This window comes from Simochromis diagramma, unplaced genomic scaffold (assembly GCF_900408965.1).
Source record: "Simochromis diagramma unplaced genomic scaffold, fSimDia1.1 OVJJ01000466.1, whole genome shotgun sequence".
NCBI lineage: Eukaryota > Metazoa > Chordata > Actinopteri > Cichliformes > Cichlidae > Simochromis > Simochromis diagramma.
The window spans coordinates 215,950-284,529 of record NW_024387287.1 but is presented as its reverse complement, the minus strand read 5'-3'; the positions used below and the strand labels follow the sequence as shown (position 1 = coordinate 284,529).

General features: G+C 41.7%; 2 protein-coding genes and 3 long non-coding RNA genes across 7 annotated transcripts in view; 1 reads left to right on the top strand and 4 right to left on the bottom strand.

The window, feature by feature from the left end:
• Positions 1 to 19,687: 19,687 nt before the first annotated feature.
• LOC120716287 (stonustoxin subunit alpha-like) lies at positions 19,688 to 20,307 on the bottom strand (the record flags this gene model as incomplete). The annotated part of the gene is made up of 1 exon (XM_040003757.1): positions 19,688 to 20,307. A coding segment is annotated over one exon (522 nt), but the record flags the coding sequence as incomplete, so codon positions are not given.
• A 6,584-nt stretch (positions 20,308 to 26,891) lies between these two features.
• Positions 26,892 to 32,536, bottom strand: LOC120716278 (ribonuclease inhibitor-like). The gene is made up of 5 exons (XM_040003748.1): positions 32,359 to 32,536; positions 30,418 to 30,469; positions 28,048 to 28,221; positions 26,996 to 27,169; positions 26,892 to 26,912 (listed from the first exon to the last, which is right to left on the bottom strand). Exons 1-5 carry the CDS (start codon positions 32,534 to 32,536, stop codon positions 26,909 to 26,911), a joined length of 582 nt encoding a protein of 193 aa, XP_039859682.1. The 3' UTR covers positions 26,892 to 26,908.
• Positions 32,537 to 36,454: 3,918 nt separating this feature from the next.
• LOC120716290 lies at positions 36,455 to 37,148 on the bottom strand. The gene is made up of 2 exons (XR_005691862.1): positions 36,906 to 37,148; positions 36,455 to 36,740 (listed from the first exon to the last, which is right to left on the bottom strand). It is a non-coding gene; the product is annotated as an uncharacterized LOC120716290 (long non-coding RNA).
• Positions 37,149 to 45,731: 8,583 nt separating this feature from the next.
• LOC120716288 lies at positions 45,732 to 49,062 on the bottom strand. Of its 3 annotated transcripts, XR_005691861.1 has the most exons (4): positions 49,044 to 49,061; positions 48,542 to 48,602; positions 47,105 to 47,197; positions 45,732 to 46,740 (listed from the first exon to the last, which is right to left on the bottom strand). It is a non-coding gene; the product is annotated as an uncharacterized LOC120716288 (long non-coding RNA). The 3 variants fall into 3 exon arrangements; XR_005691859.1 differs by having other exon boundaries at positions 47,105 to 48,602; positions 49,044 to 49,062; XR_005691860.1 differs by lacking the exon at positions 49,044 to 49,061 and having other exon boundaries at positions 48,542 to 49,011.
• Positions 49,063 to 63,229: 14,167 nt separating this feature from the next.
• LOC120716316 overlaps positions 63,230 to 68,580 on the top strand; it is a 10,921-nt gene continuing 5,570 nt past the window's right edge. The window contains exons 1-3 of the long non-coding RNA XR_005691865.1: positions 63,230 to 63,441; positions 67,700 to 67,705; positions 68,446 to 68,453. This is a non-coding gene — a long non-coding RNA (uncharacterized LOC120716316). The remainder of the gene's footprint in view (positions 63,442 to 67,699; positions 67,706 to 68,445; positions 68,454 to 68,580) is intronic.

Genomic DNA, 68,580 nt, shown 5'->3' with positions numbered 1-68,580 from the left:
TCACCCCAAGTCCAGCACCCTGAGGCTGTACGCTAAGCGGAAGGAAGGGGGCCGGGGACTGGTGAGTGTCAGCACCACAGTCCAGGATGAGACAATGAACATCCAAGAATACATTGCGAAGATGGCCCCAACTGACCAAGTGCTCAGTGAATACCTCAGGCAGCAGAAACCCAAGAAAGAGGAGGGAGACGAGGAACCATCATGGAAGGACAGGCCCCTGCACGGTATGTACCACCGGCAGATAGAGGAGGTGGCTGATATCCAGAAATCCTACCAGTGGCTGGACAAAGCTGGACTGAAAGACAGCACAGAGGCATGGCAGCACAAGAACAAGCTCTGAGTATAAGATCCATAGAGGCTGGGGTCTATCACACCAGGCAAGACCCCAGGTGCAGGCTGTGTAAAGATGCCCCAGAGACAATCCAACACATAACAGCAGGGTGCAAGATGCTAGCAGGCAAGGCATACATGGAACGCCATAACCAAGTGGCCGGCATAGTGTACAGGAACATCTGTGCTGAGTATAACCTGGAAGTCCCGAGGTCAAAATGGGAGATGCCCCCAAGGGTGGTGGAGAATGACCGAGCTAAGATCCTGTGGGACTTCCAGATACAGACGGACAAAATGGTGGTGGCTAACCAACCGGACATAGTGGTGGTAGACAAACAGAAGGAGACGGCCGTAGTGATCGATGTAGCGGTTCCGAATGACAGCAATATCAGGAAGAAGGAACACGAGAAGCTGGAGAAATACCAAGGGCTCAGAGAAGAGCTCGAGAGGATGTGGAGGGTGAAGGTAACGGTGGTCCCCGTGGTAATCGGAGCACTAGGTGCGGTGACTCCCAAGCTAGGCGAGTGGCTCCAGCAGATCCCGGGAATAACATCGGAGATCTCTGTCCAGAAGAGCGCAGTCCTGGGAACAGCTAAGATACTGCGCAGGACCCTCAAGCTCCCAGGCCTCTGGTAGAGGACCCGAGCTTGAAGGATAAACCGCCCGCAAGGGCGTGCTGGGTGTTTATATATATATATATATATATATATATATATATATATGTGTGTGTGTGTGTGTGTGTGTGTGTGTGTGTCAACATGAATCAATCTTTTAAAAACCTCCACTACATCATAACTCATCTTTCAGCAGAAGGCTTTAAACTATCTGAGTAACAAGGAGTACTATGATGGTTGAAGGAAACTCTCATGCTGTCATGTTTAACTAGAATTTACATCCAAAATCCAGCACTATTGTTCTACGAGAACTATTTTTACTTTGACTTTAACAAAGCTTTTGTTTTTAAATAACTTCGTTCATTGATATCATCATATTTTAACGGCTCCCTTAAACATATACAGTATTTTCTCAAAGTTGCATAGTTGTGTAGCTGTGAGGGACTAACTGCAGCGAGATTGCAGTGAATCCCATCTACAGGATCACTGGAGACTGAAAGCAGCACTCAGAGGGAACCAGCAGGGGGCATCACTGAGTCCTGTTACATACTTTCCATGAATTCTGGAGAATATTTAACAGACAAACATGAACTCTGATCCTTCATAAAACAACTTCAGAGTTAAACTGGAGTCCAGCGTCTGAAGCAGGTTCTCACATCAGGACTCCAGTTCTTCTAGTTTGACTGTGAGTCTGTTCAGAGTCCACATGAACACTGAGTGTGACTAAACATCAAAGCACGATCACACTTCCTCTGTTAAAGAGGATCAAACAGTGGCAGATGTGTGAGCAACGTTTCATGATGTTGGTACTGACCTGCAGCACAGTCTGATGAAGATGCCCACACAGACTGTTAGTCTGATATGATGTGAGGAGAACAAACCTGCACACTCTGTTTGAAAGGCTCTGAGGTGGATGTTGGAGACTTTGTTGTTGCTTTGGAGTCTTTATCCAACACCAGACGTCAGAGATGAAACAAGTGTTCATGTGTTCTCCGCAGAAACACGCTAACAAACAAAGAGCAGCTGCTCTGTGATGAAGAGGAAACCTCAGAGACTGGAATGAATCAAAGTTGCACTTACTCAGCTTCTTACCATCAACTTCTTCAGTCTGCAGCTCTCTGCTGTCTGGACCAGGTCTGTGTAGAAACAGAGAAAATCCTCTGCTTCTTCTCCCTCAGTCTGAAGTGAGTCTGAAGTTGCAGCTCACAGGACAAAGATCAGCTACCACACTCTAATATAACACCCACACTGTATGTAGCATTTCGCTAATAATTGTCTAGAGTAGATGTGGGTGTCTCTGCAAGCTTAAACAGTTTAAAACAGCCATTAAACAGTAAATCATAAAAGAGTCTTAAGCTGCAGCTCTCAGGTCAAAGCTCAGCTGCTGCACCTTGATATCAGTTTATAGGTTTAAGTAAATCATTACCCTGAAACAAAAGTTAATCATTATCTTTTCCCTCTGAATGCATTTCACTTGGCCTTGACGTGTTCTGACTGAGCTGAATGTTTTAAGATGTTTCAAATGTTGCAAATAACAGAAGTTGTGAATTTGGAGTGTTTTGGTTATATCATTGATTTGGTTTTTGTTTTTTCCATGTAGATGAATAAAGACAGGGTGTGACTCCTATCCTATCTCCTTTTTTTAACGTCCTCTCCTCGAAGGAAACATCACGGAGGTTGAGCAAAGATGGGCAGGAGAATTGATAAAAAGACTTTGTAAAACAGAAAAGTTTTGGACTGAGAATCCAAACAGTCTCACACTAGTCTCACCTTAACGATGTGATGCAGAATGTCCTCCATGTTGAAACTACAACATGTGTGTCTTCATTCAGCACATGTTGTAACCCTGCTGATCTCTGCAGCTCATTCAAAGGAGAGCAGCCTGGGAAACATCAGCTTTGAGTTAGAAAGACACCACACCAACAGGGGGCGCTGTTTCCCCCATTGCACTGACATTTGTGGCAATAATAGCACAGAAAGCCTGTTCCACATGTATGCCTGAATACAAACAAACAGATGTTAGAAGGCTTTGATTTTTATTTGAGTGGAGAATCAAACTGACAATAGACAGCAGGGGTTTGGAAGAGAACTGAACATCTAATCTGATCATTGTTAGAGCAGCATTCAGGATCTCCACGTATTAACACACTGTTTCTGCTCCCGCTGAACATGGTTCCTCTTAAATGCAGATATTTTATTGTTAGATTTAATTTAGCGTGTTAAATATCAACACTTCACCGAGTTCTTCTGATTCTTCATCCGATGGAAGACAAAACACTGCTCAGTCGACCCTTTCACACTTTATTCTCTCACAAAGTTACTTCTGGAAGGGAGATGCGTCCTGCATGGTGACACACCCCTAACAGTTTTTATTCCCAGCTCTCTCATTCTAGTCTAAACAACAGTGTCCCAGTAACTTTCCACTAGAAGATGCTCCCTGTTATCTACTTTCTCCCAGGCAAGCGAGAGTCTACAGCCTTCTAGCCCCCAAGGACACGTAGTTTAATGCCTTTATTTTCAGGGCCGTGTCCACTTAATACTACAATATATGGTTATGTGGCATTTTAGTTCATATAAAGCAGAGGATTGAAGCATTTCAAATAATTTCATCTCAACAAGAGTCAGCTGTTTAGAGGTGCGCTGGTGTATTCAACGTCCGCTACTCCTCCAAGAACCACTCCAGTTTGTCCATCTGGGCCATGAACTTGTCCCCCGCCCAAGGGTCATCACTGGCATGATATATGGTTGTGATGGGGCACTAGCTGATAATGTGGCCCAAGGATATAGTTTTGGTGTGTGATATCTGTTAGCATCTTCTGGCTTTGGAATCAAATTATTCATTTGGTCCTCTAGCTTCTTATTTTCCTCCTTCAGTTGTTTCAAAGACTCCATTATACTCCCCATGTCTCCTGTTTCTCCCGTGTCATCCTCCTTCATCCAAGAAGATGCTCCATTGCACAAGAACAGCCACTTACAGCACTTTGCATGGGTTTCTTTTAGTTTCTTGATTTCTCTTTTGGCTTTCCAGTTAATTGAACGTCCCTCTGCCTCCTTTTCCAGTTGTTCCAGTTTCGTTCACATCTCTCTCCTTCTGTTTTGAACACAATGCTTAGGGCTATTTTATCCTCCAGCCCTCTCTGTTGGGAAGCAATAAATTTGCTTACCTCAGCATCCATCGTTTTACATTCCTTCTCAGCTAATTTTGATGATCAAGGGGAAGCCAAGCAAATGGCTTTTTTTTATAATTTCATAAAAATCCACTCAATCCATTCACACAGCACCAAGTCGCCACAGAAGTTGCCTTAAGGCGCTATCATACTACATCACATGATGATAAGAGAGAGAGAGAGGGAAAAAAGAAATAAAAACGGACACATTCCAATTAAGGCATTGGCGGAGAGTGAGATCAGTTTACTAAATTAGCAAACTGATATTGCAAAGTTAAACAGATGTTAATGCAAGAGAGTGTGAGTGAAAAAAAAATAGTGTAGCGGATTCTTATCTGGTGTGCGGTCAATACAGCCATGCAGTGGGGTCGCGGTAGAGCTGTCCGTCCACGTGGAGCCGGTCCACGGCGATGACAGCCCGGGAGCCTTTCTGGATAAAACTACGTCAGACTGGGAAGAGGACCCTGCGTCGTTCCAGGATCTCTCTGGGGAACTGGTCGTTCACGCTGAAATCCGTTCCTTTCAGCTCTCTGCCGCGAATCTTCACCTGCTCCTTCTGCTTGAAGTAGCCAAATTTGGCCACAATAGGACGTGGTCTCCCGCTCCTGTCTTCGGAGCCCCGATGCGATACACTCTTTCAAACCCTATGTTTTTCACCGTGTCCTCTGACAGCTTAAGGTGGGTTTTAATAAAGCTTCTCACGATCATTTCCGGGTCCTCTCCAGCAGACTCTGGAATGCCAGAAAACACAAGATTATCTCTCATGCTACGGGCTAGTAGATTGATAACGGTCTCTTTTATTTCTTTATTTTCTGTCTTTAATTGGGTCACATTTTCGGCAAGAGATTTGACCGAGTCCCGTAGCGTGGCGTTTTCCGCAGCAAGTGTTTCCACCTGCCGCTGGCTGAACTCCAGGGATTCTTTTAGAGATTTAAATTCCCGGTGTAAGATCTCCACCAGGGACAGCCTCGCATCAAAACTGGACAATCGCTTATCGATTGAGTCCAGGATGTCTACGACGTCTTTGCCTGCAGGCGATGTTGTGCCGGGGAAGTCTGCCGGGCGATATCTTTTAGATGACGGCGTCTCAACTTTGGCCGGGGAAGACGCGCTCTGAGCCTTTTTCATGACTTAGTCGTGGAAGCACCGGTCGATGTAATCTTGGAGAGCGTCTAAACTCTCCTCGTTGTCCTCCAGGGTGTTAGAGATGATAGGACAGATGTTGTTAGTTATATGACAAGTGATTAGTATATTTGGTAATACTGAAGCTTAAAGAAACTTGGTCCAGCCTCGTCTGCTTCAGCTTCGCCTGAGGGTCAAGCCTCTGCTTCCGCTTCAGCCTCTGCTTCGCCTGGTCCAGCTTCAGGTTCAGTTTCGGCCTCTGTTTCACCTGCTCCAGCTTCTGCTTCAGCCTCTGCTTCGCCTGGTCCAGCCTCTGCTTCGCCTGGTCCAGTCTCTGCTTCTGCATCAGGCTCGCCTGGTCCTGCACCTGCCACACCGCCGCCCAAGCCACATTCTGCACCTCGGAATTGCCGGCCGCTTTCTGGGCCACCAGCTGGACATCATTGCTGTTGAGGGCGGCCCCCCAAACTGTTTGCCCGTCGCCGCTTTTGCCGTCTGCACGGTCAACTCCCAGAACTGCCTGCCCGTCGCCACCGTTGCAGTCCACATGGTCGGCCCCCAGAACAGCTTGCCCATTGCCACCGTTAACGTCCGCATGGTCGGCCCTCAGATCTGTGTACCCGTCGCCACCGTAGCCGTCCGCACGGTCAGCCCCCTGAAAATTTTAGGGACTCATGATAGATTTCGTTTTGTCTGGTTTCCTGGACTCTTGCTCGAGGAGCCCGTCCAGCACCACGACTCTGTGGGGTCGTGATGCTGGACGACCCCACAGAGGACCCAGCTGGAGGACCCAGCAAGCACATCCTCATGTCTGCTGAAGGTCCAGGGAAGTCTGTTCAGCCGCCACCTGTAGCCTCACCACATGTAGCATCACCGCCTGCCGCATCACCGCCTGCAGGAACACCGCCTGCAGCATCACCGCCTGCAGCATTACCGCCTGCAGCATTACCGCCTGCAGCATTACCGCCTGCAGGAACACCACCTGCAGCATCACCGCCTGCAGCATTACCGCCTGCAGCATTACCGCCTGCAGGAACACCACCTGCAGCATCACCGCCTGCAGCATTACCGCCTGCAGCATTACCGCCTGCAGCATTACCGCCTGCAGGAACACCACCTGCAGCATCACCGCCTGCAGCATTACCGCCTGCAGCATTGCTGCCGTCAGGTTGAGCAGCCACCACGCTGCCGTCAGGTTCCGCAGCCGTGTCTTCATCCTCGCCTGGTCCAGCCTCGTCTGCTTTAGCTTTTCCTGGTCCAGCCTCTGCTTTAAATTCCGCTTCAGCCTCTGTTTCGCCTGGTCCAGCTTCAGCTTCCGCTTCAGCCTCTGCTTCACCTGGTCCAGCTTCAGCTTCAGCCTCTGCTTCGCCTGGTCCAGCTTCAGCTTCCGCTTCAGCCTCTGCTTCGCTTGGTCCAGCTTCCCTTCAACCTCTCCTTTGCCGAGTTCAGCCTCGTCTGCTTCAGCTTCGCCTGGTCCAGACTCTGCTTCAGATTCCGCTTCAGCCTCTCCTTCGCCTGGTCCAGCTTCAACTTCCACTTCAGCCGCTACTTTGCCGGTCCAGCTTCCGCTTCTGCTTCAGCCTCTGCTTCGCCTGGTCCAGCTTCAGGTTCAGTTTCGGCCTCTGCTTCACCTGCTCCAGCTTCTGCTTCAGCCTCTGCTTCGTCCAGCTTCCACTTCAGCCTCTGCTTTGCTGGGTCCAGCCTCTGCTTCCCCTGGTCCAGCCTCTGCTTCTGCATCAGGCTCGCCTGGTCCTGCGGCTGCCACGCCGCCGCCCAATCCACGTTCTGCACCTCGGAATAACCAGCCGCTTTCTGGGCCAAGAGTTGGATGCCATTGCTGTTAGGTTTTGTATTGTTGATTGTCATTTATGCTTAGAAATATTTAACCATATATGCTTCACAGGGTCACATCTTGACCTCACACAAATCACACCACACACACACACACACACACACACAAAGGTAAGGTACTCTTTGTGTGTATGTAGACGTCACATGTTAATGAACCTATGCATATTCATGTAACCTCAATAAAAGAGCAGTGTTACGGGAGAACGGACGAGAGCAACTGGGGTCAAGCGAAGGAACGGCGTTTGTCCGGTTCTCTCCCGTGCACGAGAAACATGAAGAACTTTGCCTACTCGTGTCTTGCTTTGCTGTGTAATTATATTGTCTTCATCGTTCCAGCGGATAGGTTCAAGCTACAAACCTATCAATTGCTGTCGAGGGCGGCCCCCCAAACTGTTTGCCCATCGCTTCTGTTGCCGTCTGCACGGTCGGCCCCCTGAAGTTTTTAGGGAGTCATGATAGATTTAGTTTAGTTTTGTCGGTTTTCCTGGACTCTTACTTCTTGTTTTTTGTTTGGTTTCTGTCTCTCCATCCTGGACCTCCTCCATCCGCCCTAGCCCGGAGCTGTCGTTTTGTTCTGTTTTTTCGTTTAGGGCTGTCGGGAGCAAGCCCGAGGGAGGGGCTGTCATGGTTCTGGGTCAGTTTGAGCCAGTATTTTGAGTTGTTATGTTTTGGTGTGTTTTTGAATTTTCGATTCTGTGATATCAGAACTACTGCCACTACCGTGCTTCACTGTGGGGATGCTGGTCATTGGGTTGTGGCCTCAAAAACAAAGAACTAGTGGGACACGCCCACCTGAAGGGGAAAACACAACTGTGGTCCTTTGCCTTCCAGCCATCCTTTGGATGTCTTTGAGTTTAACTGAACCAAAATGCCAGATAGTTGCTTTGCTATCGATGCACTAATCAGCATTTATTTAGCGCTGTCAGAAGGGAGTAGAGTCTGACAGCCACATGTCTTTCATATCAAAAATCCTTGAAAGAGTAGTTGTCAAACAGCTAACAGATCATCTGCAGAGGAATGGTTTATTTGAAGAGTTTCAGTCAGGTTTCAGAGCTCATCACAGCACAGAAACAGCTTTAGTGAAGGTTACAAATGATCTTCTTATGGCCTCTGACAGTGGACTCATCTCTGTGCTTGTCCTGCTAGACCTCAGTGCAGCATTCGATACTGTCGACCATAATATCCTATTAGAGCGATTAGAACATGCTGTAGGTATTACAGGTACTGCACTGCAGTGGTTTGTATCATATCTATCTAATAGACTTCAGTTTGTTCATGTAAATGGAGAGTCCTCTTCACACACTGAGGTTAATTATGGAGTTCCACAGGGTTCAGTGCTAGGACCAATTCTGTTTACATTATACATGCTTCCCTTAGGCAGTATCATTAGAAGACATAGCATACATTTTCACTGCTATGCAGATGACACCCAGCTCTATCTGTCCATGAAGCCAGATAACACACACCAATTAGTTAAACTGCAGGAATGTCTTAAAGACATAAAGACCTGGATGGCCGCTAACTTTCTGCTTCTTAATTCAGATAAAACTGAGGTTATTGTACTCGGCCCTGAAAAGCCTAGAAATATGGTATCTAAGCAGATTCTTACTCTGGATGGCATTACCTTGGCCTCCAGTAACGCTGTGAGGAACCTTGGAGTCATTTTTGACCAGGACATGTCCTTCAATGCACATATTAAACAAATATGTAAGACTGCGTTCTTCCATTTGCGCAACATCTCTAAAATTAGAAATATCCTGTCTCAGAGTGACGCTGAAAAACTAGTTCATGCATTTATTACTTCCAGGCTGGACTACTGTAATTCATTATTATCAGGATGTCCAAAAAACTCACTGAAAAGCCTTTAGCTAATCCAAAACGCTGCAGCAAGTGTACTGACAGGGACTAGAAAGAGAGAGCATATTTCTCCTGTTTTGGCTTCCCTTCATTGGCTTCCTGTTAAATCCAGAATTGAATTCAAAATCCTGCTCCTCACATACAAGGTCTTAAATAATCAGGCCCCATCTTATCTCAATGACCTTGTAGTACCATATCACCCTATTAGAGCACTTCGCTCTTGCTCTGCAGGCCTACTTGTTGTTCCTAGAGTATTTAAAAGTAGAATGGGAGGGAGAGCCTTCAGTTTTCAGGCCCCTCTTCTATGGAACCAGCTTCCAGTTTGGATTCGGGAGACAGACACTATCTCTACTTTCAAGATTAGGCTTCAAACTTTCCTTTTTGCTAAAGCATATAGTTAGGGCTGGACCAGGTGACCCTGAATCCTCCCTTAGTTATGCTGCAATAGACATAGGCTGCCGGGGGATTCCCATGATGCATTGAGTTTTTCCTTTCCAGTCACCTTTCTCACTCACTATGTATTAACAGACCTCTCTGCATTAAATCATATCTGTTATTAACCTCTGTCTCTCTTCCACAGCATGTCTTTTATCCTGTCTTCCTTCTCTCACCCCAACCGGTCGCAGCAGATGGCCGCCCCTCCCTGAGCCTGGTTCTGCCGGAGGTTTCTTCCTGTTAAAAGGGAGTTTTTCCTTCCCACTGTTGCCAAAGTGCTTGCTCATAGGGGGTCATATGATTGTTGGGTTTTTTTCTCTGTATCTATGAAGCGCCTTGAGGCGACTTATGTTGTGATTTGGCGCTATATAAATAAAATTGAATTGAATTGAATTGAATGTGAGCACACCTCTCCTAACCTTTGGCATCATGCTATCTCAGCTCAAACCTGCTAAAGTTTTTATACTATTTGGAAATTGAACTCCATAAAGGACAGGGCTGGGCTCCCCACACTCCCTAGCAGATCATTACATGGAGAAACCTTTGGAATGCAAGCATGCTGATCCACACAGGTATGCACACAGGTGTACACATGGGTATTCACAGACGCGGACTACAGCTTTCTTGGCTGCTGCCTCAAAGTACACTGTGCGCTGTCTATCTTGCGTGCTGCACAATATCATTTATTATTTAGTAACTATTGATATCTACTGCTAGCTAGTTTATCGTGATGGTGCTTTTTTTTTATTATGTTGCTCTTTGTTGTTTGCTGTCTCCTCTGTTTTTTTTTCTCCATACAGGTGACCCAGGTGTTTTTTTTTTTTTTTTTGTTTGTTTTTTTCTTTCTTCCCCCCCTTCTCACCGTCTCTTCTCCCCTTTGGTTTTCTTTCTTTCTCTCCCTCTCTTTCTTTCATTCTTTCCCGCTGTCCTATCCCACAGTCATGTCTGTCCCGTTTGTAGCAACTGAAAATAAAATAAATTCATAATTATAATAAAGGTCAATCAAATGGACCAATATGGCAAGGCTATGATGATCCACTTGGTAAAGTAAATCCGCTTGGCATCTTTCTTGGCCTTAAGACAACAATTCTGATGGCTATAGATCCAAACGGGACACAAAAAAAATAAAATAGATAAATAAAAGGAAATTGAACTCGATTTGATGCTTTGATCAAAGTTAAAGTCCATCATTACAAAGCTTATGGCTTGTGCTATGGCTCAATACCAGGTTTTTAAGGGGGATCATATTGACTCTGCTCATTTTGGTTTGTCTGAAATAATTCAATTATTGTGTGTTCATAGAAATGATTGATGCTTTCTAAAGAAGACTAGTGTCTTTAGTGTGTTGAAAATCCCTCACTCTGTTAAAAAGCACTTGGGAAAATGTTGATAAAAACTTGACCTTTCACAGAGGAACAAATCATTTTGTTTTCCTCTGCAGAGCTCAGGTCACATCTGATTTGGTTGTGCCTGAATAAAAAAAGAGACTTCAGCTGACATTGATTGTGCATCCAAGTTGTGTGCTAAGAAAACACACACACACCATTCAGTGGGTTCTTACCTGCAGGACACTTTGGACAGCATTCATTTCCTATCTGATCCTCTGCTGGATGACACAAGAGGCTGAGATCACTGAAGACTGTCATCAGAATGATCTGAATGGAAAGAAAAGGTTTGATTTGTGGCATCCGCTACTTACAGACTAACAAAGAGCATCAGGAGAAGAAGACATGGAGTAATAACATGAGCAGCAACCAGCAGAGGGCGCTCATCTGGAAACACAAAGAAATAGAAAGGTTAGTGGTTAGAGATTAGCCAGCAACAGATGGTGAAGCTGATTGTGAGGACTGTTTGAAAAAGGCTTCAGAGACATAGGTGAGACTGAAACAGTATCTGGTGAAAGAGAGGCAGTATTTTAGCAGCCACATAAAAACTGTTGAACCTGTCACACCATCAGTCTTTGACCATGACCAGTCATCCAGGTCATGGTCATCTAAGGAGCCTGGAAAGAAAATAGAATGGACTTATTTAAGTTCTTTGAAGATGTTTCACCTCCCATCTGAGAAGCTTCTTCAGTTTTAAAACCCCAATGGTGGAGAGTCCCAGGTATTAATCAGAAAAACCCAAGAACTTTCTCCAAACACCACATCGCAGTTCACTTTAGACCCAGCCACACACTCAGACACAAACTAGTTCATCCCAAGAACAAAACACCCAAACACAAACTAAACAACGTAGTGTTTCCTGTGTTGTACAGCGAGGAGTGCTCAGACCTCTTCAGGGGATAAACCAAACAGCCAGACATTTTGGTCCAAGAACGATTTGATCTGTCAAATATTTGTCTTTTTTTTTTTTTTTGACATTTTGAAACATTTTTTCCAGCTTTTCCACTTTCAAAAATACACAAGGGCAGTAGAACAAATATTCATTGTATGTGTGTGTTTGTCTTACCTTGCCTTGTCTCCTCACCGTATGGAGTTGTGACAAACTTCCTGTTTCTGGCTTTAATCCCTGCTTACAGCTACATTGCATTTTGCACACGCACTGGTGACTTTATCATCTTCAATACTATAGGAGGAGGATTGAAGATCACTTTGCTGACAACGATCCCAGAAAAATGTGGCAGGGGATCAATCACATTACCAACTACAGAAGCAATAACCAGGCAACATCTAGGACTGATGCCTCGCTGGCTGAGGATCTAAACCGTTTCTTCGCCCGCTTTGAGACGACCAGGCCCTCAGCACTGGCACACTAACACTCAGGGAGCATCAAGTGAGGTGTGTTCTAAGGTCAGTGAATCCCAGGAAGGCGGCAGGTCCTGATGGAATACATGGAAAGGTTCTTAGAGCATGTGCTGACGAACTGAGTCTTCACTAAAATCTTCAACCTGCCTCAAAACCTCCACCATCATCCCCATCGCCAAGAAGACAGCTGTGATCAGCCCAAATGACTACAGGCCCTTTGCACTTACGCCTGTAGTGATGAAGTGCTTTGAGAGACTGGTCTGTCAGCACATCAGGGCCGGTCTGCCTCCCACTCTGGACCCCCACCAGTTTGCCTACAGGACAAATCGATCCACCGAGGACGCTATCACCATAGCGCTCCACACTGCGCTGAGTCACCTGGAGCACCGAGGAAGCTATGTGAGAATGCTCTTTCTGGACTTCAGCTCAGCATTCAATCATATCATCCCGGAGATCCTGGTCCAGAAACTGTCTCACCTGGGACTCTCCACACCCATCTGTCTCTGGATCAAGGACTTCCTGACAAATAGACCATAGTCTGTCAGCAGTGTTGGGAAGGTTACTTTTAAAATGTATTCCATTACAGAATACAGAATACATGCCCAAAAATGTATTCTGTAACGTATTCCGTTACGTTACTCAATGACAGTAACGTATTCTGAATACTTTGGATTACTTAATATATTATCATGCTTTTTACAACAACGTGAATGTACTATTGCTGTGTGATTTATTACTATTACTGAAGGTCCGCGACTCCGAACTGTAGTAAAGGGACCTCTGACTAATACGGCGGGGTCCCTGTCGGCTCGTAGCCGAAAAATAGCTTTACTTTGTTGTGTTGGTCAACTTTTCTTGCGAGAGACAGAGAGAGGCGTTGAAAGGCTGCTCCAACGGAATTTATTGTTTTCGGAGGAAAACACGAACACGGTGTACAGTCGAGTCTTAATAGCTTACTTACAGCTGGGCTCGTCAGGCACTCTTCTTGGCTGCAGTGGTTATTATTATATTTACATGCTTCCAGCTCCCGTTTTTCCTCGATGACAACTCGTACCTTTCCACTCCCCTTTTTCTCCCTCCCTCGCTCACAGACACATAACGTGTATGGCAGTCCATTCTCCCTGCAACACGGACTACACTGTCCATGATGCTACATTCTTTAGAGCTATGCTTGTAGCATTCTGCCTGTTAGCTTAGCACAACAACAACAACAACGAAAAGGCGCTCTCTCACCCAGGAAACACACAGTCGCAGAGAGAGAGAGAGCGTCGCCCTGTAACCATGGCAACCGTAACGCTGCCGCCTGGAACAACAGAACGTAGCTGTCAAACAAAACCCAAACAGTCCTGACCCGCCACAATATGAAACAGGAAAGTACCCCAGTGTATTCCATTTATTTCAACAAAGTAACTGTATTCTAAATACCACCTTTTTAAACGGTAACTGTAACGGAATACAGTTACTCATATTTTGTATTTTAAATACGTAACGCCGGTACATGTATTCCGTTACTCCCCAACACTGTCTGTCAGACTCGGCCCCCACCGGTCCAGCACCATCACACTCAGCACCGGGTCTCCACAAGGATGTGTTTTGAGTCCCCTCCTGTTTACGCTCTACACATCCGACTGCTCCCCTACCCATCTCTCAAACACCATCATAAAGTTCGCGGATGACACCACAGTGGTTGGATTCATCTCAAGGGGGGATGAGTCGGACTACAGAGATGAGGTCAACAGACTGACTGAGTGGTGTTCAGTTAACAACCTCCAACTGAACACCACGAAAACTAAAGAACTTATCTTGGACTTCAGGAAGGGCAGAGCAGACCCGGCCCCACTTTACATTCACGGGAGCTGTGTGGAGAGGGTACGCTCCATGAGGTTTCTGGGCGTGCAGATATCTGATGACCTCTCCTGGACTGCAAATACTACGGCGGTGGTTAAAAAGGCCCAGCAGCGTCTCCACTTTCTGAGAGTGCTCAGGAGGAACAACCTGGAGGAGAGGCTGCTGGTGACATTTTACAGAGCCACCATAGAGAGCATCCTAACGTACGGCATAACAACATGGTATGCAGGGTGCTCAGCTGCGGACAGGAAAGTACTGCAGAGGGTCATCAACACAGCCCAGAAGATCACTGGCTGCTCTCTGCCCAGCCTGGAGGTCACTGCAAACTCTCGGTACCTCAGCAGAGCTGGCAATATCATCGAGGACCACTCTCACCCCAGCAACCAACTGTTTGAACTATTACCGTCAGGCCGACGGTACAGGTCACATAAAACCAGGACAAACAGATTCAGGGATAGCTTCTTTCCCAGAGCTATCACCGTAGTAAATAAGCACAAAAACAATTGAACCTATTCCATACCATCACGGTCATTATATTATGCTGCTATTCATACTGTCATTATATTAATGTTGCTATCCTGTATATATTGTACTTACTATTGTTTGAGTACTTACGATTGTTTATTTGCACTTTTTATATTTTACATTAATATTTATTATTGAAACTTGCACCAAGGGAGTGGCACTCCAATTTCGTTGTACTCTGTACAATGACAATAAAGGCTATTCTATTCTATTCTACTTGGAACTCAAATCAATCTTCTTCTTTGTGCTTTGTCCAGGCTGCTTTTTTCCTCTGGCTGAGTTGTGTCTAGTGTCAGCCCACACCTTCCCATTGCTTCAGTGATTGGGGTTTGCAGTTGGGGATGACCTTCCAGTCCACTTCTAAAATTTGTTGCTGCAGCTCCTTTGAGAGCTCATTATGAAAGAGCCCTCATGCACTGACGATGTCATTCTTGAATTCAGGGCACTAAGCATTTGAAAAGGTGACATAGCTGACTATGGTCAGGCTGCGATTGAATCCAAACTCTGTGCTGTAAACCTCCCAGGACTCAGAAGACTTCATCAGAGGAAGGAAGTCTGCCTTGTGCTATTAGAAAGTCCCCACAATACTGTCTCCACGGGACACTGTGGAAGAGGCCCACTGGAAAAAAGTGATCTGTGGTGATGTTGCATATTTTGTTTGTGAGTCTACTACACAACGGCTGACAATGTTTTTCCTCAGATTCTTCTGAACTCCTTTCCAGATGTTTCATAGGGGACGTGTGCATCGCAAACCTAAAAGAGTACTTAAGCAGTACTTGATAGACTCGTTTGATATGTATTTTAGATACTGCAGGCTATCTGTGCAGTAAAAACACACAGAACCCCAAAGCTGCGGGATTCAGTGCCTGCATGACTGTCACCCATTGGAATCATCTGTGAGATTATTCTGTTATCATATGTTACCTTATATATGTAATCAAAGTAGTTGAATTATGATACTGCTGTAGATGATATTATACCCCTTAATACAGAGTGTGTGATCAGTATGTAGTTTTAGTTTGCATTAGACTTCTGACTTAAAAGAGTGTGAAAATCATTAGATCTATTGGATTGGCCTGTATTACTCGACACTGTTGAATGTGTTACACTGTTTCTTGACATTTCATACTGCTGAATCATGAAGAGAATGTTGTGTGCAGAGGACCTTGTGCTGATAATAGAAGAAACAGACCACATTCCAGACCCCCACCTTTCAGAAGAGCAGGAAGACAGGGAGCCGAGGTCATAACTTAGGCGCCGTAAGAGAGAAAGAATGTGAATGTTTAGGCTTTTATGACTAGGTGGGGGCCACTAGAGACTATAAGAAGCTGAGTAACCCGTCACCATTTTGAGACTCGCTGTGACCCTCTGCTGGCATCTCTCCCGTCCGGACATTCTTATGCTCTTAAGTGTTGAATTGTAGGCAAGGCAAGGCAAGGCAAGTTTATTTGTATAGCACAATTCAACAACAAGGTGATTCAAAGTGCTTTACAGAGACATTAGAAACAAAAACAAATAAAAAGCATGATTTAAAATTGATTAAAACAAGCAAATAAACTAACTAACTAATTAACAAACAAACAAACAAACAAAACAGTAAATAAAATCAAAACAGATAAAATCAGAACAGTAGATAAAATCAGTAGTTAAATGTAAGTTTTGAAATTTAAGCTTAAAAGTGTGGATTTGGTGCTTTATTCAAATGCAGCTGAGAACAGGTGAGTCTTCAACCTGGATTTAAATAAACTGAGTGTTTCAGCTGATCTGAGGCTTTCTGGGAGTTTGTTCCAGATATAAGGAGCATAAAAGCTGAATGCAGCTTCTCCGTGTCTGGTTCTGACTCTGGGAACTGATAAAAGACCGGATCCAGATGACCTGAGGGATCTGGAAGGTTCATACTGGGTCAGGAGGTCATTGATGTATTTTGGTCCTAAACCATTCAGAGCTTTATAGACCAGCATCAGGACTTTAAAGTCTATCCTCTGACGGACAGGCAGCCAGTGTAAAGACCTCAGAGCTGGACTGATGTGGTCCACTTTTTTGGTCTTAGTGAGGACTCGAGCAGCAGAGTTCTGAATGAGCTGTAGTTGTCTGACTGATTTTTTAGGTAGACCTGTAAAGATGCTGTTACAGTAATCAAGCCTACTAAAGATGAATGCATGGACTATTGTATGGAAATAAATGATTGTTGATTGAGCATTTATACACCGAGTACTGTCCTTCCTTCAGCCCGAAGATTGAAAGAATTGGGAGATTTTCAACACATCATTGACCAAAATATTCTAGCTGGATTGCCAGTGAGCACAGTATATGTGAGAAATATGTAATAAAGAACTGAATGCATAATGCATAAAGGGGTGGAGGCAGTATCTATTACAATACATTCATCTGTGTTTACCCATTAAATGAGTCCTACACTATGCTGTGATATTTACTATTGGTTCTCACGGCAGCTTTTTTTCTTATCAAGGCTTTTATTATGAAACATCAGCGGCAGGAAGTGTGTTTTTCTCTGTTTTTCTCAAACCAAGAGTAAATGCTTGTGGTGGTGAGCTCACAGTCAGTGTTTGCGCTCCTCTTTTCGCTCCGTGGCCTCAGAAATGCTCACTCTGTTTGTACATCACTTATTGTCAGCAATAGAGCTCATTCCGCTTTGTGGACAGACAGACATCTGTCATCACTTCCTCTTCGTTTTTGATGTAGCATTTTCGAAAATCAGTGCTGCATGAAAAACAATTAAACACCTCTACAAGTTTGACATCAAAGCAAATCTAACAGATTCTTCACCAGGACCCTTTGTGATAGTTTTCATGTTTCATAAAAAAACTAAAGTGAAACACAACATATGTAGTGCTATACACACACATTTACATGTTTCTAAGAGTTTGATAACCAAGCTGTTACCAACATCCTGCACCGTGTTCTTGTTCAACATGGGAAAAACACAAGACTAGTTTCAATTGAGGATTGAAGCCTTTCCTGTTTATTAGATAAGCCACATGTATTATGATCCCTCAATTAGGGATGGGTATTGATAAGATTTCCACGATTCCGATTCCATTTTCGATTCTGTTTAACGATTTGATTCTTTATCGATTCTTTTTAAAAAAGGAGAACACTAAGGTCGAACAGCTTAGAACTTTGTTTTATATCTTCTCTTTGAACCAGATAGAAATTTAGGAGTAACATGGCCTTACAAACCCAACAGTGAGATCTTAAGAGATCCACAGCCTACGGCTCTTCAATGGGGCGTCACAGGGACCCCGGGGAAAGAAATTGTAAATGTAAAATAATAAAATAAATATTCTTCTGTAGCAATAACAAAGTATAACATAAATTATTCAGTAGCAATTACACAAGAATATCCAGTAATGTCCCTGCCTACAATTAAACACATTCACTTACCAAAAATCGGGGGCACCTGCTGTGGCAAATGGGTGCAAGCCTTTGACCACAAACTTAGACACTGCTCGGTGACATTCGTCTATCCTGGCTTGAAAGGAGACGCTACCGGTAGACTGCAGCGAGAACTGCCAGCATCTGAGCCAGACTCTGTCTCATCATGATCACCTAAATGCACAGTGATGGCAGGTTTTGTGATAAGGCAGATCGCGCTAACAGAATATGCACTGTTGTTGATTATTTACCTGCCGCATTAACGGGAGAGGACGTGCTGCTGGGTTGAGATTCACGAGTCCGGAGCGGAATTAAAAACACGACATTCATTTAAGGTTATCATGTGTTTTTTGCATATTCGTAGTGTTTCCTCCCTTAAATGAAATATCTACTTTGCAAGTTGCCCCGTTGTCATCCGTTCTCGTAAAGTATAACCAAACTTTTGTGCGTTTGAGCCGCTTAGGCGCCGTGTTTCCTGCCAGGTAAATGATGTTCCGCAACGTGGTGACGTCATTCCGGGCGACGGGAATCGATAAGGGAATCATTTGCAAAAATGGCAAACACTTCCAAGGAATTGAAACAGTGGGAACCGGTTCTCAACAAGAACCGGTTTTCGATACCCATCCCTATCCTCAATACAATCATATTCTGCTTAGAACTGCATTCAAAACTATTGAGCCAATATTTTCAACTTATATGGCTGAAACATTTTCAAATGATGAGCTTCCAATAATGAGTGAAACAGAGCATGTGGAGAGTTTGGAAACATCCCATTAAGAAAGAGAAATCAAACATTTGGATTCATTTTAATGAGCTCAGACTTGTTGAAAATGCAGAGGAGCTTCAGAGAAACACAACATACTGAGATTCACTTTGAAGCTTTGAGTGGAAAAAGACAGAAAAACAACATGTGGATCCTGGAATAATGGGAGCTTCCATCTTTAAAGGACTGAAGAGGAAGAAGTTTACAAGGAATAATTTAGAAGAGTTTCAAACATCAACTGATTGAATCATGAATCTGAAAACGTGTTTGAATTCAATTCAATTCAATTCAATTCGATTCAATTCGATTCAATTCAATTTTATTTATATAGCACCAAATCACAACAAAAGTCGCCTCAAGGCGCTTCATAGATACAGAGAAAAACCCAACAATCATATGACCCCCTATGAGCAGCACTTTGGCGACAGTGGGAAGGAAAAACTCCCTTTTAACAGGAAGAAACCTCCAGCAGAACCAGGCTCAGGGAGGGGCGGGGCCATCTGCTGTGATTGGTTGGGGTGAGAGAAGGAAGACAGGATAAAGACATGCTGTGGAAGAGAGACAGAGGTTAATAACAGATATGATTCAATGCAGAGAGGTCTGTTAATACATAGTGAGTGAGAAAGGTGACTGGAAAGGAAAAACTCAATGCATCATGGGAATCCCCCGGCAGCCTACATCTATTGCAGCATAACTAAGGGAGGATTCAGGGTCACCTGGTCCAGCCCTAACTATATGCTTTAGCAAAAAGGAAAGTTTGAAGCCTAATCTTGAAAGTAGAGATAGTGTCTGTCTCCTGAATCCAAACTGGAAGCTGGTTCCACAGAAGAGGGGCCTGAAAACTGAAGGCTCTGCCTCCCATTCTACTTTTAAATACTCTAGGAACAACAAGTAGGCCTGCAGAGCGAGAGCCAAGTGCTCTAATAGGGTGATATGGTACTACAAGGTCATTAAGATCAGATGGGGCCTGATTATTTAAGACCTTGTATGTGAGGAGCAGGGTTTTGAATTCAATTCTGGATTTAACAGGAAGCCAATGAAGGGAGTGAAAGAGACAGACATGTACAGACTGAACTATCTGTTCAACAGTCAGAGTGTTTCTGTAACAGGAGACACTCTTTACACTCAACTCAGCACAGGGACACTGAGGAACCAGATGAACAGACCCAAAACCCAGGATAAAGAGGTTCAGTGAATGTGGTGTTGAAGGTGTGGAGGTGGATCAGAGTGTCAGAGGAGACTCTGTAGAAGGACAGAGTGCCAGCAGGACAGTCCACATACACTGCTGCTCTGTTAGAGACAGAGGAGGAGGAGGAGGAGGAGGAGATGGATGTTTGTCTGTTATTGTGCCAGACACGAAAACGACCATCATCAGAGCAGCTCAGACTCCAGGACTGATCATTGTATCCAAACACACAGTCAGCACTGCCTCCTTTCCTTCTGGTGCTTCTGTAACTCACTGATATATAAACGTCTCCTCTCCACTCGACCTCCCAGTAACAGCGACCAGTCAGACCATTTTCACACAGCAGCTGATGATAAACTTCAAATCTGTCTGGATGATCAGGATATGACTGAACCTCCTCCACATGTGTCACCTTCCTGTTGTTGTCAGACAGTTGGAGCTTTGTGTTCACTGTGTTTGTGTCGATTGTGAGTTGACAGGAATCTGATGGAGAGAACAAACACAATCCAGCTGCAGTTATTGATCCATCATCTGTTCATTGATTGACACTTTGATGATGACTCCTGACATGATGAAGATGGTTGAATGTGTGCTGCTTTGTTTTCATGAATCACATTAAAAACACACTTACACTTCCTCAGACCTGGTGTCAACCATCGGACTCCAGCAGGCTCCACCCTGAAAGGAGGAGGGGGGTCAGAGCAGCACAGTCAGCATGCACACATGGACATTACATGGCTCTCATACACATACAGCGGGGAAAATAAGTATTTGACACATCAGCATTTTTATCAGTAAGGGGATTTCTAAGTGGACTATTGACACAACATTTCCACCAGATGTTGCCATCAAGCCAAATATTGAAGTCATACAAACAAATCAGAACATTTAAGTACACAAGTTGAATCATATTAAATAAAGTGAAATGACACAGGGAATAAGTATTGAATACATGAAGATAACAGGGGGCAAAATGACATAGAAAGCCAGGAGATCACCTGAAATCTGTCAGTATTGATAGAGAAATCCTGTCCCCTATCAGTACTAATTGATATCAGCTGCTTTAGTCCTAATTGATGGCCTATAAAGGCTCCTCATTACCCAGAAGGCACACAGGAAAGACTTCATGATGGGTAAAAGCAAAGAACTCTCTCAAGATCTTCGTAATCTTATCGTTGAAAAGCATTGTGATGGGAATGGTTATAGGTGCATTTCCAGAATGCTGAATGTTCCTGTGAGCACTGTGGGGGCCATTATCCGGAAATGGAAAGAGCATCAGTTCACCATAAACCTGCCACGATCAGGTGCTCCACGCAAGATCCCTGTCCGAGGAGTCCAAAGAATAATCAGGAGAGTTCTCCAAGAGCCAAGAACCACTCGGACAGAACTTCAGGAAGACCTTGCATCAGCAGGTACTGTTGTTTCAAAGAAAACTATAAGCAATGCACTGAACCGCCATGGCATCCATGCACGCTCACCACGCAAGACTCCATTGCTGAACAAAAAGCATGTCAAGGCTCGGTTAAAATTTGCGCAACAGCATTTGGAGAAGCCTGTGGATTATTGGAAGACTATAGTATGGTCAGATGAAAGCAAAATTGAACTTTTTGGCAGCCATTCCACACACCATGTTTGGAGAAGAAATGGCACTGCTCACCACCCCAAGAACACCATACCAACAGTTAAGTTTGGGGGTGGTAGCATCATGGTTTGGGGCTGCTTTTCAGCAAGGGGTACTGGCAGACTTCATATTATTGAAGGCAGGATGAATGGAGAGATGTACCGTGACATTCTGGATAAAAATCTGCTGCCATCTACCAGGAAGCTAAAAATGAAAAGAGGGTGGACATTTCAGCAAGACAATGATCCCAAACACAGGCCAAGGAAACAATGAAGTGGTTTCAAAGAAAGAAAATCAAGTTGCTTGAATGGCCCAGTCAATCACCTGACCTAAATCCCATAGAAAATCTATGGAGAGAACTGAAGATCAAAGTTCATAAAAGAGGCCCAAGGAACCTTCAAGATTTAAAGACCGTTTGTGTGGAAGAATGGGCCAGAATCACTCCTGAGCAATGCAGACGACTGGTCTATCCATACAGGAGGCGTCTAGAAGCTGTAATCACCAACAAAGGCTTTTCTACAAAGTATTAAATAAAGTGTGTTCAATACTTATTCCCTGTGTCATTTCACTTTATTTAATATGATTCAACTTGTGTACTTAAATGTTCTGATTTGTTTGTATGACTTCAATATTTGGCTTGATGGCAACATCTGGTGGAAATGTTGTGTCAATAGTCCACTTAGAAATCCCCTTACTGATAAAAATGCTGATGTGTCAAATACTTATTTTCCCCGCTGTACTGTTACACACTGATTAAGGAAAAGTCCAACATTTTCACAAATACACTTCAATCCATACGTGAATCAAACTGCTGATGATTTGGATCCTGGATCTGTCAGTACACCACTGTATTATATGAAATATGACTGATTCAAACTGTGACCTTCATTATCTTTATATTCCTCTTCTGGTTAGCTGGAAACGACACCTCCCTGCCTTTGCTGCCAGCTGTTTCTCTCCTCTTGGTGTCAGTGTGGTTACTGTACAGGACCTCTGTCTTATGAGTTATCGCAGCGTTGTTTTCATATGATTTAATGCCACCTGACACCTGTTCATTTTTAAATCCCGGTAGAACAACACCCACATAAGCTAGCGCAATCTGGTTTTTTTTTTGCATATGAAACCAGAGGAGTTGTACTTACATCTTATGCCATCAGCTTTTCCTAGGTCACGGTTTCCTTCCACATACAGCTTTACAAAAATTGCATAAAAAGTGCTAGCGGCAACAAAAACATAATATTCCAGAAACATGCTTTGCCGATCCGATCAACTGTTTGTAACACTTCCTACATTGAAATAGACATCAGCGCGAACAATCGCATGTCCGCTATGACCTGCCCGAAACTGGAAGTGACGTCATTTTGTGGAAATGTAGTTTCTTACCTTCAGGGCCGTATGAGCCTATACTGGTGTTTTTAAAAGTTATGTTTGACTTCATGACTTTCTGTGTCGTTTCTCGAATGCTAAGAAGTTTGCTGATTTGGAGATAGCAGCTAGGCTAATGCTAGTCAAAAGTTAGCTAACTAATTTATCTTACTGTATTTCACGTTGTCAATGAAAACGTTTATTTCTATTTCTTAATTTTAACACTAACGTTTAATTTAACGTTAGCTAACTACAGTAATATTCTGTTTAGACTCATGGTAATGGCCGTATTTAACCAAAGAGAGGTGCAGCCTGCACTGATGAGATGTTGAGGTACCATTAACATCAGGTAGTTAGTCCTGCTGCACAATGAGATATGCACACAACCCTGTCTCCAGAACTGTAAAGACAAGGACACAGCAAACATGCGGTCACATTGTCTGCTAAACCTAGCCTAGCTAAATAGCTTTTAAGCAATATTTAGTGTGGACAGGGTAACTCAATGTAAGAAAGTGTTTATTGATTAAGTTATACACAGTTTACATAAAGTTACCATAAACAACCTCTTCTTGTGTTGTGTTTCATAGTAGTAAAGGTATTTTTTTCCATAGGTGGCCAAGATGTTGATAAAAGTAAAACACAGAGAGACAAAGAAATATGCAAAATTGGAAGAAGTCAGCTTCACAGATTTTGTGAGAGCAGGTAAGTTATGGTTTGTACTAAGTCATTAAAGAGGAAATGATAATGTTGTTAGTAACTGAGTGATGATTTTACTTCAGTGCAGCAGAAGACCAGAAAATGCAGCACTGAAAGTCACAGATGAGCTGGGTATAGAGGTGGATGAGGATGTCTTTCCTGAACTTGCTGCAGTTAAAGAGGTGTGTTTTGTCATCTATACAGCTGAAGGTAAGTAAATATATGCTCTGATAGATTTTGAAGGATTTGATTTGTACAGTTACTCTTAAATAAACATTTTTAATTTGTCTAATATCCTGTGGTAACAATCACAAAATGCTGTTTTAATGGCTCAACAGTAAGTTGGATTTATCACATGCATTTCAGACATCCTGGAAACACAATCATCCAAGAAGCTGCGTGACTGCTCAGACCTAACACACTATGTGACACTCACACCTTGTGGTATGTAAATTGTATATTACCATAATAAAATACAAAATAACCATCTGTTCTCCTGGGAGAAAGTATAATTTAATCAAAGCGTGCAATTTACTGGCCCTGTGTGCATACATGGTATCTTTGTTGTGTTGTGTTTTTGATTGTATATGCCTTATATTCTAATATTTTTATTTGTCACCCTCAGATTTGACTGTCCTGAAGCAACATGTGGAAGAGCCCTCCTCTCCAAGTCTAACAGATACATTGTCTGTCTCAACCACCAGCAGTCAGAGCAGTGACACGAGTGATGCCGGACTTCAAACGGTTCAGCCTCTATTGGACAGCATACATGAAAGAAATGTAGATACAGTACTTAATTGACTTATACTTGACTCTTTAGTTGCCATTATTTGAAAAAGCTTAAACACGAAGATAAAACAGATTAGAGAAAAATAATTTAATATAGTATTTCATGTAGTTTGCTCTGCAACTGTAGTGTGTAACAAGACGTTCTCTCTCTCTCTCTCTCCACATATATAGCTGTTTTTGTTATGTATGTTAATCTTGAAACATGTTTCTAAGAAGATACTGGTCCTAGAAAGGGAGGAAGTAAGACATTTCAAATGTTTTGATGCCCAAATGTCATATGGGTGTGATTCACAATTTTATGTTCTGTGAGAGAGTTGCATTACTTAATTTGTTGGCTTGATGGAGACTTTACAGAGAATTCCTCACGTTAACACTGCATTATAAGAAGTGCTTATTCTGTAGTCATTTTTTTCCTTTAATTCTGTTTTTTTTTTCTTTTCACCCAATGTTAGGCCTATCTGACCTCAACTGTTTAGCTGCCAATAATGGTGGATGTTATGCTATTACAGTGCTGTTACACAGAATGTATGTTAATGCATGCAGCATTCATATTTGAATAAGTTATTTTTGATAAATAAAATTCATACATTCATAATAATCAGTATTGTGTTTTTGTAGTAATTTGCACCTAAAACCTAAAACATTTTTCATTTGATGAGTAACACTATAAAAGAGTTAATATCAAACTTAACTCTAGTTATAAGTTAAATTTTAGTCTATATGGTAGTAGAAATTTTACTCCATGAGAGTTTAGTTTTAACTCCTATAAAGAGTTGAAAAATCAACTCCCGGAAAAGAGTTACTCTAACTCTGCGAGAGTTCATTCCATGGTCACGCATGTACACTCAAATGTAGTTCATCTGAACTCCCAGAGAGTTTATTCCAAAGACCAGAATTTGCTGTGCAGTTTTGAGGGATAAGCCTCTTAAATCTCTCTAACTAGAAACATATGTTAAAAAAACAAAAACGATTTTCAATTTTTTTGTAGTTTATTGCACTTCTTTGCAATTCATGTAATTACTATGCACTTAATGCAGACATATTATTAAAATTTGGGCTATAATGGTTGTATTGATGTATAGCAACTGTTGGATTGTAGTGCTATTTTATGCCATGTTATACCCCGAATTAAAGATTGTGAATTATTATGTAGTTTTAGTTTGCATTATTCTCCTGAATTAGAAGAAGCTGATAACTATTGCATTAGTTAAACTGATTTGCATTACATTAAACTGCTGATTTATTGTGAATGAATGACATTGCTTTATGATGCATTATACTGCTGAGTTATAAGAAATACTGTACACAGAGAGTTATTGTCTTATTTGTCTGATTAGAACAGAGCATGCTGGAGTTTTCTGCCCCATCTCAGCAGGAGCAGATAAACAGGGAGCCAAGGTCGTAGCTTAGGCGCCGTGTGAGAGAAAGAATGTGAATGTTTAGGCTTTTTATGATAAGGTGGAGACACCAGAGGCTATAAGAGTTTGATCAATGCTCCACCATTTTGAGATCTGAGGCTGTCTGCGTACGGTGTCCATCTCCCACGCGTGTGATCATTAAAATCATCGTTTGACTCAACCCGACCGGACCAGTGTTGTTATTGTGGTTTTTTCTCTTGTGTCCATCCCCAATTTTGAACTCGTAACACAACTTAAAATACTCCCAAAAAATGGCACTACAGCATGTAAAAATATAATATAAGCTCTGGCGGACTTGGTTCTATGGAAGGTCTTAAAGGGTTAATATTTCATATTCATATTTCATATTCAGCAAACACTCTGATTTTCATGTTAGTGCACTGAATTTTTTCTGCTGTCAGCTAACATCACTGAGAGTCACCTGTCAGTCTCCTTCTGCCCTCTGAAAGTTTGAAACTTGTTAGGTCTTTTGTGTTCCTAAACTATAATCTAGTTTTTGTTTTTTTGTTTTTTTACAAGGATTATGAAAGTTCATTACAGTGAGACTCCATCTGACCATACTTCAACTGCTAGGTGCCCCAGATCATCTCCTTTAGCCAGTTCCCTCTATGCGATGCTTGGGTTAATGAACATTGCACATCCTCCACCAGCAACACCAAGCCTATCATATCTCACCGCAGTGTACCCATGATTCCAGATAAAATGTGAAAAACTGCCTCTGCCAGTTTCTTCTGCTCAGTCTTTGATGTTTTCTTCACTTTCTTCATCAGGTCTTTAGATGCACTTTCCAGAGGCAGTAACACTTTCTGGACCCTGCTATTCCTCATATCTAGTCAAATTGTGGCCTTAGAATATCAAAAGCACTGAAATACATTTTCTACCATTTTCTTTTGATAAAGCTTGGCTAACAGTTTCCACTTCTTCCAGTGGTTATCTAATCAAGATAAAAATGTCCTCGGCCCCTATAAACAGAGATTAATCTAATCTAATCTCAGTCAGTCCCAGAGGGAAACACGTTTTTCCCAGAATATTTATCTTTTAACTGAGATATTCACAACTTGTTGCTGGAGAAGTCTTTTTCTTTTCCTCCTACGTTAATCTAATTTACTGTTCAGTTACAACAGTGTTTTGGTTGTTAGCAAACAAAAAGTGTTCCTGCATGTGTGATTGTTCATGTCTCATCTGCAGGAAACAAACAGGAAGTGAGTGAAGGACACAGGAAATGTTTCCAGCTCTTCCTCCTCTATCAGACATTATCTCCATACCTGAGAGTGTCCAGTCTCCAGCCTGGATCCTTCAGTCCAGCCGACAGCAGCTTCATTCCTGAGTCACCTAGATGATTGTAGCTCAGGTCCAGCTCTCTCAGATGGGAGGGGTTGGAGCTCAGAGCTGAGGCCAGAGAAGTACAGCCTTCCTCTGTGATCAGACAGCCTGACAGACTGCAGACACACAAAACAACAATCCATCTGTGAAAGAACTAAAAGAGCAAATACAATAAGATTATCACAGAAGGTATCCTATATCTGACTGGTGACATGGGTTTCATAATAAACTCGCATACAAACTGCCTAATGGGTTTAGAGAGACTTAAAGTTCAGATTAGGACCAAACTGTTTTGACTTTCCTTTGGGATTAATAGTTTTATGAAATTAAAGGAATTCACTTTAGAGCTGGGCACAACTGACTGATATTACTGAACCCATTTCATATTTAAAGTATTTCTAAATAATATCATCAGTGTAAAGGTTGCACATATAATTGATTTTAAACACAAAGACTCAATATCACATAATAGGTTCAGAGTCATTTAGCATAGTGATCTAATCAGGTAACGAGAGCCACTTTAGTGACACTGAAATCTTTGACTTTAAGATCAACATACATTATTAGTTCATTACATAGGCTTCTGCACTCTTATCAAAATCATGTTCATTCATGTCCAGTAAATACCTAAACATGTCATTGTGACATAATCCTAAATATCTGAATGTAACAGTCCAATCCAATTCAACTTTAATTATAGAGCACTTTAAAAACACCGTGGTTGACAAAAGTACTTTATAAAGAACAATGATAAAAGTTAAAAAAATAAATAGTAAAACATGAATAAAAGACAATAAAAATGTCTATGAAAACATTTTCTTTTAACAACTTCATTAAAAATATGGCTATGAAAATGCATTACACCTTGTAAAATTCAACCCAAAGATAAGAGATAAGAGATAAAAGATAAGACTGAGATTAAAGGGTAAATGTTTATGGTAGGTTTATGATGCAGATTTTAAATTGTAATCAGTGGAAAACTCTGAGTCCTGACCTGAGAGTTTCTAGTTTGCAATGTGGACTCTTCACTCCAACAGACAAAATCTTCACTCCTGAATCCTGCAGGTCAGAGTTACTCAGGTCCAGTTCTATCAGATAAGAGGACTTGGAGCTGAGAACTGAGGACAGAGCTTCATAGCTTCTTGCTGAGATGGTACAGCCACTCAGTCTGAAAAAGAATTGCAATCAATTCACCTCATATGTTAAACTAAGAGAAGAGAGCCAAATAGGTTATATTGATAAATGTATTGTATATTACATTTTATCTTTTGGAAAAAAGTGAAGATTTCTTGGCCAAATTATAACTAAACTTCTACATCTAAATGTAAACCAGTGAGGAGCAGGAAGATTCAGTAATACTACCTCTGTACCTATTGCTACAGACAGAAAGTATTTTCTGTCACTCTTCTAATTCTTAAATCTTTGATTAAATAGAGTTCAAAGTAATCATTTTTTAATCACATACTGGGCCTGGGCCACTGCAACCACTGAACATCCAAGGTATGGACATCGAGGCTGTGGACAGCTACAGGTACCTTGGTGTTCATCTGAACAATAGACTGGACTGGACCCATAACTCAGAGGCCCTCTACAGGAAAGGGCAGAGCAGGCTGTACCTGCTGCAGAGACTCAGGTCGTTTGGGGTGGAGGGCCCACTCCTGAAGACCTTCTATGACTCTGTGTTGGCCTCAGCCATCTTCAGAAGGGCCAGCTCTGTTCTGCCCTCTGGACCCAGTGGAGGTGGTGAGTGACAGGAGAATGGCGGCTAAGCTGTCATCCCTGTTGGACAACATCTCCCACCCCATGCAGGAGACTGTGACAGCACTGAGCAGCTCCTTCAGTGGGAGACTGCGGCACCCACGGTGTGGGACGGAGAGATTTCGCAGGTCTTTCCTCCCCACTGCTGTCAGACTCCACAACAAAGACTTTAACTGATCAAACACATCCACACATGTGCAATAACACTCAGTGCAATAATCTTTTCTGGCATTGTTGGCATTATTTTTACTCAGTTGTATACAGCATTTGTATTCTATTTTTATCCTATTGTATATTTTATTCTATTTATTCTACTGTATATAGTATTTTATTCTATTCTGTACAGTTGTGTACAGCATTTTATTCTTATTGTATTCTAATTTTTATAACTTTATAACTTTTGCACTGTCCACTTCCTGCTGTGACAAAACAAATTTCCCACATGTGGGACTAATAAAGGTTATCTTATCTTATCTTGGTTTGGTTGCTCTTTTAATTTCCTAGCCAAAATAACATGTTTTACTTCATTCTCCTCTCAGCTCACCTCTCCAAAAATATACCTTTTTTTTGATGAGATGAGATGAGATGAGATGAGATGAACTTTATTAGTACCACTCAGGAAATTTGTTTTGTTATAGCAGAAAGTGGACAGTGCAAAGTTACATAGTAAAAATTAGAAAAACTCAACTGGTGTTAGTCGAATAGATGTGTGGTAGAATTGCTTCTCAGGAGCCGCTAGCGACAAACCAGCAAATAAACACCAAATATTACATTTGTGACTTGCTGTCCTGTGAACAGCACTGGTGTGGTGTTAATTGTCTGCCGTTTTCGCGATCACCCCGTGCATGAGAATATCACCAGTTAAGCTTGCAACATTTTTAAACATTTTATTGTTCAGCAGCAACAAGACTGGTGGACTGTGTTTGAGGCAACCTCAGAAATGTCACAGATGTAATTTTGTATTTGGTGTTTATTTGCTGGTTTGTCGGTAGCAGCTCCTGAAAAGCAAGTCTACCACACATCTGTTCAACCAACGCCAGTTTATCTGCGATGCCAGTTAATCTGGAACACTAGCAACACCACTGTATGCAGCGCTAACAGCTGATCCCTACTGTAAATGACAGGATCAATGTGCTGGGTCCCCAAAGACAGGTAAAAAAGTTTGAAAAAAGCAACAGAAAAAAACGATCAAGACTAGCACAAAACGGTAGTCCATGATTGCAGAATCTAATTGTTAAAACTTCAGTTACAAAAAATTACGAGAAAATAAAGAGGAGATAAGAAAGAAGCTCAGAATGAGAAGACCTGCTGTAACAGGCTGTCACATATGGGGGGCGCCGGAACAAGAATGATTAGCCAGTTTCAAAAAGCCGGCTGCTCCAACTCCTCCGCCTTCTAAATTAGAAATTCTGAAAAGAAACTGTAAACCTACTACATGTTTGTAGGTTTATTAAGCTTAATAATATAGTTATGGTTTCAAATCAAGGTTCTTCTAGTGCTTGGAGCATTTCCCATACCAATTTTTACAAAGATATAAAGTCTGATGAAACTAATTACTAACTCAATTGCATGATAAAAGTAAAGGGATGGGTACAAATGTACTTACAGAGCTTTGTTGGAGGCTTTGACCACTGGCAGCAGCCTCCGAAGAGAATCCTCTGAAGCAGAGTATTTCTTCAGGTCAAACACATCCAGATCTTTCTCTGATGACAGTAAGATGAAGACCAGAGCTGACCACTGAGCAGGAGACAGTTTATCTGTGGAGAGACTTCCTGATCTCAGGGACTGTTGGATCTCCTCCACTAGAGAACGATCATTCAGTTCATTCAGACAGTGGAACAGATTGATGCTTTTCTCTGCAGACAGATTCTCACTGAGCTTCTCCTTGATGTACTGGACTGTTTTCTTATTGGTCTGTGAGCTACTTCCTGTCTGTGCCAGCAGGCCTTGTAGGAGAGTCTGATTGGTCTGCAGTGAAAGACCCAGGAGGAAGCGGAGGAACAAGTCCAGGTGTCCATTTGGACTCTGTAAGGCCTTGTTCACAGCACTCTGGTGGAGAGATGGTTTAAACCACCAGGAGGTTGTTTGTTGTTCTTCCATCAGATTGAGTCCAGAGTTGATGAAGGTCAGATGGACATGAAGAGCAGCCAGAAACTCCTGAACACTCAGATGGATGAAGCAGAACACCTTGTCCTGGTACAGTCCTCTCTCCTCTTTAAAGATCTGTGTGAACACTCCTGAGTACACTGAGGCTGCTCTGATATCGATGCCACACTCTGTCAGGTCTGATTCATAGAAGATCAGGTTTCCTTTCTGCAGCTGATCAAAAGCCAGTTTTCCCAGAGACTCAATCATCTTCCTGCTCTCTGGACTCCAGTGTGGATCTGTCTCAGCTCCTCCATCATACTTGACCTTCTTCACTTTGGCCTGAACCACCAGGAAGTGGATGTACATCTCAGTCAGGGTCTTGGGCAGCTGTCCTCCCTCTCTGGTTTCCAGCACATCCTCCAGAACTGTAGCAGTGATCCAGCAGAAGACTGGGATGTGGCACATGATGTGGAGGCTTCGTGATGTCTTGATGTGGGAGATGATCCTGCTGGCCTGCTCCTCATCTCTGAATCTCTTCCTGAAGTACTCCTCCTTCTGTCGGTCAGCAAACCCTCTGACCTCTGTCACCATGCCAACACAGTCAGGAGGGATCTGATTGGCTGCTGCAGGTCGTGTGGTTATCCAGAGGCGAGCAGAGGGAAGCAGTTTCCCCCTGATGAGGTTTATCAGCAGCACATCCACTGAGGTGGACTTTCTAGGGTCAGTTAGGATTGTAGTTTTGTGGAAGTCCAGAGGAAGTCGACACTCATCCAGACCATCAAAGATGAACACAACCTGGAAGTCTTCAAAGCTGCAGATTCCTGCTTCTTTGGTTTCTGTAAAGAAGTGATGAACAAGTCCCACCAAGCTGAACTTTTCCTCTTTCAGCACATTCAACTCTCTGAAAGTGAATGGAAATATGAACTGGATGTCCTGGTTGGCTTTGTCTTCAGCCCAGTCCAGGCTGTATTTCTGTGTTAAGACTGTTTTCCCAATGCCAGCCACTCCCTTTGTCAGCACTGTTCTGATTGGTTCATCTCTTCCAGGTGAGGCTTTAAAGATGTCTTCTTGTCTGATTGTTGTATCTGGTCTGTCTTGTTTCCTGGATGCTGTTTCAATCTGTCTGACCTCATGTTCATCATTGACCTCTGCAGTCCCTCCCTCTATGATGTAGAGCTCTGTGTAGATCTGATTCAGGAGGGTTGGGTTTCCTGCTTTAGCAATGCCCTCAAACACACACTGGAACTTCTTCTGCAGCTTAGATTTAATGTTACGATGACAAACAGCATCTTGAAGTTCTGATTGATAATAAAAAAAATTAAACATCAACAATTGGTACATTTCTTACAAAGTTCACAAACCAATTTCTCTCCCACTGAGCAACCCACGTTTTCCCATCTTTTAATATATTGGTGTCTCGTTCATCCAGCAGCTCAAATCTTTATATAAATCATCTTACTGCTCTGCAGACGATCAGCCAGCTCCTTCTGTTTCATTTTCCTCAGGAAGTTCAGTGTGATCTTTACAAATGCTTTTCTGCTGATCCCGCTCTTCTCATCATCCTCCCTCTGACTCTCTAAGCATTCTGGGTAATCTGGACTCAGAACCTTCTGCATCTCCTTTAGCTCGTTCTTCATAAAAGTGATGATGTTGTCCTCCAGCAGCTGGAACAGAATACTTTATGAATGAGCCAATCAGGCTGAAATCATGGAGCCAAACATCAGATCCATGTTGGACACACTGACGATCCACTGATCTACAAAGCAGCATGGAGATGACTGTGAACAGAATAGATGTAAAAGTAGTTGTTGTACAAGTACAGACCATAAATACGGAGTCCAGGTGTGTTTGATGCTGCTGGGCAGACTGACCACTGGGCACCTCTGAGCTGTCCTGGTCCACTCTTTGAAGGAAACGTGAAGAAGGCAAGGCAAGGCAAATTTATTTGTATAACACAATTCAACAACAAGGTGATTCAAAGTGCTTTACAGAGACATTAGAAACAAAAACAGATAAAAAGCATGATTTAAAAATTGATTAAAACAAGCAAACAAACAAATTAACTAAACACACACATTCATTCACACTTGTTCGCGCGATCTGAACCCTTATCTTAAGGGGAGCTACCAGTCCTTCTGTGGACGAGCTACTTTCTATTTTAAATTCCCTGAATTTAAAATACTCTCTAGACCCAGTCTAGACCCAGTTGGGGAGCTACCCAGAGCTCTAAACCCATTTAACAAACAAACAAACAAAACAGTATATAAAATCAAAACAGATAAAATCAGAACAGTAGATAAAATCAGTAGTTAATGTAAGTTTTGAAATTTAAGCTTAAAAGTGTGGATTTGGTGCTTTATTCAAATGCAGCTGAGAATAGGTGAGTCTTCAACCTGGATTTAAATAAACTGAGTGTTTCAGCTGATCTGAGGCTTTCTGGGAGTTTGTTCCAGATATAAGGAGCCTAAAAGCTGAATGCAGCTTCTCCGTGTCTGGTTCTGACTCTGGGAACTGATAAAAGACCGGATCCAGATGACCTGAGGGATCTGGAAGGTTCGTACTGGGTCAGGAGGTCATTGATGTATTTTGGTCCTAAACCATTCAGAGCTTTATAGACCAGCATCAGAACTTTAAAGTCTATCCTCTGACGGACAGGCAGCCAGTGTAAAGACCTCAGAGCTGGACTGACGTGGTCCACTTTTTTGGTCTTAGTGAAGACTCGAGCAGCAGAGTTCTGAATGAGCTGTAGTTGTCTGACTGATTTTTTAGGTAGACCTGTAAAGATGCTGTTACAGTAATTAAGCCTACTAAAGATGAATGCAGGGACTAGTTTTTCCAGGTCCTGTTGAGACATCAGATCTTTTATCCTTGAAATATTCTTGAGGTGATAGTAAGCTGACTTTGTTATTGTCTTAATGTGTTTTTCTAAGTTTAGGTCTGCATCCATCACTACACCCACATTTCTCGCCTGGTTTGTGGTTTTTAGATGTATAGATTGAAGTTCTCTGGTGACCTGTAATCGTTTTTCTTTGGCGCCAAAGACTATTACCTCAGTTAGCTCAAGCAAAGGATAAAGATCCAGTCAGTTATATTTTGACTATGACAAATATGAGATGACTCCCTGTAGTGAGAAAGATTTAGTATTTCTATATATAAGGGAGACCAGAGGGTGTGTTCCAACTACAGGGGGATCACACTCCTCAGCCTCCCTGGGAAAGTCTATGCCAGGGTGCTGGAAAGGAGAGTTCGTCCGCTAGTCGAACCTCGGATACAGGAGGAACAATGCGGTTTTCGTCCTGGTCGCGCAACACTGGACGAGCTCTTTATCCTCTCGAGGATACTTGAGGGTGCATGGGAGTTTGCCAAACCAGTCTACATGTGTTTTGTGGACTTGGAGAAGGCATTCGACCGTGTCCCTCGGGGTGTCCTGTGGGAGGTTCTGCGGGAGTATGGGGTGTCTGGCCCATAGCTACTGGCCATTCGATCCCTATACAACCGTTGTAAGAGCTTGGTTCGCATTGCCAGCAATAAGTCGGACTCGTTCCCGGTAGGTGATGGGCTCCGCCAGGGCTGCCCTTTGTCGCAGATTCTGTTCATAACTTTAATGGACAGGATTTCTAGGCGCAGCCAAGTGGCGGAGGGCTTTCACTTTGGTGGCCTCAGAATCTCATCTCTTTTTGCGGATGATGTGGTTCTGTTGGCTTCATCGGGTGAAGGCCTCCAGCTCGCACTGGAATGGTTCGCAGCCAAGTGTGAAGGAGCAGGAATGAGGATCAGCACCTCCAAATCTGAGGCCATGGTTCTCAGCCGGAAAAGGGTGGAGTGCCCACTCCGGGTCGGGGATGAGTTCCTTCCCCAAGTGGAGGAGTTCAAGTATCTCGGGGTCTTGTTCGCGAGTGATGGGAGAAGGGAGCCGGAGATAAACTGTTCAGCCATAAACTGTTCAGACTGCTTCCATCAGGAAGGAGGTTCTGCAGCATCCGGTCCCGTACCAGCAGACTGAGAGACAGCTTCTTCCATCAGGCCATCAGACTGCTGAACACTTCATAGACACCTCAGCTTCACTACTGGAACTTTAACATTATGCACTACACACTGTATATAAATGCCACTTGTTTTGCACATATTCAACTCTGTATATTTTATATATTTTATTATTTTTTTTTTTTACTATTTAATTTGTAAAAATGTGTACACACACACACACACACACACACTCACACACGTAGGAAAATATTTAGTATACACATCCAGAAATGCATACACTATTATATATTGTACATATATTTATTAGTTTCAGATGTAGCCATTCTTGTATTTTGCTCGTTTGTGTTGTTGTGTTTGCACATCTCTGTTGCTTGTGGGGCTCGCACACAAGAATTTCACTCGCATGTGCTGTGCCAGTGTGCCTGCACATGTGATATGACAATAAAAGTGATTTGATTTGATTTGATTTGAGACCGACAGACGGATTGGGGCTGCGGCTGCAGTGATGCGGACGCTGCACCGGTCCGTCGTGGTGAAGAGGGAGCTGAGTGTAAAAACAAAGCTCTCAATTTACCGGTCGATCTACGTCCCTACCCTCACCTATGGCCACGAGCTGTGGGTAGTGACCAAAAGAACGAGATCGCGGATACAAGCGGCAGAAATGAGCTTCCTCCGAAGGGTGGCTGGCCTCTCCCTTAGAGATAGAGCAGCTGCTGCTCCACATCGAAAGGAGCCAGCTGAGGTGGTTCGGGCATCTGACAAGGATGCCTCCTGGGGGCCTCCTGGGTGAGGTGTTCTGGGCATGTCCCACCGGGAGGAGGCCCCGTGGCAGACCCAGGACTCGACCTCGGATAATAATAATAATGGATTGGATTTATATAGCGCTTTTCAAGGCACCCAAAGTGCTTTACAATGCCACTATTCAGTCACATTCACACACTGGTGGAGGCAGCTACGGTTGTAGCCACAGCTGCCCTGGGGCAGAGTGACAGAAGCAAGGCTGCCATATCGCACCATCGGCCCCTCTGGCCAACACCAGTAGGCGGTAGGGTAAAGTGTCTTGACACAATGACCAGGACAGAGAGCCCGGGGATCGAACCGGCGACCTTCCGGTTACAGATACGCTTCCCAACCCCCTGAGCCACGGTCTGATGAAGATGGATGGATGGATGGATATATATATATATAAGAATCAACTACCTGGGTTACTATTTAGCTTTGAGTTTGAATGTTGTGCTGAACTGAAAAACTTAATCTCAGAAATATTAGAAACCTGGTTTCCATTTATAACCTCAATCACACGATGGACAAGGTTAAATTCCTATCAGGATCATTGGGAGATAAAGTTAAGCATAAAAATGTTTAACTAAAAGGTAAAATCACAATCCAGTATCGTGGCAAAACATGTAACAGACACACTGGTCTACCATGTCAGTTTAACGCCTTGCCTCTTCAAAACGCATGCATGTCTATTTTTAGCTGCAAAAGTGGGTAAAATTCTAGCATTTAAAAGTTGAAAATGGTGTACTAGCGAGCTGTGCACTAAATTCAACTTCGGATTTTTTTTTAATCTTTTGAATTTTTTGGAAAAGCTTTCTAATTTCTCTTTCTGTCAACAATTCAGTGAGTAAAAGATGAACCAATCTCCAAAAGGCACAAAGTCAGAGAGGAAACTTTCTTTTCTACATTTTAGTAGATTACAGTTTGATTTTATTTTGATTTTCAGACAAGTTAAGAAAAGCGGAGAGTGACTTTAGTTTGTAGAAGTTAAACTAATAACCAGTGTTAGAGTCATTTTTGATGCTCTGACTTTTAGGAGTAAAAGTGAAATCTGTGCAGCAAAGTTAGCGTTACCTAAATGGTAAAATGGCCTGTATTTATATAGTGCTTTACTAATCTCTAAGGACACCAAAGCGCTTTACACATTTAGTCATCCACCCATTCACAGACTGGTGATAGCAAGCTGCATTGTAGCCACAGCCACCCTGGGGCACACCCTTGAGCCACGATCGCCCCTACCTACTCTAACATCCTCCAACATACAGCACAACATAACTGATGGAAGAAAACATGATCACGAGCATTACTTCCTGTTTGCTGAAGTGAATTTTAACTTGTTTAGAAATCAAAGGTTTGTTTTTAAGAGACAGTTTAAATGGGATTGAGAGAATGACGTGTTTGCACTACAGTTTATATCCAACAATATCAAGCAGTCAAAGCAGAAAACATCAAGCAGAAATCAAAGAGTACATGTTACTAACAGCTCACCTCTTTGCCGCAGAATGAGGCTGGACTTTAAAGTTAATCCTGCGACCACTAGACCTGTCACTCTTAAATGTACATGTTGAACATGTCCTATAAAATAAAATAAATCCTCAGTGATATCCTTTAAGATGCAGTTTAGAGACCAGGAAACAACATCAAGCAGTTAATGTAAGTCAGACACCAATCTGACATCAAAGAGTTCCTGTTGCTAACAGCTCACCTCTCTGCAGCAGGTGCCTGCTGGGATTTAAAATGAATGGGGAAACCTTTAGACCGCTCACTCTTAAAGGACACACACCTGGGTTCAGGTTCAGGTCCAGCATGTCTCCTATAGATTATTCTGTTAGAGAAGAAAAGATTTGTTTTTCATTTGCAGCCACAGAAGCTCATGAAGACTTAGAATATCTTAATCATCCCAAAGAGAAACTGGTTTGCAGGCTGAGCATCAGCAGAATGAAATTCTAAACTAATGTTGGCAGTGTAAGAACCGAGCACCACCAAGAGGTAAACACAGTCCTTTACATTGTGCTGGGCTAGTGATGGTCCTACTGTGAGCAGCAGGAGTTTAAATGTACATGTTGGACATTTAAACATGGAGAAGAGTCATGGACAGTTAGAGATGGTCATCTCACCTCTGAGCTTTGGTCTGGCTCTCATGTTCCCCACACAGAGTGCTTTTAGAGGGAGGGGCTCCCTCCTCTCTGTCCTCACACTGATCCATGCTGCTCAGCTCACACACACTTTCTACCTGCAGAGGAAACACAAATCATTCATGTGCACATCAGCTGAGATCCTCCTTTCCATCATGTGTGCTAATATATATGGGTATATATATTATATATACAAATATCAGCTGCTTCTTTCCTTGCTTCATCTCAGTGTCAGCTGAAAGCTGCCTCACACTAAATATGGTGATCAGGATTCAGCAAACTGTTGATTTAGAAGTTCTCAGAACATTCCCATACGGTAAAAAAATAAATTTTTGCTGGCCAAAATATATTTCAAATATATGGTAAATGTAGGTTGTATTTGTGATGCTCACAAAATTATATTTTTGAAATTGAAAAGAAACAGAAGATGGAAGAGTTAAAATTCTCAATTCTGCCAACTGAGCACATACGAGATTTTAATGAAGATGAATAATTAGCCGGCATGGAAGATACGGACCTTTATTTCGTGGAGTGGCGACAAGGAGCCAAAAGGCGGGTGGCCGGTCTATGAAGCCTCCATCATCAAGCTAGCAGGTGCCTTTTCTCAAATAATATTACTTTATTCTCGCTTATTTGGCACGGAAGGGTAGAGCTGCCACCCAGGCAAAAGAGAAATATAAGTATATCACGTTATAACGTGAAAAGTTTATCGTTCTAACAATATACTATCATGTTCGTACAATATACTTTTCATGTTTGAACAATGTAATATCACGTTATTACAATATACATAATTTTCACGTCCGTAAAATATTGTGCGAACGTGATAATTATGTATATTATAATAATGTGATATTATATTACACAAACATGAAAAGCATAATGTTAGAACAATAAACTTTAATAAACTAGCTCTATTTTTCTTGCCTGGGTGGCAGCTCCACACTTCCATAAGTAATCAAAATATGTAACTTAATTAATTATATTGTGACGTACTTTAGCCTTTTCTTATTATTCTGCCTTTTCAGAAAGAGAAAAAAATTACAAAAGTTTTTTTTTACACTTGTTATATACAATAACTGTCAAAACCTATTCACATTTAATTTGACTTTTACAGAAATCTCCTTCTGGCTACAGAGCACTTACTTACCAAGGTTAGAAACAAAGCACAGTTATGCTTTATTAATATTCACTAATTACAATGTTCCACATTTCCTTGCTTTTTTTAGTCATTTTTAGGCTTTTTAGAGGTTTTTTTGGGTTATTTAGCAGTAATGTTTCTGCCTATTTATTTCAGCCCACACTGAAAAAAATGCAATAGGGTGGTTGTTGAATCTGCATAGAATTACTTCATATATCCAGCATGACTAATTTAAATTTCACATCTAAACATATTTTTGTCTTTTAATTTTCACATATTTTTTAAGAATATTCATTCTTTTAGAACAAATCATGTTGAAAAGAAACAAGTTAGTCGTGTTTTATCCTCAAGCTCCGCCCCCTGGAAAGGAAAAATCGGCTGCACTGTCCGCCATTTTTGTCTCTCACTTTGGAAAATCTACTACCATCTGGAGTTTTACACTTGAAGGTAAATAGGATTTTAAAGCTAACACACCAGTGAGAAAGAGTGTAGACCCTTTATATATGTGGACTTTTACTGGGGTGTTGTCATTTTACAGGTATGTGGGCTGTTTATCGAAAACCATGAAAGGCCAATGTGCTCCAGTTAGCTAATGGTAACCGAAATTATGCGATAAGCAAATTAGTAATTAACATATATAATGTGAGTTAATATTGTTTGTATATTCTTTCAGTCTAAATTAACAGACTATTACAAACTTGCATCGGTGTCTGTAGTAAGTGGTGGTACCTGCAGTGTCTTAACCATTAAACTAGCTAATCTAGGGCCGGGATATGACTAGTTTGTTGAAACATGTCTGCTGCCAATGTGACTGCTCACACACGGTAACATTACCAGCACATAGCCACAGCCGCTATAAACATGCTGAAAGGTCAATCTAGCTTCTGTAGTCAGCAGCTGGAAGACTCAACACAGACCCAAGATTCAGTGTAACGGTTATCTAAATGTTGTGTGTCCTGTTTGTAAGCCCAGAAAAAGAAATAAAAAAAAATGACGACCTTGAGCTTCAAGCTAATGTAAGCGTAATGCTATAGCATAAAGCGACTAATGCAATGATGAGGTTGTTAAATTAGTAAAAATACAGTAAATATATCCAACGTGAATCAGTTATATTTTTGGTCTAAACATAATTAAGTCTCACGCCTTTCACTTGTTTTAGAAGGATGTTCAGTCTTTTAAAACCAGTCATATCAAAATAACAGAAAATAGTTATGTTTTCTGTTGAAACTCCACCCCCCCCCCAGGGCGTGTTCTGCGAGGGAAAATTCACTGTGGCGGTCCGCCATTTTTTGTCGTTGCTTCGTTTACGTTTGGTGCTGAGCTTTACTTTGTCGAGGTAAACTGAAAACTACATGTTTGAGAGGAAACGAAGAGAACATCCATTATATGGGGAAGTTTTTCTCATGAATTCCTGTTGAGCAACATAATGGAAAAAACAAGTCATTCCTTAAGTTAACTAACGATAACGCTATCTTAAGCTGCAGGACAATATTATGTGCATTAGCTTTTTTTCAGTGTGTGCCCAGTCACATTCGCTTGTTTTTTCTCAGTGAATACAGACTAACAAACTCGTGTCCATTTAGTTAACTGGTTGTACCTAAAATGTTTTAGTTAAACAGTTAAATAAGCTAGTTTGCCATGGGGGGGTGAAGATTTGCATATGTTATCTCACATTCTGTAAGGTAAATTTTCTGGAAAGGTCAAATTAACTAATTTAACTAAGTATTAATGAAAGACCTTGATGTGTATATGACAATAATAGATGTAGTTTCTGGGTCATTTGGCAGAACTGCGAAATGGCCAGAAGGAGGCAACTGCTGTGATTGCAAACAGGCTTTGGGTGGTATGGAAGTAAGGGCAACTATGGAACTGCTCAGCAACATGGGACCCATAGCTAATAAATAGTAACATGACAAAAAATAACAACTTTGTGTGGATGTAACCTTGTGAGATTTGAGATTTTGACAGCATTTTTATGTGACAACTTCTCTTTTTAGATAAATGCAGAGTTTAAGCGCATTACCACCATGCCACTGCAGTCCAGATTACTCTCGCAGATAGATGTGCTATCTGACAAACTAATAAAGGTCTTCAAAAGGCGAGGAGGACAAATAGGAAGAAGACTGCAGAACATTCTGGAGCCCACAGCCCAGGTAAGAAAAAAATTAATTTGTGTATACACTCTAGGGAAAATAATAATTTTAACAAAATGCTGCTTGTCACTCTATGCCAGGAGTATGTTGAAAATCACCTGGGATTTTCACAATTTACCATGGGTGCGTTTTTTTTTTCTTCTTTTACCTGCATTAGAACTATGTGTGGAGTTCATAGTTGAACACCTCTCTATGTTCTGACAGTATTCTGCTTCTTTACATGGAGATTTCATTTCATTACCTTTTTGAGCATTCTGAGGACTCAAATCACATGCTGTAATGAATCCATTTTTGTTCACCTAATGTGTTAATGTTAACATTTTTTGGAATAGTGACACAGATTGAAATAAGATTTGGTATAATGTTCTTTGACCAGTGTTCTGTTTAATTAAATTTTGGAATTCTGCATTTTCTAGGCCACAGATGAAGCCATTATCCAACGATCTAATAAGGAAACAACCATGGGAATTTACATCATAAAGTCAAGAGATGCCAGTGGCAGCCCTGAGGACATCAGGATAGTCCTTGAAGGCCAGAGAGTCTGGCAGGATTTGGATAACTATACCCTAGCAGCTGCAATGCTGTTTGGACTAATGTACACTTTGAACCTCACCTACCCACTGGAAAAGTATACCTTCGAGGTATTATAGAAACTGGTTATGGAGCTCAAAAGGAACAGCCTTTCAAAGAAGGCCCAGGTTTTCAGGACCAGACTGTACGATTGAACAGTTTTCCAGTTATGATGTGGGAACAACATGTTTACCTCTTCGAATATGTACCATCCTTTCTTTTAAGCCAGTACTGGTAAAGTTGCAGTACATAGTGAAACTTATTTTTCTGGCACTTTTCAACTTGGGGCCTTTATTACTGCAGTTTTCACTTTTCAAGCCATGGCTCTTTTAAAAAAAAATTCAAACTTTGAATGTCCATTTTTCTCAATGGAAATGGTGCCTTGCACCAATTTCACCAATTTGCAATTTTTTTCCCAAGGTGCACCACTACAAACAGATTGCATCGTGTAGTATTAGTGATTGTGATGTTTAGTGAAAGAAGCAAGCCAATACTAATCAGTTTAGGTCTCTTGGTTGTGTGCCTGTGGGTTATAATGTTATTTTAAGTCTCTTCTTTGTGTCATTTTAATAATTACACCCCTGTTGCCATATTACCTTATAGCTCTTACATTTAAAAAACTATTTTTTACATAAGCGCGATGTCATAAGGCCCCACAATGTTGAATTCAGGTTCCAGCAGATAACTTTGAGGAATGTTGTGGAATGTTTTTCAAGAGATGCATTGTACAAATATGACTCATGTATATTTTGGAAGCCTGAATTGAAAGTCCATTTTTACAACTGTGTAGTATTTTCAAAAATACACTGTTCAAAAATGTTTTGCTTATTTCTTTGATTGAGAGAAAGTGTACAGTACATACAGTAAGATCAGCCTTAATTTAGTTTTATTTATTGAACACTCAATTATATATTAGATTATATATTATATATTAGAAATTTGTTATAAAATAAAATAAGCTTACCTTAAAATAATCTTGTCAATATAACACATAGTAGTCCAATACAATTAACACAAAAAGTTCATGTCTGATAAACAAGTGGTTTCTATAAATATTTGACCGGAATGAAAAACATAACAACAAAATAAAAAAGTCATGTTCGTGTTACCAGAAAAATGTGTGCAGGTATAACATAAAAAACTAAGGTTAACCAAACATAACTTAATTTCGTGCAACCGCTTACAATAATTTTTTTATGTTTATCCCACTGATTATTTTTTTCAGTGCATGAAATCAAATGCAGATCTTCCTGATGTAAGATTTACATAAATGTAAGTAATTTTGTTTGTCATTGTCATTAATGTTGTTGCTGTTGTTGTTTTTGTGCAGTTTGCAATCATATAAACCTAGCAAGCATCAGTCAGCACAGTGACTAACCTAAACAGATTCTTGCTTTATTCACATATATTATATGTAATTATATATACCTGCACATTGTAACTAGGGTTGCAGCCCATTGTTGTGACAGCCCTGATTGTATTTATACACGACATCTGAGCAGGGAACAGTCTGCCACATTAATGTATTTTTAAGTGACTCGTTTGTAATACATGAATTTTTTTTCTTACAGATGTCAAAGTCTCAACCTCATGCTGCCCTCTCCTAAAGTAAGTATTTGTTGTCGTAGTTTTGTTATGCAGTGTCTGTGTCACATACTAAGCATAATTATTGAAATAATAACTGTTTTCTAACAGATTTTCCCAAACACTAATTATGTTTGTTGTTTGTTTCAGACCAGAACTACTGCTTAGGCATGTTTGGCAAGCTTGTTATGATACCAAAACAGTAGGCCTGTCAGAATAATTGATATATCGACTTAACACACAATACATGTACATGACCTCAATAATTGTTGATGATGCAATATATCTGCCATTATATTTACATAAAAAATTACAAAAATAAAATATAATAATAACAACACAACACCACTAAATAACATTATTTTCATATTTTTTACTCAGTTGTATATAGTATTGTATTTGTATTCTATTTTTATCTTATTGTATATTTATTTTATTTTATTCTACTGTATATAGTATTTTATTCTATTCTGTACAGTTGTGTACTGTATTTATTCTTATCGTATTCTAATTTTTGCCTCATAACTTTTGCACTGTCCACTTCCTGCTGTGACAAAACAAATTTCCCACGTGTGGGACTAATAAAGGTTATCTTATCTTATCTTATCTTATCTTATCTTATCTTTCTATTTGTTAGAAATTAGAAGGTATCTAATATTTTGATACCTAATTTCCATGATCTAAATATTTTAAGAATTACATGTTGGTTTGTCAATTTAAAGTGTGTAGATCTTGCATTATTATGGTATTATATTATGATTATTGTTACAGGATAAATATATATTCTTAGTGTTTATTTTCTGATTATATCGTTTTGTGTGTTTTAATAATACAGTCTGTGAGAAAGTCAAGTCAAGTCAAGTTTATTTATAGAGCACATTTAAAAACAACCAAGGCTGACCAAAGTGCTGTACAATAAATACAAATAAAATACATCCATCCATCCATTCGCTTCCGCTTCTCCTTTTCAGGGTCACGGGGGGCGCTGGAGCCTATCCCAGCTGTCATAGGGCGAGAGGCGGGGTACACCCTGGACAGGTCGCCAGTCTGTCGCAGGGCCAACACACAGGGACAGACAACCATTCGCACTCACATTCATTCACACCTAGTGACAATTTGGATTATCCAATCAACCTATCCCCACAAGCTGCATGTCTTTGGACGGTGGGAGGAAGCCGGAGTACCCGGAGGGAACCCCCAAATAAAATACAATAAAACACAATTCCATAAAACACCTCACTGATAAAACAACAAGTTAATACAGTAAGTTAAACCTTTCTAAAAGCCAATGAAAAGAGGTGAGTTTTAAGAGCAGTTTTGAAAGTTTCTAGGCTTGTGGAGAATCTGACGTGAGGAGGTAAACTGTTCCACAGTCTGGGTGCAGCCACAGCAAACACCCTCTCTCCCTTAGTCTTTAATCTATACCTGGGAACATCTAAAAGCATCAGGTCAGCTGACCTCAAAGATCTCCTGGGGCGATAAATACTAAGGAGTTCTGCCAGGTAAGAAGGTGCAGTGCCATTTAAAACCTTAAAAGCCAGCAGTAAAATTTTAAAATCAATCCTAAAAGCAACTGGGAGCCAGTGGAGAGAGCAGAGAACCGGAGTGATGTGGTCTCTTTTTTTAGAACCGGTCAACAAGCGGGCAGCAGCGTTCTGCACCAGTTGAAGGCGATGTAGACAGGAACGATCTAGGCCAGCATAGAGGGAATTACAGTAGTCCAGCCGTGAAGTAATAAAAGCATGGACCACTCTTTCTAGATCGTTCCTGCAAAGGTAAGACTTGACTTTGGCTAAAATCCATAAATGATAAAAAAGATCCCTTGACTACAGAGCTGATTTGTTTATCAAGTTTAAAAGCATTGTCAAAAATAACACCGAGGCTCTTAATGGAAGAAGTACAATCGGAGGTTAGGGGTCCCATAAAATCAAAAGAGAAGTTGGGATCTTTAGGAAGCCCAAACACAATGACTTCAGTTTTACTTTCATTTAGGTGTAAGAAATTAAGAGTCATCCAAGTCTTGATGTCAGACAAACAGGAGAGTAACGGCTGCAAAGAAGCATTGCAGTCCAACCTCAGAGGGAGGTAGATCTGAATATCATCGGCAAAGATGTGGAAGGACACATTATGTTTACGCAGCACATCGCCCAGAGGGAGCAAATACAGAATAAACAGCAGGGGGCCTAATATGGACCCCTGAGGTACGCCACAAGTTAAAGGAGCTCTGGGAGATGACAGTTCACCAAGGTGAACAGAAAAACTCCTGTTATTCAAATAGGACTGGAAAAACTTTAAGACAGTGCCCTTCAAACCGACACAGTGTTGAAGGCGGGATAGCAGTACACTGTAAAAAGAATAACCCTATTCAAATTAAAAAAAATGATGTCCAATTGTCACATCCAAAATATTTGACTTCATAGAATCCATATTGAGTCACTTGATATGACCTGATACTTTTATGTTGATATAAACAAAATTACTAGACTTGACTGAAACTTTAAATTTTGCATTGATCCAAATTGATTTTTTTACATAGAACCATATTTTAATTATTGAACCAAGCTAATATATTGAAATTTAACCAACCTAATGTATTCACATCGAACCAAATTAACATGAACTAATATGTTTGTGTTGAAGCCAGGTAATTGATTTACATATATTCAAACTATATTTTTGACATTTCATTTTATTTCAGTTCAAAAATGCTCTGCATTTCCTATAAAAAACAAGACAGTTGGCCAACCAATTATTTCAAAATTATTTATTGTTCCAAACCATTTTAACTATAATCAATAGAGAGGATTAGTAATATACAGATTTAGTGCTGCGGCAGAAATGATTAGAGAAATGTTTGTTTTATAAAACCTGCAATCTTTTTAGAACTGGTATAAAACCTGCAACCTGTCTAAAACTGGCATAAAACCATTATAAAAACTCTTTTTAAACCAATTTGCAAGTACTCAAAAATGTTTATATGTGCACTGTGCCTGTACAATGTAAAAAAAAATCTACACATGTATCAATGAAATCAACTTAAATCTCCCTTTCAAATGGGTGTTCTTATAATTTTTGAATGTAGAATACCACTGCAGGCCAACCAAGCAAAATAATCAAGCACACATGCACATGTATGTGCACATACACATGCACACATGTATGCAAACACACTACTGTGCAGTGTTAAGTTCACAATTAAGTTTGCGAATCTTAGAGGTCATCTTGTTAAAGTCAAGCTCCATCATAATCTTTTGAAGAGCCTCAAAGGTGAACCTGAATCCTCGTGGATATTGCATATTAAGAGCATAACAGAGTCCAAAGACCATTGCCACTCCAGCTGCCACAGAAGGCAACTCATTCAGGACTTCCACACCATCAATGATTATCCCGATGTCTCGAGGCTGATGTAGGAGGCTTGAGTTGTCCCTGAAGACGAAGAGTGCCATGGTGGTACTCTGCAGCTCTTCCTCAGCTTCATCTGTCTGGGATATCTTGAGGTAAAATATGGAACAAAATGTACAAGTGAATAACTGAAGTCTGGCACACCTGATAAATCTTTGACCATAATAAACTACTATTTTGATAGTTGTTTGGTCACAGACTATTAGAACAATTATTTGACTAATCAGATTGTGAATTGCATAATCATTAAATTAAATCAATGGTGGAACATTTTCATAAATGTTCCACAAAGCCCAAGAAAAAAAAGAAGACAATACAGAACCCTAAGATATTAACTTGATGAGTTGATTAATCGTTGCTGTCCTACATTAATCACTGCATTTAATAGCAGAGTTGTCAAATTTACATCAAGAGACTGCGTCTCATGTAGAGACAGAACAGATATGGACATACCATGTATTCTTTTATCAAGTCCTCAACACGTTCTCCAAGGTAGATAATGAGAGATTTAAGTATACACTCCCTCCTAATGTCAGCATCAGCATCCTGCAGGAACAGTTAAAATTGTTACTATGCAATATGGAGAGTATGCTGCGTGAGAGGAATTTTTTTTCACCTCTCTATCCTCATGAGGTGACTAATGCCCCTTTTCCACCGACAAATCGGCACAGTGCGCTTGAGAGCAGTTCAGTTTAGCGCGGATGAACTCGCTTGTTGCGGTGGAAACATAAAGCGGACGTAACTGGGAACAGGGGCGAACCCATCTGGTGCGCGCAAAAGTCTTTGTCCGCAACGTCACAGCCCGAAGAGCAACAACAATCGCGATATGTGTGTTTTTGTACTTTGCTCTGTCTGTGGTTCATTTTGATTGGTTTGATTTTTGGTTTTTGTGGAGGAAGTCGCCATGGTCCAAAGTCAATGGAGTATGGTTGCTGGGAGTTTTTTTTTTTTTAAAGCCTTTTGTGGGAGCACTTCTATATCACATCACGTGGGCACCACACACACCCGGGCCAATCAGGTGTAAAGGCGGTGGAAAAGCGTCCGCAAGGGGCTAAAGTGAACTGAGCCACACCGTGCTCTGTCGGTGGAAAAGCGGCATATGCTTTCTTGTCCCTAAATAAAAGTTTATACGTATATATGTATGTATGTGTATCTGGCGAGTGAGAGTGAAAATGTGTCTCCAAAATAAATTTTGTTGCAGTTGTGCTCTGTACTTGTATAATGACAATAAATCTCTTCATTCATTCAAGGACAAAGCCCACACTTCCTTTCAACATTTTAAAAGGTCACAGCCATAATCACTGACGTTACCAAAATAAAACTGTAACAGGATACAAATTCTCATTAGATACAAGGGTTAAAATGCTAACTGTCATGTTAATAGTTAATTATATACACCCTACCTGCCCAAAACTGAAAGATTGCATTGTAAAAACCCATTATAACAGTTTCTAAGCAAAACAAGTTGTTAGGCTTCAGTTACTCTTTAAGTAGTTACACTCCAAAATAACAGGACACAACCAAAATGAAATGTTCCCTTTGCCCTCCATAGAAAATGTTGCTGCATTTATAACTGGACAGAGGAAATTAGTGGACAAGGATTTCTTACTAACTCACACAACGGATGTAACTAATGCAATAGCAATATTACTTACTACTACAAAAGTGATTTTCAGAGTGCTTTTCAATTACAAAGACTAGAAAAGGGGAAATGGGGCACATCTCCCTACACAACCAGCACTGAGCACACACCTGGGTGAAGCCGAGAGAGCAATTATTGCACACAATAGTGCCAACACATCAGCAAGGTGAATGAGAGGATAATGAGGGAGGGTCTAGATTATTATGAAATGTTTAGAAAGGATGTGCAGTGTAAATGCAAAATGATACCTGTTCAGATTAAATGAAAATGTATGCTTCAGCCATGGAATGGATGGAGCGATCTGTGGTTCTGAAAGCATACAGAAAAAAAAGAATAATGTTATTTCTCTATAAAACACATAACATAGAAAAACCAAGAAATACGTAACATGACATACACATCCTTATAAAAAGCTAGTACTATAATTTGATTTAGGTTTACCAAACAGTCTACAGACCAGCCATTAGCGACTAAGTTTGGCATAGGGTCAATTTTTTGCTGATAAAATTAAAATTTCTTCAGAAAATGCACATTTTTCCGAGCCGCGCCTGAAAGTCAATTGAAGGAATTAGTCTTATGTCATTGATCTTATATGCTGGCGTGTTATTTCTGTCTCTAAATCATGCACATTAATAATTATCTTTTGCGCTCGGTGTACACAAACATAACAAACAAATATTTATATGAAGAGAGACAGAGACAAACGTCCGCGCACAAACACAAGCTTGTGTCTAGAAACCGCGAGCTCACCAGAAAAACTCAAATGAAGCGGAGCACGGAGTTATACTATGAATGTTATGAACTATGAACTTATGCTAGCTAGCTGTATCCACCACCGATGCATCGTGGTGACGCTAGCTAGTTAGTATACTGGTAAAAAAAAACGGCTTTTTGCCTAACTTGCATTCCCGACTGTGATGGTCAGTTTCTGGTAACCAGTTCTAACGTCGCGCCGGATAGCTAGCTAGCTTGTAGCTAGCAGCTACAATCATGCAAAAATTAGGGGTGGCTGTCGACCCAGCTTAAATGGGGTTATTTTCTGCAATTTTGGCAATACAAATTATAAAAGCTTTTGTAACACACTTGGCTTTACTTACCTTTATTTTCAGATGAAATTAATCAAAGATGTGACACGATGTTTCCAGCAGCCATGCAGAATAAAAATGGGTCCCGGTCTATTTCTGGTGGGCGTGTTCAAGTGCAAATCACTTTGACTCAAATTAAAGATATTATCTGTTCAACATGAAAAGAAATATATGTTTTGAGAGAAATCAAAAGCTTTGCGTTGTGTCCTTTGTACAGATATTTAGTTTCATCCAAATCAAAAGTGGTATTTTAAAATGCAAAAAGAAAGGGTTTCACAATCAAATCAATGATTTTATTCTGTTTTGAATGGCACTTATTAGATTGAATGAATGACTGCATGTTAGACTTTTTACAGTGTATGTTGTGATCAACAGTGTCGAAAGCTGCTGTCAGGTCCAAGGTTACTAGGACAGCAGCACAACCAGAGTCAACAGTTAAAAGCAAATCATTAAAAACTCTCAGTAAGGCGGTTTCTGTGCTATGCCGAGCTCTAAAACCAGACTGGAACTTCTCATACAGATTGTTGTTGTCTAAAAATAACTGGAGCTGCGTGAGGGCGGCTCGTTCCAGTACTTTGGACAGAAAGGGCAGGTTGGAAATGGGCCTATAATTAGAGAGTAGAGATGGATCTAGATTAGGCTTTTTGAGGAGAGGTTGAACAACAGCGTGCTTAAAGGGTGTTGGGAAAGAACCAGCGCTGAGGCAGGCATTGATCAGGACCAGAAGGACAGGTCCAACTGAGTCCAGAACCTGCTTCAGAAGCCGAGAGGGGATAGCGTCGGTGGAACAGTTGGTAGTCTTAACCTTGCAGACTGTTTCATGCAGCTGAGAAAGAGAGATTGGAGAGAAAGAACTAGGGTCAGAGGGTGACAGGTCGCCTTAGCAACCGAGGCTTCAGTAAGGGGAAGTTACGAAACAGGAAGTTTAGTGCAGAGCTGCAGAGGCATATTAATAAAATACAGGAAACCAGACAGAAATACATTCAAAGACATAAAATGGTCTTAAAATGACAATGACATAACTTGTCGCAATTGTTTATGGGGCAATATACCGACCAACAAAAAGTTGTTATCGTAACAGGTCTACAAAACAGACGGTTTTATGATTGATAAATTCAAAAAAGAAATACATTTAATTTCTCTGAGATTCTCTGATATTCAGTTACAGTTCACAACACAGCTACCTGTACATGCAGCACTATACTGTAAATTTAAATCTCTGCATTTAGCATCCCACTAGAAGAGTCACAGTTACTGCCTCTTTTATTTTTATTTTATTTACAAATACCTGTACTATTACTAACAAATTTGCTGTTTTACTTTTAGCCCGTGGATACAAATGCAGATGTCCTTAATGTAAGATGTGCATTTTAATTACATCATGTTATATTATTTATTTATTTTTATCCATCCATCCATTCACTTCCGCTTATCCTTTTCAGGGTCGCGGGGGGCGCTGGAGCCTATCCCAGCTGTCATAGGGCGAGAGGCAGGGTACACCCTGGACAGGTCGCCAGTCTGTCGCAAGGCCAACACACAGGGACAAACAACCATTCGCACTCACATTCACACCTAGTGACAATTTGGGTTATCCAATTAGCCTATCCCCACAAGCTGCATGTCTTTGGACGGTGGGAGGAAGCCGGAGTACCCAGAGAGAACCCACACAAACACGGGGAGAACATGCAAACTCCACACAGAAAGACCCTGGTCTGGTGTTGGAATTGAACTCAGGACCTTCTTGCTGTGCAGCAACAGTGCTAACCACCGTGCCACCGTGCTGCCCCTTTCACCCATTCACACACACATTCACACACTGGTGATGGCAGCTACATTGTAGCCACAGCCGCCCTGGGGCGCACTGACAGAGGCGAGGCTGCCGGACACTGGCGCCACCGGGCCCTCTGACCACCACCAGTAGGCGGTAGGTGAAGTGTCTCGCCCAAGGACACAACGACCGAGACTGTCCGAGCCGGGGCTCAAACCAGCAACCTTTCGATTACAAGGCGAACTCCCAACTCTTGAGCCACAATCGCCCCAATTTATTTTTATTTTTATTTTATTTATTTTTATTTTACATTCAAATATTTTAAGCTTCTTGGTTAAAGAAGCTTGATTGCTAGTAGATAAAGAATAGTTCACCTATAATTGATATTCTCAATGATGTTGAGTCAAATGATGTTGATTGCTGATGTCAGTATATATATTTTAAAGGAATGTTTTTTTTTCACCCAAAATGAACTATATTGCTTCAGAAGAGATTTATTACCCTACCGGATTCTTATATATTGTTCTTTGTTTGTTTGTTTGTTTTTGTTATTTTCAGGTTCAGTGGTGCGTGTTCTTCTAATGGCCGCCTTGCCACTGGAGGTTTTGATCCACAGCAATATGTGTATGTATGTATGTATGTATGTATGTGTATATATATATATATATATATATATATATATATATATATATATATATATATATATATATATATATATATATATGTATATATATATTTATTTATTTATTTATTTATTTATTTATTTCCTCACCTTTCTTTATTTCTTTCTCCCTTTCCTATCCCCCAGTCATGTCTGTCTTGTCCATAATAACTTAAAATAAAATATAATAAAATAAATAAATAATAATAACAAAGGTCAATCAAATGGACCAAAATGGCAAAGCTGTAATGATCCGCTTGGTAAAATACATCCATTGGTAATCTTTCCTGGCCCTCAGACAATAATTCTGATGGCTAAAGAACCAAACAGGACAGGCAAAGAAAAAAAAGAAAAAGGAAGTTATCAGAATTGCTTTGTGGCTCAATAAAATTTCATTAAACGACTGGCGACCTGTAGCCCTGACCCCCATCGTGAGCAAATGCTTCGAGAAGCTGGTCAGGGACTTCATCTGCTCTGCACTACCCGACTCACTGGACCCTCTACAGTTCGCATACCGCCACAACAGGTCCACTGATGATGCCATAGCCCTGACACTACATACTGCCCTGTCACACCTGGAGAAGAGAGACACGTAAGTGAGAATGCTGTTTGTAGATTACAGCTCAGCATTCAATACCATCGTTCCCTCGAAGCTGGACAGGAAACTGCAGGATCTAGGACTGAGCAGCTCCCTCTGCAGCTGGATCCTTAGCTTCCTGTCTGACAGACGCCAAGTGGTCAGACTGGGCAGCATCACCTCATCCCCCATCACACTGAACACTGGTGCTCCACAGGGGTGTGTACTGAGCCCTCTCCTGTACTCACTCTACACCTACGACTGCACAGCCACTAACAGCTCCAACATCATTGTGAAGTTTGCGGACGACACTACAGTGGTGGGTCTTATCACCAACGGTGATGAGACGGCTTACAGGGAGGAGGTCAGCGCCCTGACCCACTGGTGTCAAGACAACCATCTCACCCTCAACGTCGCAAAGACAAAGGAGTTGATAGTGGACTTCCGGAGGTGCAGAGAAGTACACACCCCCATCACCATCAACGGCGCTGCTGTGGAGAGAGTGAGCAGCTTCCGGTTCCTTGGTGTACATCTGGCTGAGGATCTTACGTGGTCAGTACACATAAACAAAACAGTGAAGAAGGCGCAGCAGCGCCTCTTCTTTCTCAGGAAACTGAAAAGATTCGGCATGAGCCCCCGCATCCTCAGGACCTTCTATCACTGTGCCATTGAGAGCATCCTCACTGGATGCATCACCACCTGGTACGGCAACAGCACCGCCTACAACTGCAAAGCTCTCCAGCGAGTAGTGCGGTGCTCTGAACGGATAATTGGAGGTGAGCTTCCCGCCCTCCAGGACATCTACAGGAAGCGGTGCCTGAGGAAAGCGGGGAGGATCATCAAGGACTCCAGTCACCCCAGCCATAAACTGTTCAGACTGCTTCCATCAGGAAGGAGGTTCTGCAGCATCCGGTCCCGTACCAGCAGACTGAGAGACAGCTTCTTCCATCAGGCCATCAGACTGCTGAACACGTCATAGACACCTCAGCTTCACTACTGGAACTTCAACATTATGCACTCCATACTGTACAGTAATGCCACTGTTTTGCACATTATCCAACTACCAACCTCTGTATTTTTTTTATATATTTTATTTTATTGTTTACTCTATTTAATTTGTAAATATGTGTACACACACACACGTAGAAAAACATATTTAGTATACACATCCAGAAATGCATATACTATTATATATTGTATATATATTTATTAGTTTCAGATTTAGCCATTCTTATATTTTGCTTGTTTTATGTTATTGTATTTTTGCACACCTCTGTTGCTTGTGAAGCTTGTACACAAGAATTTACACTGTACCAGTGTAGCTGCACATGTGATGTGACAATAAAAGTGATTTGATTTGATTTAAAACTCTGATCTTATCCTGATTTTTAAACTCTTACTAACCACATGGATTAACACATTAAAAATACAGGCTAACATTAAAATGAAAGCTTAATGCATCCACGCTGAATGTATGTGCTAGTGCCGCCGAAGTCCTGTAGTCTAAATGCAGAAATCCAGTAATGCAGTTCTAAGGTGCACATTTGACACTCTAAATATTAAAATATTTCTGAAATAAACTTTTATAGGATTTTATTACAGCAGACTCATTTCTGATTAGACACAGAAGACACACAGAAGAAGGTTTTAGCTTTTAGTGCTGCTTATACAGTTACACTGGCTCCCTGTCGAATTCAGAGTCCACTTTAAGATTCTGGTTCTCACATTTAAGGCTCTTCAAGAACAAGCACCATCATACATCATTGAACTCTTACAGCCCTATGCCCCTAGTAGGTCTCTGAGGTCTTGTGGTCAGGGCCTACTTGTTATTAAGTATATGAGACTGAAAACTAGGGGTGATTGAGCTTTTGCTACTGTGGCCACCAGACTGTGGAATTCTCTTCCTCAGAACTTAAGATCTGCTGATTCACTGATTACTTTTAAAAAACAGCTAAAAACACATCTTTTTAAAATTGCATTTTGTTAACTTTTGACTGTATTTTGTCTTTTTAATCTGTGCCTATACCTTGTAAAGCACTTTGTGATCTCTTATTTAGAAATGTGCTATATAAATAAAATTTTACTTACTTACTTACTTAAGGTTTAAAGTTTAGCGGTTCACCAAAATCAAGTTACATTTGTTTTATCAACATGGACACAAAGTGAGACTCTTAGGTTTGGGTTTCTGCTCTCAGTTTGTGACTTTGTATGTCTAAACTTTGTCTTTAATAAATAATTATCCACAAATTGTTATCTCCCTCTCTGTGAGTTTCAACCCAGAATGTGTATAGTGGGCCTATCAAAGCAGTAATGAGTCTTATGCGTTGCAGACTGATAGATTGATCTTTTCAGGCTTGGGGGTGGAGGAATCATACCCAAAAGAAAAGCAAAGGGGGGGAAAAAAGAACCATGTTGACCAATTAAAAAATTATATGGCAACATGATATTTAGTTCTTATGAGGGGGGGGGGGGAGTTTTAGGAGTGACAGCGTGTTTTGAGATGTGACAGATTTGCCATGTTTAGCACAAATCTTGTGTAGTTAGTGTGTAGTTAGTGTGTAGTTAGTGTGTAGTCAGTGTGTAGTTAGTGTGTAGTGTAGTCAGTAGTTTTGTTGTGTGTCAGAACAATGAGGCGACTGCTGAGTGTTACAGGTGTTACAGCAGTGATACATCTGCTGCTGTCAGGCCTGCAGGTATCAGGCTGTTGTTCTCCTTCATCTCATAGTGGACACAAATTATTTTGTGGAGCGGCACAAATAATTTGTGTGGCATCAGATTTGATGCAGAACAGCTGATTGTTCTGTAAATAGTTTGAAATGTTTGTTTAAAAAACGTCTTGGCTGCATTTTTAGGTAAACAGCTGCAAAACTCAGTAACTTTTTTGAAGAAGTAACTATATAATTAACTGCCCAACATTGGTCATTATTTACTGTATTTGCAGACAGAGTTACAGACTCAGACTCAGAATACAGGTCAGAGCTTTATTAAGAAAAAAGAAAGTTGTGTTTTCAAAATTGGAGTTCAAGTTATTTTTATTTCCAATAGTGTTAACATGCTGCACAGGTCATGAACAAGGTGGTGGTGGTCAGAGGGCCCGGTGGCGCCAGTGTCCGGCAGCCTCGCCTCTGTCAGTGCGCCCCAGGGTGGCTGTGGCTACAATGTAGCTGCCATCACCAGTGTGTGGATGTGTGGATGACTAAATGTGTAAAGCGCTTTGGGGTCCTTAGGGACTAGAAAAGCGCTATACAAATGCAGGCCATTTACCATGAACAACATTTTTTTTCATTGTAAGTGGGCTGAAGCAGTTAATTAAAAGTAGTCAAACATAAATGCTGTAATTAGATTACTTTAATAAACATGTAACTTGGATGGATTGGATGCTGGCGTGACCACAGTGCACACGTCTGCTGTTGCTCACAGTGGTCCAGGGGACGCTCAGTTTGTGTGCTCAGACACATGAAACATTAGAGGGAACGTCGGTCATAACAAAGTAAGTGTCTGGATTTTAGACTTATTAACCTCATGAACTTGTTCAAAAACTAAAGACTGACATTAACATTAAAGTGGAGCTCACAGCTTAATGCATACAATTATGAGTTTGAACTAATATAACAAGAAACTTTACACCAAATGCAATAATACTGTAATGGAGTATTTGTAAACAGTAGATCTGAATTTTTGCCTTTTTTTTTCCAGCCTCAGAGAAACACGGAAAACAATAGAGTACTTAGTACTTTCTTAGTACTTGCAAGGGATTTTACTGCATCAGTTCAGACACAGAAGCAAAGTTATTATTTCATTAAAAGGGGCTTAAAGTGAGACTCAGTTTTATTTGTTTTTCAAACTGGATCTGCTGGATGTAGGAGTATCAGTATGAGTCACATTACTATCTGCTCTGTCCGGGTGGAAACATCAATACATCCTGTTGGAGGAGAGCCAACAGTTTGTGACACAGTATGTCCAAACTTTATACTTAATAAATATCATCTGTAAAGTCTGCTGTGACTTCTTTCTTTTTTAGTTCAGCCCAGTGAATATAAGGATGCAGAGCTCTTTTAAAATATATTCTACAAAAAATCACATTATACATGCCCCAAAATTTATGTTGTAACTTATTCTGTTACGTTGTTCAATGACAGTAACATATTCTTAATACTTTGGATTACTTAATATATTTTCATGCTTTTTACAACCACATCAATGTACTATTGCTGTGTGATTTATCAGTGTTACTAAAGGGTTATTCGCCATACCGATACCAACTAGATTTTTAAATCTTAATATAAAATGAGTAACAGTAGGGTGCACATTAGGTAAGGCTGCACTCTTTGCAGCGATCTCTAGATAAAAATACCAAATTTTGCTCTACAAGCCCCTGATCTCCACTGAGGAGGACATTACACTACCACTGTTCTATCGAAATTTAAAACAAATGTCCTCATATGTGGATATCATTTTTCTCAGAAACGAAAATCAGGTAAAAAGAAAAAATCTGGTAGTTCTTTGGTTTTACATCCATCAGGTCCTAATCAGCCCAAATAGCAAAGAGAAATTAAAAATGCATGCCATGAAAGATTTTGGGGTCTCAAGAGGTTAAATACGTAACACCGGTACATGTATTCCATTGCTCCCTAACGCTGACACTAACAGAACTATGGAGCTGCAGATTTGTGCTGTTTGTGCTGAACTAAGCTGCACACAGCTGATGTTAGCCGGGAAAACATTACACACTGACTTTAATGGACAGACCGGAAACAAAAACACACACAGTTTGTTGTGTAAAGAAATGAAATCTAAGCTGAACAAACACTAGTTTGTTTCTAAATACAAACCGTTAAAGGAGGAAACAAAGCAAACTTACAGTTTCTTCACACAAACACCAACAACAAGCTCCACTCCACACCTGGACACTAAACACGGACACACAGGTGAGCTGCTTTCTAGAAGGAGGCGGGACTCCACCTGAAGAGTGTGAGAGGGCCACACCTTCATGTGTTCACTCCAAGAATATGTCGTTTGACTGCTCAGACTGAGTCTAAGCCTTCAAATGGTCTCCGAAGGATGCAGACCCTGAATTGGGAAACAGCTTATGTCAGAGTAAAGTTCAGTGACTTCTGAACTCACTGATCTCAGATCAGCTCACACACACTGTTTGCTTTACTTGGAATATCAAAGCTTAAAAATATTCAGCATTTTGAAACTCAAGGCAGGTGGGAGGAGCTCAGTCAGTGCAGTAAAGTTCATTTAACTCGGCACTGGAAAATTTCTCACCTTTCTTTCCTGTTTCATTTGCATAGAATTTACATTGGATTTCCCCATGTGTGTCTCTGTATTCAGGGCCAATAGTACCACAATTTGTCATGCATAGATCATGAATGGATGAACAGATGCCTGCTTTAACTTATTTACAAGCTGACATTTAAAAACATCAACCAATTAATGTATTTATTAATTTATAAGTCAGAGTTCCTCCAACCACAGTAATTTCATCAAACGATGAACAAAAATTGTTAATGAAGACAAATCAGTCTGACATTTTTAATAAATCCTGCTCATTTTACAGTCTTTGTGCTTATTATTTAATGTTAATCTGAGTGCAGCTTCCTGTCCTTCATCACTGTGTATATTTGCCTTTGAACTTGTCAGACCAGTTCAGAGTAAAGTTCACTGTTGAAATGAAATCTTGTTGTAGCTGCCAGTGTAAAAACACTGATCCTGGTTTAGCTCTGACACTGTTTGCTTTATTTGGAATATGAACAATACAAACATTCAAAGCCAGGACGTTTCTCTGTTTACATTCTTCTAGATCCTGTTAAACTTTCTATTTACACCACAGTCAGTCAGTTATATATCCGGGGTGTTTTTCCACTTACCAAAACACTGGTAATGACAAATAACACGAAGCTGGATTTCAACCCATTCAGTTAAGCCAGGGTTTCAACTGTGTGTCCAAATGAAGGGGGTGGTGTTGGCAGAATCTGACTAATATAAAAGGAGAGTGTGGAGATCCATAAATTCTTTTATTGCTGCCGTATAACCTGCATCATTATACCTGCATTGATAACATTCTTTACAGCATTATTTCATCTAATAATATTTCTCACAGTATTGATACTGTGAAGATGTCCATTTGAGGATCCTTCCATTATGTTAACTTTTATTACAGGTACGGTCAGAAGTATTTCATACACGTTGCATATCTGCGCTTATTTTGAGTTGATGTTCGGGTCATTAAGGGTCTTAAGCTTCACTGGCGTGACTGTCCAGGTGATACATGCTGAGGGAAACTAGAACACAGAAGGATAACTGCAATGCATGCTTACAGTACATATAATACATATAATCTAGGAATGTGTCCGGCCTGAGGCCTTAACTCATTTGGTGTCTTACTATATTTTATTCTACTTGGTAACAGATGAGCAGAGTCAATAATTAGCCTCAGAGGCCCTGAGGGTTTGAAGTTTATTACCTTGTATGGAAGGTGTTATAGAAAAGAGAAGTTCTATGTCTGTTTATAGCTATTAAAGATGTACGATTAACTGTGACTAATGTCTGGAACCTATTTTAATCTGTCATTGATGCCATGGGGGGGCGTGTACCCCACTGCTTTTTAAGTATCCACAACATGTATTTTGGTCAGAAGACATATGTTGATGTTTTCTCCTGTGTGTTAATAAACTCACCGTTTGATTGCACTTTTCTGGGGCCTCCGTGGTTTGTGACACTGCTCTGCATTGATTGATTTCGCGACAAGTGTTTCATAATCTTCTCATCTTCTTCAACAGAAAATGATAAAATAAATAATAACAACAATGGTTGAACAAATGGACTAATACGGCAATCAGAATCAGAATCGTGTTTATTGGCCAAGTATGTGTGCAGACACATACAAGGCATTTGGTTCCAGTAGATGGAGGCTCTCAAGCACAGCAATGTAAAACACACGCACACACACGCACACGCACGCACACGCACGCACACGCGCGCGCGCGCACACACACACACACACAGTGTTCTTTGTTCACATGTATACCTATGTAAGATGTTATATGTTAATGACCCTATGCATATTCATGTAACCACAATAAAAGGAGTGCTGTGGGGAACCTGGCTGAGAGTCTGACGGAGGTCAAGTGGTGGAACAACACTTGGCTCCAGGCAGGTCTCCCTCATGCATGAGTAAACCAGAGAACTTTGGTGCCTTGTGTCTTGCTTTTTGCTGCGTGGCAGATTGTCCTTAACGTTCCAGCGAATAGGTGTATGCTACAAACCTATCACTGACAGAGGCAAGGCTGCCGGACACTGGCGCCACCGGGCCCTCTGACCACCACTAGTAGGCAACGGGTGAAGTGTCTTGCCCAAGGACACAACGACCGAGACTGTCCAAGCCGGGGCTCGAACCGGCAACCTTCTGATTACAAGGCGAACTCCCAACTCTTGAGCCACGATCGCCCCTCATACATAGCATAAAATACATAGCTTTTTTATGGAACGCCAGGACTGCCATAATGAATTAATTAAATACACCATTAAATAATTAATTAAATGTGGCAATAATTAATTAAAATTGGAATTAATTAATTAAATAAATAGTTATGACACATTTAATTAATTAATTATTGACACATTTAATTAATTATTTATGTATTTCACATTTTAATTAATTATTGACACATTTAATTAATTATTGACACATTTAATTAATTATTTAATGATATATTTATTTATTTCATTTTGGCAGTCCTGGCGCCTGGCTCTCATCATGAAATAATTTTATCTGTCAGGAAAAATAAAAACAATCTTAATTCTAACCAATATAGAAATTATCTATTAGATTACATTAGTCTTGATACAGCCTCTGCCACCACATCAGATCAATTGCTCTGGGCTCCTTTGATCGGCTCCATCACCTAGTGGGGGTGGGGGGTCATAGTTTGGTCCCGCCTTCACTGTTGTGATTGGTGTGGGGGTAGGGACAAGCTTAGGGCGTCGGGGGGTTCCCCGGAGGCATCTTCCTTGGGGGGCTCAACCCGGGGTAGCGGTCATGTCCGGTTGGGGGCTCTTTTCTGACTATTTCCTCGTGGCTGCGTGCAGCGGGGCTAGGGGAGGGTCTGTGATGATGGACGTGGGTTACTGACCTGGTAGCCTGGCTGCCCCTGGGTGGGTCCGGGATGGGCGTGGGGGTCTGGGGGCGCTCCATCTCTGGGCCGGGGCCCTGGCTGGGCCTCGGGGCCTTGGGTCCTGGTTTGTGTGTTGCCGGGGTTGTGGGCGGGTGGGTGCATGGGGGCCCATCCCTGGCGCAGGGTGCCGCCGGTGTGTCGAGCCGCCTGTGGGGCTCTTCAACCGGTGGGGGAGATTGTCACACCTTGCAGGAGCTTTCCTCCCCTCAGGAACTCTCTGCAGGAGGGGGAGATACAGGAGAGGTGGAGGAAGATCTCAGCCTGGGTGTTTATTGTCTCATGTAGTCTGGAAGACGAGTGGATGGTGGGGTGGGTGCAGTTCTCTCTGTGGTGGGTTTGGGTGGACTGTCCCGGGCTCTGTGGGGCCGGGGGGCGCTGCTGCGCTGGGCCCCGGTCTGGATGGGCCTGGGCCCCCTTTTCCTTGGCGGGTCGCGGAGTATGGGAGTGCCTACTGGGGTCAGCGGGGGAGCTGGCCCCAGGGAGGGGTCACCTGCCCCTCCCTTCCTTCCCTCCCCATCTCCAGCTGCCTCCCTCCTCCCACTCCACCACAACCACCCACACATGCAGGGCCTTGGAGCAGGGGTGTGTCACCAGGGTGCAGAGGAGGCTACACACCGGCTCACTCCTTGGCGGCCGCTTATTGGGGCTCGCTCGGGCCATTTCGGAGGTGGGGTGCCCCCGGCCTCTCGGCCTGGGGCTCGGTCACTCAGGCACAGCTGGCTGCCGGCGGAGCTCACGGGCGCATCACTGCAACTCCCTCTGGCTTCTGCTCCGCGGCTGCTGAATGAGCCCTCATCTGGGACTCTCCTCAGCTCTTTCTGGGACAGTGGCGCAGCTGCCCCTCTGTGGGTCTTCCTTGGTCTCTTGTGTTCTGGGGGCCTCTGGATGTCTGGAGTTTTGATCTCCTCCATACCTGCTTGATACCATAAAGGACAGGGCTGTGGCTCCCCACACTCCCTAGCAGATCGTTACATGGAGAAACCTTTGGAATGCAAGCATGCTGATCCACACAGGTATGCAGACAGGTGTACACACGGGTATTCACAGACGCGGACTACAGCTTTCTTGGCTGCTGCCTCAAAGCACACTGTGCGCTGTCTATCTTGAGTGTTGCACAATATCGTTTATTATTTAGTAACTATTGATATCTATGCCTAGCTAGTTTATTGTGATGGTGCTTTTTTTTTCTATTATTATGTTGCTCTTTGTTGTTTGCTGTCTCCTCTGTTTTTTTTTTCTCCATACAGGTGACCCAGGAGTGTTTTTTTTTTTTCTCTTCCCCCCCTTCTCACCGTCTCTTCTCCCCTTTGGTTTTCTTTCTCTCCCTCTCTTTCATTCTCTCTCCCTGTCCTATCCCACAGTTATGTCTGTCCCGTTTGCAACTGAAAATAAAATAAATTCATAATTATAATAAAGGTCAATCAAATGGACAAAAAAAAAAAAAAAAAAAAAAAAATTATCTGTCAGCCTCACCCATCAAACTCAGGGGGCGGGGTTAACGTTGATCGAGTCAAAACCATTGCTTTGGCCTGGTGGCCATTGTTTCTAGCACACAACAACCGGCATGTGGAAGCTAACGGAACTGAACTTTGAAAAACCCTGTTTGTGTGTCACCAAATACCGTTTTAATATTTTTTTAGCCGAGAATGTAGTGGTTTAATCTTCATGTGTCTAGTCGGTTTGTCAAGATACAGCCTCTTTGCAAAAGTGCTTCGATGATTTCGGAGATGTCTGCCCTGTCTCACGGCAAAGCGTGGGATAGACCCGCTCGCCTCGCAAGCAATCCCACCGACAAAGCGCAGGCCCCGGTACACAGCTGTAGTAACCCCCGCTGACTTCTTTTACTGAGGTTATATTTATTGGTGTTTTATTTCCTGATGTTCTTATGTGTCCTACGTGTTTCAGTCGCCAATTCTGAATTATAACTAACATTAAAAACGTGTTTAAGGAGGAGAGAGAGCAAATAAACCTGTTTGACATCTGATCTTTGGGTTTTTGTTCAGTAATCAGCGTGACCTGTGTATAAACGCATAAAAGAGATAACGTTGGTGTTTCCGTCATGTAGTAACTGCTGGCTTTAACTGTACAAAGGTTGTTCGACACTATGAAACACATACAGACTTCATGATGTTCGGCTAATATTTTTATTGTGAATATTAATCATGCTGACCTCGCTCTGTACACCACGGAGCGAGGTCAGCATATCCACGATATCCTCAGCTCCATGAGTTAACACAAAGTTTCCCAGCTGACTATCTAACTGCCAACTATTCCAGAGACGTGAAAATATACAGCATAAAGAAAAGTGTAAGAGACCCAGCAGCAGATTAGAATAACAGTTATACATTTAATAAATCACCAAATGAATCCAAGAAACGAGCAAATCTGTTCCGACAATTTGAGTTTGTATTCCCTCAGCTGCAGACTCGCTGCTGTTTAAATGTTTGAAAAGGAAGATTAGATATAAAAAACGTCAAACATAGACTCAGTCTGCCTTCACATTTGATATGAGGCCAGCACGTATAGTGGCCTCAGCAGGCTATTACTGAAATACATGTGCTATATCATAAACTATGATATAAATAGGGAGGTCCTATTAACATGTTTAGTTTTAAAGGACACCTTCCTGCCTTTAGTCTCATTCATGAGCAGTATTAGTTTTTCTTCAGTCTGAGGTTTGAAGTTTCCATGTCTGTGTGATGTGTGGTGTGAAGGCTGCTGGTTAAACTGGGACTCACTGTTTAAAGCACTGAGTGCTCATAGAGAGATGCTCCATGAGTCCCAGTACAGACTACAAACATGGTGGAAACTGAGCTTTGACATCCACACACTCTGCACGTCTGTGAGTAACTGTGATGAAGATGTGCAGAGATCTGTGTCCAAACAGGAGAAAGACTGTAAAGACTCTGTGCTTCTAACAGCCTCTGTTAACATATGTGAGGCTGGTTGTTGTTGTTGCCATGGAGCTTTGCACTGTTTGGGTCAGCAGGTCATGTGATCAGGTTTGTTCTGCTGGACGATGGTTCAGTGTCAGGTTTGTTTGCATTCATCAATAAATATCTAAATAAATCAAAGACTCCATGTTTGTTCTTTCATCATGTGACCTCTGCTCATCCATCTCTGTGTGTATCAGGATACATTTGGTTCATAATACACAGAAAAATCAGAGTTATTACCTGTAATAAATGTGAAAGATTCCTGCAGTGATAACCAGGCAGGACTGAAACACATCCAAGCTGTCACCACGGTAACAGCACCGCCCATCCACAGGTGAGGGGAGGAGCAAAAAGAGGGACTTTCACCATTTTATACTAAAAACACTCAACTAATGTTTCTAATATGAAACAAATAAGCCACATTAATGTGAGCGTTTATTAAATAATAATAATCATGATTTCCTCCTGATCTCATTTCCACAGCAGAGAAAACTGTGGTGTATATTGAGGTGGAGGGTGTGGCTCAGGTGTAGAGTGAGGGTGGGGTGCACCACAGCAGCATGGTGTTTTTGTCCAGATGAGCCCAGAGAAGAAACACGAGTGTTCACAGACATCAGAAGCTCAGAGAGGTGAAACATGAGGTTGGAGTCCTCGTCAGCATCCAGAGCTGCTGTGAAACCCTCATGACCAGAGACAGGCAGTAACGCGTTACATGTAACCTGTTACATGGAGGTGCTGGAGTTCACCTCCATGTAACAGGTTCACACCTGAATCTGGGCCCGGGGTGCCAGAGTGTTCAGGGTCAGACGTGCTTCAGGTGCACGAGTGCTTCAGGAGCTCAGCACAGTGTGGAACATCCCATCACTGCTGCTCTGGAGTCAGCCTGGATGAAACACCTGTGAGGCTCCACAGTGAGCGAGCACACCTGCACTTTACAGCTTCTCATCATGTCACTGTTGTAAAGTTAGACTGCTGTGCAGACTGTTAGCTTCACCAACAAGTTTAACCTTCTTTCTACACTTAGCAACATTACGCTGTGTCCATGAAGAATGTACAGATAGGAATTTTGTCATGATCCTGGGTCATGTTGACCCAGCATTTTTAGTTTTTGTGTGTTTTGTATTTTGTTCTTTATTTATGCCTTGAGTTGGTTTTAAACACTGCTGCATCCACCAGATCCCAGCCAGAGTGGATTCTGGAGTCTTCCACGCTCCTGTTGGGGATCCTCCATCTGGGTGGATGAGAACAACCTTCTGAACAATCTAGCAGAGATGGTCCATATCTGTGGGACTGATTTCTGCTAGTGTGGCCGAGCAGTGGTAGCGTGGCCGAGCGGTCTAAGGCGCTGGATTAAGGCTCCAGTCTCTTACCGAATTTCCCAGAGGAACCCACCCGAGGGATTGATAAAGTTTTATCTTATCTTAATAACGCCCATTGTATGGACTGATAACATCCGAAGCGGGTGAATAAAGTCACCCAGTCACTAGCTGTGCCATTACCCAGCATGCACCACTCCCTCCACCAATGCAATAAATGACACAAAAGTAATAGCCTATAATTAATGTATCTGCTGTGTCTGATGGTTTCAGGTAGTTGTTCACATTACACGTCACTACCATGTGATTTTGGAAATGTATAAATATACGGACAACAGGCTCTTCCGCGGTGTTTAGGGAGCTCTATAGCATTCAATAACAGGACCCTGCACATCAATTCTCGACGCGAGGGGCGTACCCGGCGTGTCCATAAGTGACGCAGAGGGAGCCTGACCATGCGTCACACGTTTGACGAGTTAGGAGTGAGAAGGTGCTGACAGGATGGAAATGTTCCACTGCTGCAGTCACAGCACTCAGTGTCTGTGGAGGCTGTTCCTATGACAACAACAGCATCACATCAACCTCTGTGGATCGGTGTGACAGACTGACACACACCAAGAAGCTTTGCTGTGCACACAAACAGCAACACAAAGACTCAATCAGGACCTGCTGATAGTTCAGTGTTTGTCTGTCATGTCTCTCACACTGCGTCCAAACATGGCTCTGTTTTACCCCGAGCTGCTCAGTGCACACAAACCTGGGGGGCCACCCAGCCCATCAGCCATCACATCTGCCCTCACTGATGCAGTGAGTCATCATAGTCATCAATCTAATTCTAATGAATAATAAACAGGTGTCATGTAATCCTGTTTGTAGTTGTGTTCATGTACATTTGTGTTTCTACATGAGACACTTTGCACCTTTACTGTGGATAAAAAGCATCAAGCTGCAGGAAGTGGAGGTGAAAATGAGCCTGAATGGTCACAGAGGACATTTCTACATGATGCAGTTAAATGCTGCTGTTTCTTCATGTGTGTGTTGCTGTTTGGATGCAGTAAATGTGATCAGCTTCATTCAGAAACAGAAAGCTAACATAGTTGCTGATGTCCTGTCCGGGTTCACAGCTGGGCTCTCTCACAGCTGTGTCCTACAGAGGAAACACAGTCCAGTCCCTCCAGAGGTTCACAGACTGGACCTGATGTTACTGTGCAGGCTGCCTTTACCTGCAGACCAGAACCTGCCAACAGAAAAAGACTCAACATGTTTCATGTGTTTGTCAGTGTTTCATTTGTGATTTCTGACTGAAACAGCTCATTATGACCTGACCTTTAGGAAACATGAAACATGATTATCTTTCATTAGTTATTAGCTTCACAATCAACATCTGCTTTTCAGCCCTCAAACATTTCCAGTTGCTGTTAAACAGAGCAGGAACTTACAGATCCTTTCCAAACATCCTGCTTTTAGTTTGGATGCTGACATCATTTGACTTTGGAAACAGAAACTACCAGGGTCACATGATCAGTCTGGCTCTAAGCTGGAACTGATGCACAAATTGATCTGAGACCTCTCAGTCCGTTCTGTCCTGTGTAACCCATATCAACTACTCCCTGTCACATGACCCACGTCAGCTGATTTGAGGTCCCTCTTCTGATTGGCTCCTTTCACGTCGCGGCAACTCTGAAAACCGGCTGTGGAGGGATACTTCCGGGTTCGACTCCTGCTGTGGCTGTGGGCTTATGGCATTTAGAGCGGTATTGGAAAACAAAGCGTTTTCTCCCCTCAATTCATCTTTAAACTCAGCGGTAAGTGTCCTTAATATCTTACAACCTTTGGTTGTCAGTAACCAGCCGATCGTTTTCGCGATTAAAAAATGACTTTGTGCGGCAGCGTTCCCACCGCGAGCAGAACTCCGGTTCAAAAACCGCTGTTTTTGAACACTTTTGTTTACTTAAGCATTTTTATGGGCTTACTTTGAAACAAAGTGCGATTGAATGATTATTGTTATGTGTTGCCTTGAATTCGGCTATGCTGTCTGTTAGACAGTTGTTTTTCTTTATTGTTGTTTTTGTATTGTTTGTAGCGAACTCTACTGGAATGTATAGATTAAGCTACGTAGCCAAGATGACTAATGATTTAACTGTTGTACATTGATGATGATGATGATTTATCATTTGCATTGTTACCTAGACTTGCAGAAAAATATATTTGTTTACCGGTAAACTGAATTGAACTTGATGTGCTAACGGACATTTTTCTGACCTACAGGTCAGGTTTTTTTTTTCCCCTTTGAATTGATCTTCTTCATATTGAAGTGGCGAGCCGGTAGGACCATCCTTTGTTTTCCCCTCTTTTCCCCCACTTAGCCGTCTTTGGATTACGGACATATTTCCCCATTGTATGAAGCTGGACCCTAAGGAGGAATACCTTAAAAGTGAACTTTAAAAAGAAAAGGACCAAAAAAAAAGGACTCTTAGCAAAAGGACTCTTGCACAGAAAGATCACAGCACTGATCTATTATTTATACAGGCCATTTACCATTTAATTGTGGACATTTATGTTGTGTTAAATATTTTGTTCCATTTCCCCTTTCCCCTATTTATTCAATATATTTTTTGGTACAAGACATGACAGTCTTTGGTCTCATCATTCACACCATCTAGGCTCCATAAAGAACTATTTCTTCTGCGCGTCAGTCAGTAAATTCATCCATTGACATAAACTAGTCCTTTAAATAACTTAGCGTTACACCTGGGTTACAGGGATGTCTTTCCTGACTCAGCCAAGTCCTTCACTCGTGTCTCTGCAGCTGTTCGGCCTCTTTAGATCTTTCACCAGTTTTCTTTCCAAAGTCTTTGAATCTTTGCTTCCTGCCTCTGCCAGGTCTGTGTGTAGAAGCATGTGTGTTACTGTTTGACGTCTGTTCATGAATCCTGCCATGTTTAGTTCAATATAGTGACGTGCTGATCTTTACCATGTTGTTCTGTAGTTGTGATCCCTCTGGATTCAAATGATGAACAGATCAGTCCTGTGTGTCCATGGAGCTGACACGTGTCACCCTGACACAACTCTGAAAGCACATGAAGGAAAAGCTCCACCAACAACTTTTCCTTCATCTAACTGCACATTTGCTTCTGTCTGTGTACAAACTGATGTCTGTCCCACTTCAGACTGGATTAAATTCAGCTTCTTCAGGTCAAACCTTCTTGCATTCACTCCAAAAACAGAAAAGTCGTCTGACTCTCAGACTGAGTCTGAGTCCGAGTAAAGTTCACGTGCTGACATACAATGTTGGGGTTGTCACTCAAACACAGTAATGTATCACACACATACTTTCATAGTGTTCTTAAAAGTAATGCATTATCTTCATCAGTTACTGGTTGCAGAAAGTCCTCTCCCCTGCAGCCGACCTTGCTGAGCCTGGTTAGTGAACCGAATCAGTGCTTCTTCCATGTTTGTTGCAGCCTCTAACATGACGACATGTTCAGCAGATGTCTCTGATATGGAGAACACACTTCAACATCTGCAGCAGATTTGGGATTTCTGTGTCTTTGATGTTGCTTGATAATCTCGTGAGAAGTGTTTGATGAAGCAAACACAGACAGTAGATACAGAAGCCCTGAGAACAGAGTGGAGGGTAACCCAAAGACACAAGCACAGCTTTATTTACACAGCACCAAATCACAACAACAGTCGACTCAAGGTGCTTTATATCGTACAGTCGACCCTACAATAAACCATACAGAGAAAAACCCAACGACCAG

Coding starts and splice junctions, on each gene's coding strand:
- LOC120716278 (XM_040003748.1), bottom strand. CDS start 32,536: ATGAAGAACGAGCTAAAGGAGATGCAGAAGGTTCTGAGTCCAGATTAC. Junction 30,470..32,358: donor GGCTGATCGTCTGCAGAGCA/GTAAGATGATTT, acceptor ACTCTGCTTCAG/AGGATTCTCTTCGGAGGCTG. Junction 28,222..30,417: donor AAAGCCTCCAACAAAGCTCT/GTAAGTACATTT, acceptor ATTCTTTTTCAG/ACTGAGTGGCTGTACCATCT.